The following is a 72,089-nucleotide window of genomic DNA, read 5'->3' on the forward strand; positions in this document are numbered from 1 at the left end:
AGCGGCCGCCGAGGTCAGCCGGCAGAGCCGCCCCACGCCACCAGCGGGGGTCGGACGGCCGCTCCCCTTCAGCTTTTTTTCCTCACGCCGTCTTTCCGCCCACCTGCCGGCGCTGGCAGCGCGGCACCGCAGACGGCGAAAGCATCACGACGGTTTGCAGCGGGCCCGCCACCGCCAGCTCCCCTCACGGACAAGCCCCGTGTTGCCACGCCGAACCCCCGCGGCCCCGCCGGGGGAGCGCAGGCCGCCGCCGGGCCCTCCCGGCGCTTCGCGGAGGTGCCTCCCCCGCCCTGCGCACCCGCCGGAGCGCGCTGCCCGGCTGCAACCAACTGCGGCAGTGAGCAGAGGGGGGAGGAGAGCGCGCCGCGCGGCACAGCCAGAGCGCGTCCCCCGTAACGTGCGCACCACAGCGCTCCCATCCCCCCGCCGGCCGTACCACTTCGCTGCCCGTCCGGCTCTGAGGCGCGTTGGGCAGGAACGTACCAACGCCGCGAAGGGAAAGGGGTCGCCGAGAAGGACGCGTGATAAGGGAAGGTCGTGTTCAAACGGCGCAGCGCCGACTCTCGGTCCCGTTGTTTTGGCGGAGCGGTGGGAAGCGGCCGCGGCCTCATCGGGGCTCCCCCGCACCGCGGGAAAGGGGGAGGAGCCGCCGGTTCTCCTTAACCCTTCCCCGGCGGGACGGGGATGGGCCGTCCCGCAGGGCACCCGTCCCCGCCCCCCGCGCGCAACGTTCTTCCCGGATCGCTGCTGCCTCCCGCCGCTGCTGGTTCCGCGGGGCGCGTGAGCGGGCGGTGGGGGCGGACCCTCCTGGTAGCGGCCCGACATGTCGGTGGCGTTCGCGGCCCCGAGGCAGCGGGGGAAGGGCGAGATCACGCCGGCCGCCATCCAGAAGGTGAGGGGGAGAGGAGAGGGAGGAGGGTCCGGGCCCGGCCCCGGGGGCTGCAGCTGTTTCCTGCCGTCGGGCCGCGCGGGGAAGGGGTGGCGGCGCCCCGGAGGGCCCAGGCCCCGGCGGGGGGGTGCGGCCGGGTCGCGCCCGTCGCGCTCGGGACACGGCCTGGCGAGGGCGGCCGGCAGGGAGCTGCCTCTCTGCACTTCGGCAGTTGTTCGGGGGTCCCGGGGCCGGGCAGCGCCGTTCGCGTCGGGCCGCGGGGGTGGGGGCGGCCAGTGTCCCAGGGCTCCCCTCGCCCCGGCTGCACTGAGCGCTCCCGGGGCCGCGGCTGTGAATTAACCCCCAAGGACTCGGCCTGGCCCCGCGGGGAGACGGAGGAGACGAGTAACTCCGTGCTGTGAGGGGTGCCTGAAAGTCGGGCTTGAGTCGGGTTCTCGCTAAACCCTGTATGTGGGGCCCTGCCTCCGCAGGGTAAGCGGCGACTACAGCTCCCAGGCTCGGTCGGCCAAGTGGTAAGGCTCCCCCCCCTAAACCTGAAATGTTTTTAAAGTAGAACGTTATGGTCGGAGCCAATGACAGCTGCTCCGGACGACTCCATTTAAGCTGTTGTGGGAGGGAGCAAGTTGACTCGCTGAAGCAATCCCAAGAAAAGCGTATGTAGGATTTCTGATTATCAACGGCAGAAGCAAAGGTGCATGTTCAGGTTCATTGGTAACTTGCTGGTGTTTAAAAACTTAACTGAAGATTTGCACTGTTATGAGGGTAAATAGCCATGAGTCAAAACAGATTTCAGGCTCCGTGTCTAGAAGCCTTTTGGGTAGATACAGCTAACCTGATTTAGTAGAGAATGCATCTCAACAAGGTAGGTGTTGCAGAGCCCCAAAGTTGTAATGGAGACCTATGGGGTACTGCAGCAGAAGTCAGTGCTTGAGAAGTGTAGGTGGAAAAATACATACCCACTGGGTGGAAAGCTGCCTAAAGTTAATCAGTGGAGACTTCAGGTCACTGGGGTACATATGGAGAATGCAGACAATTAAACTTTTCTAGTGCTATATATAGACAAGCCGTTAATTTGGTGGGGGTGTGCTGGCAAAATCCTAGTGTAGTTAAAGCTGAAGAATCCTTTGTAGCGTATGTAAGCTGTCAGAAGCCCTGGAGGTGTCTTCATCCACCTGGAAACCAAATTCTCTTTTGATGGTAGGTGTTTATAACTTGTTCAAAGAACTGTTTCAGTTTTCTATCAGTAGCTGCTCAATCAAATTTATATAAACCATCACCTGCAGCCCTGTTTAGGGGACAGTGGTATTCCTCCTTCTTTGCTTTTCTTTTGCCCATAGCGTTCCTTTCCTCCCACCCCCCAGAGGTCCAGCTTGCATGGTTACAGTGAAGAATGTAACCATGTAATTACCAGTTTCAAGGTCCACCTGTCTGCTAAGCCTGAAGTGTCTGCTGCCTTCCTTTGGAAGGTGGGAGACATTCTGAGGAGAACCTTGATTCAAGGCTTCCTATGCAAGTGCTGTATTAGACTTTGGTATCAAAGGTATTAGTTCATTTTTTCTTATGTGTTTCTGGTGAAAATGGCCACTGTGATTTTTATACAACTTCATGTCAATACGTGTGAAATGTGTTTGTGTAGCAGTGTGTTTGTGATCCTTTTCAGAGCACGCACCTACAGTTCTGCCTAGTTTCTGTGGCTAAGACAGTAACTCAGAATACTGCAGTTCTGCTTCTGTTTAGTGCTTAGTGACAGTGTTTCCAGATCCAGTAGTTTCAGCCAAAATAATTGCTCGGGGATTGTTCTAGTCAGTTCTGGTGAATTACTGGTTTGACTTCAGGAAGACTTGGCTGCTTGGCCATGGATAGGAGTCATGAGTGGACTGTGTGCTGTTCCTGGTTCTATACCCTTTTCACAGTAGAGACGGATTAGTCAGACTAAAATAATAATAAAAAAAAAAGTCACTGCTTTCCCCCCCACTCCTCTTTAGAATTTTAGTTTGGATTCCTAGGGAAATGAAGGTGATGCAATGACAAGGTTGGTGCTTTCTTTGTAGAAGCATGATGAACATTGTTGCTAGTCTCAGCCATATGTGGAAGAAGGAAAGAGCCTGTTTCAGAGGTGGTTAAGATCCTATTAGTTTTGTGAAATTCAGCAGCTGGGTAAAGGGATCTAAACTAGTTTTCCACTGAGAGGAAGAAGAGAGGTAAATCAATGCAGAATTTTCCATTTGGCAGCAAATTTTCCATTTAGTTCAGTTGACTTGGGTAACTTTGCTGGTAGCTCAGGTTAGCTGTGGTTCTGCTGCCTCCTGTGTGATCAGAGTGTTGGAAGAGTGGTTAAAAAAACACAAGTGTTGGGGATATGCAGCTCAAGGAAACCAGGCTTTATTTTTTTTCCTGTTTATGGAGTTTGGAACACCTTGAATTTGTGAGCATTTTGTAGAAAGCCATGAAATGTGCTTTTCCCTGTGATTTTAAGGCTACTTCCTCTTTTGTCGGAATATTAATTGACATATCTATTTTGCCCGTTATACAGAATATTTATAAAATGCAGTTTAATTAGAGGTTCTTGATGTAAATATGGCCTAGCTTTCCAGTGCATTTCCTTAAAACAAACCTGTCTGGTAAGCTTAGCTTCTATCAATAACAATCTCAATGCCTTTTACTATTAAATTTATGAATAGTTGCAGGCTTTAGAAGGGGAAGGGAAACTTGGGTCATAAATTTTTAAGTAAAATTTTTGGTAGAGATCAAATGAAGAAATGCAAAACTTTCAAAACTTCCTAAGACCTTGGCGCAGAACAAGCGTAGGTATTTGGGAGGCTTCATGAATGTGGCTTTAATAGTGATATGAAACCCTTAAACAGAAAGCTGTAAAACTAGTTGGAGGGGGGAAACGGGAGCAGAAGAATGTTCCGTGAATAACTGGTTAAAGTAGAACCTTCTGGAATACTGCCACTCTTTTGTTGTTGTTTTTTAAAAACTCTGAGAAGAGGAGCAAGACTCAAACTTACCTTCAGTTTCTTTCCACAGAGAACATGAAACTTACTCCAAACTTCTTTATCGTTTCAGATGCTGGATGAAAATAACCATCTTATTCAGTGTATAATGGACTATCAGAACAAAGGAAAGACGTCTGAATGCTCTCAGTAAGACATTAATCCAAATCTACTGTGGACTGGGTGAATTTCCATCTAGAGCACCTGGTTTAGCTTACCTTGTAGGAGAACTGTGCTGTGAAGAACAGAAAAGTGTTGCTACAGATACTGCACTTACAGTTTATGGTTTTTTTTCTTTGCCATATGACTATCACTTCTGTCACTGAAATGGTACAATTTGCCTACTGTAAGGTGATACCATGATGATGACACTTGTAAAAATAGAGACTGTATAACCAACATTTTTTCCTCTGCATCATGATTATACCTTGGGAAAGAGGTAGTTTTCTTCTCACACCTTTCAAAATCATGTAGGAGTGGACCTTTCTTCTTTCTGACAGCATGTTTGAAAACTATCTGCTTGCCACTTGCCCAGGAACAAACAGGCTTGTTCTAAAAGTTTGGCTTGCCAGAATATCCCATGTGGACTTCCTGTCTGGTGGGGTCTCTGAAGAGTGATCAGAGTGATCCAAGAACTGTGGAAGGAGTGAAGTATTAAGGAGTATTATCTTCTCGTTACTCTTTTCTGGCATGTGATGATCATGGTACACTTGTAACCAGACAAATACGGAGTCACGTGGCAGATGGGACATCACAGTATGGCTCAAGTCCCTTGCTAAGAGAGCTGGTAGTATGGGAGGGGGAGGAGGGTCAAAAATAGCAGGTATTCTTGCTTTAGGGTATGCATTTATGGTAGGATAGTTACTCTATTAAGCTCTTTACAAGCCTGTAGTTATGTATTCATAATCTGTTCCTGCTTTCAAGGTTATCTTTGTGACTGTGGGCTAGGTGTTGAGACTCTGGAATGTGGTTCTGTAGCAGACAAACCATTCCATAGCAAACTTCCAAAGCTCAGGGTCTTGGTTAAATGTTTACACTGTTTTGGGTCACAATTCACATGTATTTATGGTATTTTGTATTTGGGGACACAATAGAAGGAGCTCTCTTTCCCTAGTGTTTGTGATGGAAATTACACCAGCCAGCCACACATGCTCTGTATGTCTTTTGGGGCAGGAAGTGAATAGGGGAGAACAGTGTTGCGCAGCTTTAGATTTGTCGTAGCAAGACAGAAGTTGTACAGAAGATAAAGGCACAGATTTGATGGACACATGGGGAAAGATTGGGTAATAGGTAAGTGTGAGGGGGAAAAGGCTTAGGATTCCTAATAATGGCACTCTTCTAAGCCTCTTGAATCTTGTTTTATATAAGTAACTTTCTTTACATGTGTAGAATTAAACTGAATTGTGATGTTACTGTATTTGTGACTGAAGATCTGTTTCGCTTTTGTTTATCTTGATAGATACCAGCAGATGCTGCATACGAACTTGGTTTACCTAGCCACAATAGCTGACTCCAACCAGAACATGCAGTCCCTACTACCAGCAGTAAGTAGCAAATAGTGGAAAAATAGGGAATAGATGTCATTTGGGTTTCTGTAGGGGGGGGGAAAAACCCCCAGAACCAAACAAGTGTTTGAGGTAACAACCAAACATTTAGACTCTGATGTACTGTATGGTGAATACATGATGCAGTGTCTGTTCATGCTGTATTTGGAGTAATCTCACTGCTTAGGTTTTGCTCAAAATCTGACTTGTCTAACTAAAAACTGTTATTCTGAATTAAATGTGCACTGTACAGATCATCTGGCCGGCCTCATAGATAATCTTAGATTTATTTTTTTGTTCTCAGCTGAGATCTCTAGTGGTGTGGCTCTTAGCTGCTACAGCAGTACTCTGTTTTTCCTCTTGTTAGTGAAAGGTGGGAGTGTGGGAGATTTAAAACTTGTTAATTTTTTTTTCTGGAATATCATCCATTCTTTTGCTTCTGGAATGAAGTTGGATAAATCTTTGCCTGCTTTTCTGTGCTTTATCTGAGTCTCATTCTCTTCCTCTCGTCTGTATTGGAAAGCACCCTTTTTTAAGGTGTATAATAATAATAATAGGCAAGAAATAAGGTTGCACAGGCTTAACTTGAAATACTGCATTTCTTGGGTAATAATAGCTATCTTTTAAAAAATCTGGGAGTTTTCTGAACCTGTATTCCTGAATTCTGTATTTTAGAAGATGCCTCAAATTTTCCCCCCTTTTCTGTTGTTTATGGAGCAGTAAGGAAAGATACAACAAATGTTAAAAATAGCCTGCTGTCTGTTTGCTTTTTCTGTTAATCAGAAATCTTGGGGAGTTCATTGTGAGTAACACTAGGAAGTTCTTTGTTTTTTGGTAATAAGATTTTCTTGAATTGATACAGTCTTGATTAATTTCTGTAATATGAAGCTAAGAAGAATGTCCATAAAACAGCCATTCCTAGATACTAGTTTTCACCAACTGAAATTGAATTACTTTTTCTTTGGTCTCTGGAGAAGAGTTCTCCAATCATTACTACTAGCAAAGCATCCTTTCAAGTTGGTATCTAGAGGACTATAGAAGCAGTGCTTCATTATGTCCAACCTGTTGTGCCTGTAGAGCTTCTCTTTTTATAAATCCATTCTTGTAGCTGAGGGGGAGGGAGAGGAACCTTTAAGAGAACTGTGTGTATTACTCAACTAATACGTTTTTGGAGGCTTAATTCATATCCTGGTTCTGATGACAACTGGAGATGAATTTGGCCTTATCCTAGACCCTGGTGAAAAGCCCCGTTCTTAAAGTTGAACGTGGTGACATTCTCTTGTTAAAAGGGAGATAGGGTTGGGAAAGACTTTCAGATCGGGACTGGAGTGCGTTTCTGATCTTGAATGTAAGCAATATTCCACAGTAGTGAGAACATGGCATACTGTGGTTTTGTTTGCGGGTGAGGAGGGAGTCCCCTTTGGGCAACTGAGGTGGGGAATAAAAAGGTAACCTTGTTTTTTCTTAAAAAATAATATAAAAGATGAAATTTAGGTGTTCAGTCTTACCTAAGTGTAGGTATCAAAGCTGACCTACCAAGTAAAATCTTTGAAGATTTGCCTGAAATCTGGTAACACAATCAGATAAAATTACTTTTTATTGTGGTTTTTAGAAAAAGATTCTTCAAATTCTGTTTTCCTAACAAATTCTAGCCAGAATAATTTGGAAACATGACCTACTGCTTTTTTCAGTGCAAGATAAACTACTTCAGACTTCCTTTACTGGCTTTCTGTTTAAGAACTGAGGAGGCTCAAGTTGACTTGGAAGTATTATGTTTCTGTTCACCATGCTTTGGTGTCAGCTGTTGAACAGACCTGGTAAATTCAAGGGTTGTGGGTGGCAACAGTTAAATATGGAGCAAGATACTGTGTATGCAAACATCTATTAATTGTAATAGTAAATTACACCAATTATGATATTGCAGTAGTTTCCCACATAACTTAGGAGGGCTTGAATCTGGATAGCTTCTTTTTTGTTTAAATTTTACCTTGTTTTTATTTTAACTGGGTAGTTACACTCTTGAGAAATGTCACAAATTAAAGCACTTTATAACAAGTAATAGTTATGTGATAAAATGAGGCTGAAAAAAAAATACTGCTGTTAAGATAGCATTCACACTGAAAAAAAGAGCTAAATGATCAGGTTCATTGTAGTTCTTGGTATAAGCTAAAATGACTTGAACCTCATAATAACTTTGATGTATCCTCTCACAATACTCCTGAGACTTAGTGCTTCATGTTGGGGAAAAATGCTTGTAGTCACCTTTTGTGCCTCTGTCCACATCTCGTACAATGTGCTGTTCTAATCAAATGACTGCACATCCTTTCTGAAAGTATGGTATTACCTGCAGAGAACAAGATAAATCTCATACTAAAAAAAAGTATAGTGAACCAACAGCGTAGAAGCATTTCTCTGCACTATAAAGGGGACCTGAAAGTAAGGAAAAGATGAAGCAAACATTGCAAGGTGCGGGCGAAGAGAACTAATGAGACTTGGAAACTCCAGTGTCTTAACAAAGGTCCTGTTACTGAGGAGTGTATAGAGTATTAAAGTATGATTTCTGGAGTAAGACACCTTCCTTCACAGAAGACAAAAGAAGTGCAAGGTTAATGGCCTTGAGTCAACCAGTCTTTTCTCAGTCACGTGAACAGCAGCATTATTAAGGGCAGGGCTATTTTGAAGTGTCTTTCCAGCTGGATGAGAGTGGCGGCTAAGTCCACGTGTGAAGTCGATGTGGCTTTTTGCTGCCTTTTTCCAGATTATGACAGGTACTCTTTCTTGAACAGCAATTGAAAGTCTGTTTGTCTGTTTACTACCACCATATGGGATAAGCTAGCTTCCCAAAAAGGGCTTGTACAGTGAGGAACACAACACTGTTGCATTCTTTTGATTTTCATTGGTGCTGCTTTTGAGAGAGGCAAGAGCAAAGTGTTAGTTGCCTTGAACTTGAGGTAAGATGCAAGTAAAGTTTGTTACTGGGACTTCCAAGAGAACCTCCAAAAAACTAGTAGTGAAGTATTGTGTGCTTGTGTTTCTAACACGGTAAATCTCAAAGTACAGAACAGCTATCTTTTCCTCCCAGACTTTCGTTTATTTGTTTTTTTTTCTGAGAGATAGTGTTTTAGTGGCATTAAAAAGTCATTGCAAACTACTGAATATAACTCACCCCCCCTTTTCTACTGGGACACTTTCCTTCCCCTGTATGTCTTAATTTTGCTATGTATTTATCAGAAAACAACCCATAACTATCACTGTTGGGAGAAGTAGAGGGCAACTTTTTTGTCCTGCACTGCAGTGTTACCATTTTGGCACTAGTTTTGTAACAGGCAAATACTAAGGTCTGGAACATTTGTTTTCTTTTTCTTAAACACAGAAAAAGTGATGTGTTTTTCCCAGATTTTTTATTACATAATGCAACTTGCCTTCTGCCAGCATGCAGAGCACTTGTTTTCAGTGTGCATTTCAAAAAGGTGACGAAAATTAATGCTAGTGATTATTACTCACTTCTATAATGTACCAGTTTGCTTTTATATTGAAAGTGCCAGTTTCTTCCGGTAGCAAGCTAAACTCTGTATGTTTCTTGGAAGTGACTTCCAAGAAAACTTACTGTATCTGAATTGTAGAAAAATGTACACATTGCATTAAATTTTCTTAAGTTTGTAATATTGAAAAGGTTATTAAGTTTATTAATTAAAAGTGATTTTTTTTTCCTTGCGTGAGATACTTCTCTCAAAACTATTGCTTTTTTGTAGGGCTTGTGAAATCCCTTAATATGTGCTGTTCCCAAACTTGTCACACAGACTAGCACAGAGTTCGTGCCATTTTAATTACAAACCACGTCTATGTAAAGTGGCGATTGCCTTTTTATGAACACCCAACATCAACAAACACTGAAATGCTGGTTACTTCCAAAGAAACTGCTTCAAGAGCCAGAACCATTAAACATTATTACTAGCACGCAACTAAAACTTTTCTTGTCCTTACTAGGAGAAAGGGTTTTGTTTTGTTTTGGGGTGGTTTTTTTAAGTTGTGGAGTTGGGGTGGCTAAATAGGAGTCTTCAATGCAAGAATGGTTTTAATCAATCGGTGGAAAGTCTCATAGGGTCTTAGATACACTTCAGTATTTTTCAAAGGGATAATGTTCAATCTATCGTTTTAATGCACTTGGAATGTGATTAGTTTGTAGAAACAATTCAGAGTCTTATGAACTGAACAGTGTACTCTGATTTTAGTAGCCTTAATTTTGAACATAAGTTGTCTGAAATATGTATGTAAATTGAATTATCTTGATATTGGTTTTCTTGAAAAAGAACCAAAATGGAATCCAGATAAGAAAAATATGGCTCAGCTTTAATAGCTTAAAGTAAAATTTGCAAATAAAATTCCTTTTACTGAAGATAAGAGGAATCCTAAGGTAATAAAATTCTTACCCAGTTATGTACCAAATGCCTGGCAAAGTCTGATACCTGTGGTAGTATAGGAGAAAGTCTGTTCATGTTATCTGCTTTGCTGCTGATCACAGCTGGCATCGGTCTTTAAACCTCTGGCTTAATTCTGTATATTGAATGTTAGTGTGTTGATTAAATTAGTTTTAAAGCAGATATTATTCTGCATTAGCCTTTCAGAACACAGGTCCATGCCAAATTCAAGTTCAGCTATTTGTAAACTGAACTAATAGAAAACAGCAGAAGAATGGTTGAGTGTTTCCTGTCAAGAGGCAAGTGAGCTATTAGTCACAAGTGGAGCTTGGATTTTGAAGAATAATTGCTCCGATTAAATGTTTGTTGAACAGTTTTCAAATATCACGATTTCTAAAAAGTTTTACAAAGAGAAACATTAGGTAGCAGATGTTTTGAGAAAGGGAGGAAAGATGTTGCATTTATACCTACTATATGCAAGTACACTCCAAGGAACTTGCCTGCTGCTCTTTAAATGAGAGGCAAGTAGAGCCACAGTGGTTGAGATGGGTAAAAGAAATTAAGCTTCACATCCCTGTACTGTTACTAGAAACTGTCAAGTTAGTGCAAATCCATAACTGAAAAAAGGTAATCTATTTGTGCTTATATCCTCCCTGAACTACATAATTTCTGATATTATTCCTTCCTCCAACCCTTTGTACTCTACCTTTTGTATTTGTTGTGTTGATTCTGCATAGTGAAAAATATTTCCTGTGTTTTGTGAGCAAGAAACCCATGGGGTAAGCCTCCTTTGGTAATAGTCTCTAGCCCCTAGTTAGTTAGGCTTTGTCATTAAAGAGCAGGGAGTGTGGGACATCTAGGTTCATGTTGTAGTACCATATTACTCTTAAGAATTCAGTGTTACCACTGTTGGCGATCTCAGAGACTCAGCACTTTGAACAAAATGGGAAATAAGACTTCTCCTGAAGTTGTACAGTATTATGGATCTGTTTGAGATGAGATTTAATTCTTTATTGCTGTTCAGTAGCCTAGTTCTTAGGTATGACTGCAATAACCAGTCATAAAAGCAATGCATTATGATCTAGCTGTGTAAGTGCTTACAGAGAGGTCTAGTGTGCCTGTATCACTTAATTGTCTTTTGCTCCAAGGCCAGCATGTGATCATCTGTATCTGTTTTCTTTCTTTGAGGCTTTTCGCGATACTTGACTTCTGATCTCTCAGTGAATAAACTGTCTACATGTTCATTGTACGTAAAAATGTGGTTATGGGATATTAACCAGAAGAGAGCTAGTTTTATGAATAGCTACTCAGATTTTTATGGGGGTTTTTTTGGGTGGAGCATGAAAAAGCATATTCATTGCCTATATCAGGAAGCTGAAAAACTATTCATTATGGGGAGGAAATACTGTAAAATTGTCAGTAGTACAAGCTTTTTAGAAGACTTAAAGGCAAAGCAACCAGATTTGCAATGATTTAAGTTTTGTGGGTTGCTTCTCCCCTAGCCTATTTGTTGAATCTTTGTAACAACAGCAGTCCTTGCATCGATACGTTTCTTTTAGGGCTAACAGTGTCATCCCGCTTTAGCAAAAGAAAATTGAGTGTGTGCTGCCTTTTTAAAAGAACTTTCAGGTTGTGTAGCATCAATTTATCCATGTATGCTATGGTTTCATAATAAAAATTGCTTTTCCAGGTTGTTTGCTTTGCTCCAGAGAGGCTTTTAAAAGTTGGAAAGAAGTTTGGCAGTTGTTTGACAAGATTTCCCTTGGATAGTAATGATTATGCTGACATAACCAGAGCTGTACTCTCATCAGCTGCAGTTCTGTTGTGTGATGTTTTAAAGTTACTGTATGATGAAACAGTTGGGAGAATCAGTCCAGATTAATTAGGTGGAATGGGGAATATTTTCATTCTGGATTAGTTCAGATTAACTGCAGGGCTATGTAAATGGCTGTGTTAGCACAACTGAAAGGGGGTACTGTTGGGAAGTGGAGAGCTGCTGGAGGCACCTTTACTCAGCCAGAAATTCCACAAAAAAAACAACCAATCCAAAAACCAAACTCAACACCCCCAATCCCACTCGAACCAAAACAACACCCCACCTCCTCACCCTGAATATAGGAATTTAAGTTGTTAGCATGTTGGAGTGAGTTTACGGACCAGTAGTGTACTCCACTTTAAATAAGAGGATCACTTTAACTTCCGTAAGCTACTTTGCATGTATTGCTAATCAGGTGTGTCCACATGGGGAGCTAGTGCACTGTACACAAAAAAAAACTACTTATTTGTGGCTGATTTAGAAATTAGTCAAAATAGCAGCCAGTTTGAATTAGGACTATGCTCTAAAGTATAATTCTTTCATACTTGAAGATGTGATTTGCTTCTCTGTAATACAGTATCTGCACAATAAATACCTATTTCGACCCTAGGCAGTTTGCTGAGAGCTGTACCAGGCAGTCTGGTAATGTAGATGCCGGGTCCCTCAGCCTGTATGGTTTTGCTGTTTCCCCAGTGAAATGCTCTCAGGGTTCTGCGGGATTCTTTTGCTTTAATTGAGTTTAGATAAGGCTGCCTAGCTGGATTAGAGATAAAACTTTTCTCTTGGGTTGCTAAGTGCACGCAAAACCTGTAAATACTGGACCAGACATTAAACCATCTTAAAAGCCAAAGAGGTAGGAGGTAAACAGCTGTGAACAGAAAGCTCATGCTTTTGAGGACAGACACAAACTGCGTTTCATGAGGGAGTTATGGACTACCTCTGAAGTTGTCTAGTTTCTATAGCTTGGTGTTCCCCAAGGTAATATCTGCAGTTAATGTATTCCTAGTCATTCAAAATAAAATCATCTGAATTTGTATCAGATTATTTAACTTTTGATTTAAATGATTTCTAGGTGCATTGAGAGTTCTGTGTAACTATTTTTTAAGTATTAGAAGAGCTATTGCTATGTGGACATTAAGTATTTTAGGGTGAAATTTTCTGGTTGTTAAAATGATGCTAAAAGGTATTTTTACAGTGAAGTATTTTTAATACGGCGATATATGCAGTTTGAAACAACTAAATATTCCAATTTCCTCTTTCAAAAAAGCGTTCAAGTATTATGCACTATTTTAACATTTTGTTCAAATGTGAAGTCAGAGTTTCTCAGACTTTTGAAGATACTGATGTAAGTCGAGATTTAGAAACTGGTTGCCATTCTAAATTTAGAATTCCTTACTGCTAGTGTAACAACTGGTACTCCCAACAGTGAGAGAACAATGAGATTTGTAATTAACTTCACTATTTAGACATGCTTGTAAATGCTTTTCACATAAAAATCTTCTCTACTCCCAAATATTACTCTTGCTGAGACTTTATGTAGGTTCTTTATTTTTTTCATTTAAGATACTCAGTGCTAGAATACCCTGCACCTTGTAGAAGAAAAGTTGTAACCCAATTAAATAAACCTCTCTTCTTTCAAATCTCAAAAACGTGTTCCCTTATGATCTTATTTCCCAGTCTGACACCTCAGTAAGTACTCTGCAGGTGCCATCACCAGCTATCAGCAGAGTACTGCTCTCTGAGACTGGGACAGGTGCTGTGCTATTAGCGATGTGATATTAGCAGGGCAGGGTACCTCCTGGGATGGGATATTTTGCTTTGCAGAAAATTATATTTGAGAACTGAAAACAAAGATAATTGATTAAATACTGAGTTAAAAGCCTTCTGATCTTTCTAAGAGAAGCTCTATGTTTGTGTTCCACATAGCTTCTAATTGTTACTCTGAGAGAATTTAAAGAAAATTGTATTTTTAATAGTCTACAGTAAATATCTATTGCTATTTGTATTGATTAGCAATACTGTGTTTTCATGTGTTTTAACAGTATTTTCTGTCTCTTTCATTTTGTTGATGATTGAGTTGGTATTCCACCTCAGTTTTTATAACAATAAATGTTCCATAAACAGATCTTTCAACTTGCTGTTGATGGTAAGAAAAATATGACAGGGCAGGGAAGAGATGATAGATGAAAGTGTACAATTCCACCATGGCATCTTTTGTTGTTTGCTGTCTTACATTTGATCCAAATTACTGTTTCAAAGAAAACCCTCTAAAAAATAATGCAGTTTGTCTATTGTTTTAAGTGTATGCTTTCAAATAAATTTTGGGTTTAGCAGGATTTTTTTTTTTCTGAAAGTTGTCAGTTAAAATTTAGTGGGCTCTTTGGTTACAACTGCAATCAGTTTCAGTCTTCTTCCAGTTCGGATTTCTAGAGTTGGACAAAATAGCTTATAGTTTGTTTATTTTCATGCTCTGATAAATTTTAAATGCTCATAGCAGCTATAAATTGTAATCTGTGTGTTTGGGGAAGTGAGCCAAAAATTAGTGTTTAGCAAGTGAAGCTCTGTCTTAACATTTTCCATTTCTTTAATGGACTTTTTACTGATAGTAAAATATTTAACACTTTCTACCTTATAATTGGAATAAAATGAGCAGTGATTTTAATTTCTTTCTTTTCTGTGACTTATCTAGCAAAAGGGGGGAAGCAGCCTTTCCTTTGGTTCTGTTAACCTAACTACATTTGGATGTCATGGAGTTTCTTTATCTTTTTTTTTTCTTTTAGTATTTGGCTTTTGAATACTGCATGGTCATTCTGTATTTCGAAAGGTCTTTATCATGCGTAGTGCATATTACTGGCCATAGTCAATATTGTTAACCTCTGTAAAAGAACAAAAAAGATTAAGTGGCCCAGTGGGGTTTCGTTTTTAGTTTGGTTTGTTGATTTTTTTATATAAATTTTTTTAAATTAAAAAAAGATGTAAGAGAAGTTTCACCTGTGAAAGCCTGGATGATTCTGATAGAAATAGAGAAGTTGCCATTTTAAAACAATCTTTTTCTTGTTTTCTTCTGTCTGTGGCCAGTAGAAAAATATTCTGGAGGAATTTCATTGGGCAATAATTATATCTGCAGGAGACTCTTTTTTCTTTTTAATACTGTCAGGTAGTGGTTGGTTTATGATCCTGACATGAAGGCTTGTAACACACATTTAAAATATCCTTTATAATATAACAGTTTCAATTGCATGTATGTATGTGTAATTGTCTCTGAATTTTATTTAAACTTTGTTCTAGTGTCTCGTATTGATGAATTCCTCAGGTTTATGTGATTTATGTGGTGTCTTGTATGTTTAATGTTATTCCTCAATTTATTCACTCTTCTGGGATTTTCGTTGTTGTTAAACCATAAATTGAATGATCTACTTTTTGTATGTATCGTACATTAAATTATATTTCTGCCATGTCCTCTTATTCTTTCCTTTCAACTTGTTCAAGTGATAACACTCAAATCTTTCATCACTGATCGCCTGTCTTTGGAATCCTTCTGCTTCTACGGTATCCTTCTGTGATTGCTTTCCTCAAACTGAACTTGTATCATTAACACAAATGCCATGGCCTTTTTTTGGTGCATATTATACCTCAATTCTGGTACATCAAGTACTGAAGATAATCAGAAAGTGAACACAGGTGTTATTAATAGGTTTTATGTATTTTTTAATTTTTTTTTTTCCACCAAACTGTGTGGGAGCGGTCAATTTTTTTTTCCTGAATTAGTTACAATAGGAATTTCCCTTTTCTGAAGAGTTGTCCAAAATTCAGTGTAATTGCCCTGTATCTATCCATGTTGAATTTCACCTGGCACCATTCTACTTCTTCTTTCATCCACAGTCTTCAGTAATTAGTTTTGCAACATCTTCAGATGTTGACGTTTACTAACAAATATTTTCAGGGGACCTCTACTATCTTTCTTTATTCTTTGAACTTCCTGTCAGGTTATTACTTATTTCTTTACTAAGGGCAGTTTCTGATCCGTGAAAATGTGTACACCTCAACAACTCTTGTATTAAATATGCAGCTAAGTGGTTTTAACACATTTTTGAAATTTTCTAATAGATTAGAAAGAGATGACTTCCATATATTGACACTTTACTAACTCATCTTTATTTTTATCATCCTTGGCATTTTATAATTCTGTTAATTATTTTCATCAGTTTACTTGTAGCTTGGGGATCAAGGCTCACAGGTTTATGATTCCTAGAATTGGTCCTGCTACTTTTTTATAAAAAGAGGTACAGTGTTCGCTTAACTTCTATCATCTTAGGGGTAGTTTCTTTTAATGAAAGACTGAATTTTTTAGCAGCTTGGACTGACTTGCATTATTTTCAAGAATCTGAAATGGGTTCATACAGGTCTTTGGGCTGTTTCCATATCCAGAAGGTCCTCTTGATAAACTACTTCCCAGTAGTACCTCTTTGGTTGTTTTTAATTACTCTTTCAGTTCTCCCAATTCCCTTTGGTTTGTGAAGTCTCTTGGAGGTTTTTATATCCAATGAGAATTCTGTAATCCTTCTTTTTTTTTTTTTTTTTTTCTCTGTATTCCTTGAACACTTGTGCTCTCAAATCTGGTTTTGGATCACTGTGGTGTTTGTCTTAATGTTAAACAACAGCTGTTTTGAAAACTTCCAGAATAAATTTCAGAGTTGGAATATATAGTTTTGTCCCAAATAAACTTCGGATGTTTGTTCATCCATCGTTACGTGTGTAAGGGCATGCCCACGTTTGTGCAGTAACAGCTGCAGGATAGCTGAAACCTAGGTATGATCTAATATTTTTTTTAGTACTTTATAGTATTTTTCATTATCAGCATGTTGTGGGAACATTTGATTTACTAATGATTTATACTTGAAATCTAAGAAGTTCATTTAAATTCTGAAAATATTCCAACTTGGATGGTTTTTGGCTTTGCTCTCTGCTGAGGGGGGCTGTTACGTTCTGAGCTCTAGCTGCTCATGTGGAGGTACCAAGTATGTTGGTTTTGCTGCTATTCCAAAACATACTTGCTAAATAAAAATTAAGAAGTCTCCGATTTCTTTTTTGGTTTGTTTCTCCATATAGCAGTTTTAGATAACTTGTTAGGTGCAAAAGTAGGATGACAGTGAGCTTTTGAAGGTGAAAGGAAGGAAGAGATTGAAGTGGCCTTCCTTTGGTTGCTCGCTGGTTGAGGAAGATGAAACAAAATGGTGCAGCATTTTGCTCACACTGTTCAGGGAGTGGAACTGCCTTCACTCTTACCTTTTCTGCTTTCTGCCACTTCTGCTATAGGATGAGGAAGAAACTTACTTATAAAACGTCATTTTCTTCATTGTGGAGGAATAAAAGGAATTTAGTAAGAGAAGTAGCCTACTTGCTTGTATGTTCCTTCATCTTCCTTTTCTCCTGCTGAAAAAAAGCCTTCACTGATTTCTTGAGGACATCTTAAAAATGTTGCAGGGAAAAATAACTGCTTGAGGTATTTGAAGAAACATTGAGAAAATAAATTAGTACTGTTCTTACCCTACCTCTGGCAAGTGAATACGGGTGTCTCTGTGTCACCCTGATGTTGATATCTCCAAGGCCAAGAAGGGGTCCTGCCTTACAGTAGAAAAGCGTAATGCTTTCCAAATGATTGTATTATGTCTTGTCTTGTGAACCTCCTGATGAGTATGTGTAGGTGGTATAAGGGGGGCTGGGCTAGATGGGAACTTAGAACCAAGGGTGCAGACCCTTTCTATGAAGAGAAATGTTGAAAAATATACACACAATTGTCTCACAGAAGGGGTTTTGCGTGGATAGTTACGGTGTTTTAGAGGGTCCTCAAAAGCCAGAGACTTAGGTGTTCACACTCAGAGATGATTTTTTTTTTTTATTCCCCTGAATAAGCTGAGGTGTGTGAGGAGGATCGTACAGTCTTGCAGGTGTTTTTTGGTAGTAAAACAAAGCTGGCTACTAGCTATTTCTGCATCTCCTTACATTGCTGTGAGTAGAAAAATTCCCCCTTGTGTTTATTGTTTTTCTTGCTCTCCCTCTCTGAACTCTCAAGGTTATTCAGTTATTTTCCTCACAATTTCATTAGGAAATTTGCCAAAAACATCCTTTCTAGGCAGCTGTCTCTGGACCTTTGGAGGCCAGCACTAATGTGCTTCCAGTCTGTAGGGGGTGTTTGGCATGAAATTACGAACTAGGCCTTCAGTGCTTGGGGGGAGAGAGGGGAAGAGGTCGCAAACGTTTTACCACACCCAGGTGCAAATTTTTGCTAGTCTGTGAGCATTCAGAGGCTTTAATCTCATGTTGTACCTGTGGTGTCCTGGTGCAAGGTCTGTTAACAGCAACAAATTGTTCATGTGAGACAGTTACAAAGAAGAGTTATTTTTCTGCTCGACAAATGTTGCTTTGAAGGAAAGCTTTTGAGTCTGTAGGAGGGAGTGACTCCAGCAATCATAAACTGTTCAGATGTAATTTTTTAATGAGGCATTGATTTGTATTTTTGTTTATTTTAAAGCGGTGCTTGAAGGTGCTGTGGTGTTGTCTGCATGTCATACTTAATGTAAAATGGATTGAAATAATTCAATCTTTTGCCAAAATTAATATTGGGAGGGATTAAACGTATCGGAACGAGCAAGAAATGCATTTCAGTGCTTTCTTTCATACCATGCTGAACAATATAGGCAACTGCTGTACCATATGTACATATAATATATTTGTCAGACTAACTGCTTCTCATGTTTGACTAAACTGTCTCCTTTCAGCCACCCACACAGAATATGCCTATGGGTCCGGGAGGGATGAGTCAGAGCGGCCCTCCCCCACCTCCACGCTCACACAACATGTCTTCAGATGGTATGGTAGGTGGGGGCCCTCCTGCACCACACATGCAGAACCAGATGAACGGCCAGATGCCTGGTAAGTTTTTCTCCTCTAAGACATTAACACCAGCGTTGCCTGGCAACTGAAACGACATGGGGGCTCAAGGGATACTAGATTGTTGATGACAAAACTGCTTTGAATGCCCCCGAGTACAAGCTCTCTTAGAGTTTGTTAGCTACAGAGCTACGTGACCTGTATTCAGTGTTTATCAGGCTGCCCTTGGGCTTTGATGTAGCTGACACACAGCATTCCTCTGATGAACAGAACTGGCTAAATTTAGTCTGTTTGAAACTGTGCAGTACAGCTGGCTTTAGAAAGCTTATTGGGAAAAGGTATTGGCCTGTGGCTGAGTGAACACAAATCCTTCCATAAAAAGATAATGTGAAATCATTGTAGCTAAATAATTAGATAATAATAAAATAGATACATCTTAAAGAGTGTGTTTCGAATGTGGGTAAATTTTTTTTTTTAAAAGTTGCTTTTATACAGAGTCATCCAGCTTCTGCTAATCCTGTGTTCTTTATTATTGAAGATGTGTTGAATCGTAAGGGATTTGTGAAGAAATGGCCTCCAGTTTATTGTTCTAGGTGTAAATTTTAAGTCAGTTTTTATGCCATACTGTTTTGTTTCTGACTTCCCAAGCACTTTTCTTTTTATTGCAAAGCAGTGAAACAAGATGATAAAAATTCCACCTTGTATCTACCGGTACTGGCTTTGAGGTAACTATTCCCTTTAGCAGTCAGATCAGAATGGAGTAGGCCCTGGAAAAGCTTGCTTCTTTATATAGAGGCTGTTTTCCGGAATTTCCACTCATAAAGTCATACTGCCTATTTCATGTGAATTGGTTTTCAGCTTAAAATTGCATTCCCAGGATTGCCTTTGTTCAGGACCCCTTCATTTTTTTTTTTTGTATGGAGGAACCTTTCATACGAAAGCTCTTCAAGGTATTGATTCTTCCAAGAAAGAAAACTGCTGTCAAAAGGTCTTTGAAAACTCATCTCTTGGTGGTCACAAGCTCCATGACGGCAAACACATTAAATAGCTATGTGAGACTTAATATGAAGTAAAAAATACAATGCTTGCTGTAGTCCGTAATTTCTGTGCAGATCTTGATAAAATGGACCTGATAGTGATGGTTTTTTCTGAGAATAATAGCTGAATAGCCTCCAGAGGCCATGTGTAAGAAGTGTAATGAAAGACCTAGAGAAGAAGTTAGTTTCATCATACATGTTGGTCATGGTCTGCATTTGGAGTGGAAGGAGCAAATATGCTGTTCCCTAAGCAGGGCAGAGCTATTCTGGTTGTGGAGTCCTTGTATCCATTTAAGATTCATCAGCTCCCAGGGAGACTAGCACTGCCTCTCAAATCAGTCTTTTTGACCCTCTAGTGTAATCATATTATTGTTATTATAATGATCTTTTCCAAGGAGAAGGATTACTGAGTCACAATGTGAGCATAATAACTTCACTGCCGAGCCATGGGAGAGAAAAGTCACTCCTTAAACATACATATTTTGTAATTAGATAGAATAAGAAAAGAGCTCTTATGAAAATACATGAAAGGTAAATAGGTTTGTTTTGGTATTCACCTCAACAGATACTTAAATACAGTTTCCAGCTAAGCTTTAATTTAGCCTTTTTTCCAACATACTCCATTTTTCGAATGTCTGTTCCTTTCCTTCTCTGTTTAAGGTTGTCTCTGAGGATGTAAAGATAAACAGATTGGGATGAGGGCATCTCTAATATCAGAAAGGCATGCTAAAATCCTTCTGTAGTTAGGTGTTGGAAAAGGAGGAGCAGAATCATCTTGTTAAGTGGATAGTTGAATGATATTTTTTGAAGTGTTTGCTAGTTTGCCTGTATATGAGCCTTTCTGTATTTCATAGACATGTACTTGTAATAATTTCTACAGCGTATGCATTTGCTTTCTGTTTATACAGCACTTATTCCCTAAGTTACATAGGTGCTTTGTAATAGAAGACAGATACAAAACCTTAAGTATCTGAAGAGATGAGCTGTCCAAAAAGAATAAAGTTAGTAATGTGCAGAGAATCCAGGGTTGACAATCTGGAATTGACCAACCTGGAAGAAGTAAAATCCAGGCTCAAAAATAGCAGCTAAGAATTTCTGGAAGGCTTTATCTGAGTAGGGACTTGCACAGGCCAGAGTATGGGTGGAAGGGTTGATGGGAGTATTAAAATAACTGCCTAGTGATGGTCAGAGCGTGAGTTGTTTTAAACTTCTGCCATAGAGCTGTCATGTTACCTGAAGGGCAAAGGGTGATTTTTCTTGTACTTGTGTTCTTGGTTAGTAAAGGATCTCAGGTGCTGCTGAGACCCTTAATTGCATCCCCTGACAAACAAGTGTCTCTGTTCTCTTACTGCGGAAGACAGTCATGACAGACCTCTTTCAGCCTATGGTGGAATTGAATGTTATCTGTACCTGTGACAGATAATGGTTTTTACCTGAAAAAATTACTGACTGGAGAGTTACATTGACTGGGAATTCATGTGATGCAAAGTAAAGGGTGGTTCTGGATTTGGAAGGATATGAACTGGGTGTGCTGGTGGCAACTTGTCTTCCTGATTTCTTGAACTTGTTTTACCATATGTAAAAAGGCAAAAGGTGAGACTAGCTGTAGGGTTCTTTGACCTTTGTCCTGGCACTGGTAGGTGACCTTTCTGAATAACAAGTGCTTGTGTATTACCAGCAAGTTCTCTCAAAGTCATCTTTCCTTCCTGCAAGTGTAGTCTCAGATGCACTTAGGCTGGCTTACAGCTTCTCAGAGCTAAGATACTATCTATAAGTGGTTAAGAGGAAAAAGGAGTTCTGTTTATAGTGAAGATAGATACTTATTCCACTAACTTTATTATACCACCAAATCTAATAATCTAATTAGTACAGCATTTAAAGCAGTTATTTTAATGGCAGATAGGCATTTCATCTTTCATTTGTATTCTGTTCTTTCCATTTCATTTATCCATATGTAAAAAAACCACAAACAAACCAACTGTTGTGTCCTTATGTGCAGGAGAACCCTGTAAAATATTCTGGTAAACTATAAAAAAAATAATTTGTGAAGTGTGTTCTTACTATTTTTCATTTGCAAGGTTTTTTGGTACTGTGGTCTTGTCTTCTAGCTTCTCAGTATCAAACTACCTGATTTTGAGTCCGGCACATATTCATGCCTGACACTTTGTGTCTGGTTTTTTTTGAGTGCTTTCTCTTGTTTTGGTGCTACCCGAGACATGAAGTTTAAACCAACCTTTTCAAGAATGTGGTCTGTTTTTTGCAACTCCTGTCTTACAATGATTTTTGGATTCCCCGTTTTGCTTCTTACATTATCAGGTTTTAAAAACTTACTCCACTGTGTGCTTGGCTAGCTCTCTGAAATCTATTATTAAATTTCTTCCTTTAAACAGAAAGGGATGAAACCACTCCTAGACCCTGACTTTCTGGTACTAACCTTTTGTATTCCTTCCTTTTCTTAGAAAAGAAATTAAGAAAGTAGTCTTCTAGCAGTTGCTTGGCACTACAGTCTGGAGATTCACCTTAGTTTTACTTAACACACTGGTGATTGATCTCATGACTAGAGATGATCTCACTTTTCTGGAATTGAGCTGTCTCCACATTCTCACTGACAAAGAGTTAGGCAGTGTTGAATTGAAGATGGGACAGTATAGGCATCTATAGTTCTCTGTTGTGATCATAATCCTGTTAACTGAGTGTTTGGGGTTTTTTTCCTGTATTTGTTATGCAGTCTCTGCTCACCTTTTTTGCAGGAACAGTGAACTGCATGTATGATACCTTTTTCAGCTTGATAAAATAAGCTGATGTGTTCATTTCAGTAAAGTGTCTTGAAAAGGATGAGATGATAAACATATCCTTGAACTTACTCTGTTTCTTCATGTTGGCTTTTACTAGCTGTGTTCCTTGATCATTATCCTTTTTTCTTCCGCATCTTTTTGTTTGCGGGTCAGTTGGTATTGCCTCTCTGACCTTGTGTAGAGCTCTGTCCTTAGTTATGCCTTTGTTCTGTCCTAGATTAGTGCAGTTGTTTCTTTAGCCAAGATGGGACTTGGGAGCTGTTTATATCTGAAGGCACATGCAGGGTTTCTTTGGGTGTGGCTTTTTTTTTGGTTGTGATTGTTTTGTTGTTGTTTTTTTTTTTGTTTTGGGTTGTGTGTTGGTTTTGGTTTTTTTGCTTGGGTATATATGTAACCAAACCATTATATTCCTACAACTCTACTGGCATAGTTTCTTTTAGGCTCCTCTTCTGTTTTCTGTGGTTTTTAGGGGTTTGTAGCTTAACAAAAAAATGTGGCATGTTTGGCAACAATGGCATCTTCTTGGTGACCCCAGTATATATTAACACCTGTCTTTTTTTAGGGTTGACCTGTTCTGTCACATGATTTTGTTGTACATATCTTCGTAAACTCTTCATGTGGTGCTTGTCATTTGCACAGTCCTTGCATTTCATTTACCTTTTTCACTAGTCATTTATATCCAATCACACCTCTTACTAATTTTAGTCATAGTATCTGCTCACTTGTGCCAGCTAAAGTAATGAGTAAACTGATCAGATGATATTGTAATGCTTACACTTTTTAAAATACCCATTGAGAGTAGATTATAATTCAGAGAACAATCCAATTTTAACCTGTGTTGTCAGGAAGAGGGGAAATAAAGGGTGAAGAGATGTTGGCCTCATGGGTATATGAACAGGTTGCTACTCTTCCTTTGCATCTTTGCAAGCATGAGAGGTGAGCTGATAATTTATTGGCTGTCCTTCCACTCATCATCTCCCACCCTAGTAATCTATAAATACAGCATATTGGCTCTAGATTATATGTTCAAGCCAAGTTAAATATGCCTTCAGCCATTTTTAGTCTACATATATTTGTACCATGTCAATGCTGTCTGACTTCTGGGGAAAAAACAGTAATGTATTAACTGTTATTTTCAGAAAAGTGTCTAGTACAGTTTTTTGAATAAACAGAAATGTTAGAGCTATTGTAACAATTGCAGCTGTGATAGAGCTACCAAGCTGGCTGTTAAACTGGTCTTGTGCATTTCAGGTAAAATCCAGGGTGTGTTGTGCAAGTACTAAAAAGACTAGTTTCACATATGATATGGATATAAGATGAGCTATATGATAATTTACACCTTTTAGTAGCTTCACGTGCTCAACAAAAGAAAATGTATTGCATAGTAGAGCTGAACTTTGTTGTTAACTATTTTTTTTTTTTTTAAGTTTGGAATTAATGAGCAAACTTTTAGCTTTGTTTCAGTGCGGTTGTATTGAATAACTTTTATTTGGTTGTATAATTCAGTAGGACTAATTTGCTTGTTTTATGATACTTAACGTTGAACATTTCCCCGTTTTTCTTTCTGAAGGACCTAACCACATGCCTATGCAAGGACCTGGACCTAACCAACTCAATATGACAAACAGTTCCATGAACATGCCTTCTAGTAGCCATGGGTCAATGGGAGGCTATAATCACTCAGTGCCGTCCTCACAGAGTATGCCAGTACAGAATCAGATGACTATGAGCCAGGGACAGCCTATGGGCAACTATGGTCCCAGACCGAACATGAACATGCAACCAAACCAAGGTAAGTGAGGTGCTTGTTAGCTTCTGTAAAAAACAAACATCTCAGGTACAGACTTTTTTAAAAGGTCTTGTCTTACAGGTTTTCTTCTCTAAATGCATTTGTATCCATGTTTGGAGGACTCTACATCTCCTTTCTCCCATATGTTGGTGACTTTTTATTTATTTGCAGAATTGAACTGTTTTCAGGTATTGTCTGAGAATTGGGAGTGGATCTGCTTTCATCAGTTAAGTTTGAACTACTGTTCATCTTTCTCAGACTTTACACTTCTATCTGAGTGTTGTTATTGCTCAAGTTGATAAAACATTTCTGCTCTTCAGTCTCTTGGGTAAACTGAAAAATTGTAGTCAGGTAGCCCTCAGGTTTTTATACCTAATTAATCTTTGTTCTCTGCTGCATGCTGTTTTAGCGTGGAATGTCTGTTAATCTTAAAGAAATAAAATTCAGTTCCAGGAACTAATCCGCTACTCCCTACTGTTTTCAGGAGATGTCCTTGTGTATATAGTAAAATACAAAACTAATTTTGTGTCTAGGATATTTGCATAGCATAAACAGATGATGTGTCCTGTTGATGTCCTTGTTGAAGCACAAGGACATTGCAGAATTAAAATATTGCATTAGAGTCGCAACAGACAAAATTATTGAATTGTTTATATACTGCGTATTCTTATGAATGTGCTCCATGAGTCAGCAAGCAGTATTTTCAGCTTACCTGTTAAGTCTCCTACTACATTGGATGTGGACATACCACCTGCTAGAAGACATACTGCAGAACTGTTTTTTTTTAAAAAAATGCTTCTACCTAGTTTACAGCATGTTTTTTTTTCCCAGTACGTATGAACTGTTACGAATATATTAGCTGAAGCATCTCTCTTTCTGATGCTGTAGGAGAACATGTTTGGTTTTTTTTCCCCCTAAGACTCTTTCCCTGGACATTGTAGAAAAAATAAACTTCCAGTGGCATAGGTGGTTCTTACTGCAGTATGCTCTCATTGGAGACTGGAACTCTGCTTTTTTATGTAGATACTACTTGGTCCTGGGGTGCACAAACAGGCCAGGTAATACTAATCAGTTTCATTATTAGATCACAGAAAAGGTCAAAACAGACAAAAGGCTTAAGAGAGACTGAAAATAAATCAAGACAAAACAGCTGTTTCTGCAGTTTTCTTACTGGTAGTGAAAGTGAGAAGTCACAGTCCTTTGTCCATGTTGTTAATGGCACTTTTTAAAAAATTTAACAGCAGAGGAATCAATCACAAGTAGAAGTATTTTTTACTGTATCTGAACTGGCAAGTTACCTGTGTATTCTGGGCAATAGTCAGTGGAGTAACTTTGTAAATGTCCTGAGATGCTTTGGACAAGTCCTATGCATGGTCAGTTGAAACTTTTTGTTTGCAGAGAGTTACACATACTGCTACCATATTTTTTGCTGGGAGAGCTATCCCCTAAGTAGCTCTACAGAAAATGTCTTTCTTTGTGTGACTGGCTTACAGTTTGGGACTAGTGATTGTTCCATCTCAAAGTAGTGTTCTTTACTCTTCCTTGTAATATTTCCCTTCTGTATTTTTAGTACTCTGTCAAACTTGAAAATTGCTCATTAGAAGTTAGGCAGAAAGATACTTAAAAGGTTTGTGTTCTGTACAAATAATAATGCTTAAGTGGCTTTGGGGAGTAAAGAGTAAAGCAGTATCTAACCAAATTATAGGTTCAAGAACAAGAGCAAGTTCTCTAAGAACACGAGCTGGTACCATTGCCTGCACTTAGGGCCACAGTAATCTTTCACATTGGGTAACTAATTTTGCCAAACTTTGACCCTTTAGGCCAAAACTTTCCTTTCCAGGTGTCTGCTTCATGGCTGATTTGTTTTGTTTCAGAAGTTTCACAGAAGTAGTGAGCCATTGCTGACAGTGGTGGGATGAAGAATTACATTCTTTAAAATATTTCAGTATCTCTCAAAAGCATTAGTAAATAGAGCACTTCATATGTAATTGTAGGAGTGCAGTGCCCCTTGCTTTAGAGTAAGGCTTTGAAATTGTCATGCCAGCAAGGTGCTATTTGCTGTTTCAATGAAAATATTGTCCCAAATTGGTCAAATTTTAAATATCTATGGGGGAAGAAGTCTTTAAGTCTGAAGGTGTGTGTGTGTGTTACATATTGGTAGCTCAGGTTTTTGACCTAAGAATATTTCCAGTCAGGTCTACTTAATACATTTCCTCCATTTTCTTCTATTAGTTGTTACATTTTTATTGAAATTTGGTGACAAATGAGAGGAAATATATTTGTATCTTCACTCTCTTATGACTCCAGGACAGGACAGCAGGGGACAGAATGGAGGAGAAATCTGTGAGAGCCAAGATCCAGTCTGGCTGGGCAGAGGTCTCAGCAAAGCATGGATGCTGCAGGCTCCTCTTCTAAGTGAATAAACAATAATGAGCTACTAGGGGATGCATTGAGATGTAGTTTAACAAAAAGGGAATAAACAGATTATGACTTGAAAGATTTCTTAACTGATAGCTTCTGCTGACATTCAGAAACAGAAATGAACCAGAATTTCTGAGCCTCAGTATTCTTGTCAGGAGACATTTGTGAACCCCTAAGCATGCTTTGTTTCTTTGTCTTAAAGGGGTGATTCATATTGAGAATGAAAGATCTTGCTGTATCTGTCAGTTAATAACAGCACTAGCTAAATATAATGCTGAATATTCTGCAAGCTAAGGTCTTAGCATTTCAAGTTTTGGCTGTTAAAAATGAGTAGATGATCTTGACCTTAATCTTTCCCTGCATGGATTTCCCATCTGTAGAGGAATGAATCTGATGGTGAGATTATGATACCATCTGATTCCACAGGAGTGTTGTGAAAGTATATTCATTATGAAGATTTGGACATTTTAGGTGAGCGTCATAAGAGAACCCACGAGTAAATTAATGATTCTGTCTTTAGTGTTTGATTAGGTGTGGCTTCTCACATGATCAGGAGGAAAAAAAATATTGAAATAGCTTTTCAGTGAATAGTGTCTACTGTGTACTGAATGAGGCCAGTACTTCAAGGCAAGAAGCGCGCTATTTTGTAATAGATGGATACCATAACTTGCAGAAAAGTTCTGATCTAACTTTTGATCTTGATCAAGGCTTCTTGATGTATACATTTTGAGGCAGATGGTGTTAGAGAAAAGTGCCAATTAAGAAAAAATGCATAGTAACAGAATTCATTGTTGGATTTACTTTCTGTCTCTGCTTTGTCCATATTATTGATTTGCACTAGTTTGTAAAATACTAACAACAGGAGTATTTTAAATGAGAAGCAAATTTTTTATGGTGTTGTGTTTATATAGTTAGTCCAGTTAAAAGACTAATTTTAGTAACTGTGGACTTCGGAAGCAGAGTATTTTAAATGGAAGATTCTGTAGTTTATTCTTAATTAAAAAGGTACTGTAGCAGCTTCTGACATCTGCAAGGAATATTGGCTACCTTATTGGAAAGATAGGAAGCAGCAGGAGCTGAGTGGATGTGGAAGAAACCCCTTTCTTCTGGGTGCATTGCTGCTTTTGTATGGGAAGTTAACTTATGCTGAATGAAACATTACAAGTCTTGCCAAATTTTTACTTTTCAGAGGGGAGGTGTAAGCATGATTTTTCTTCCATGGAAATTCCTCTTATTTATGTTGAACAGATCTTCCACAGTCAGAGAATAACAATAAGCAGTAGAATTCAAATACTTCAGAAGTAAGGACCAAGAACTTACAGCTTGGCCATCTCAGAAAATGTGTTTCTCAGATCCTTTTGCTAGGATTCTGTGCCCTTGCCAGAAGCACTTGATGTGAAGTTGACAAAACTCCCCAGTCTGTATTTAATGAGCATTATATGTTGTTTGGGGTGGGGGTGGAGAGGTAGTTTACTTCTAACAGGTGGAGTCTACATGAGAATATAGTTTTGACTCGATCATTTGCAGAAGACCAATTGTTGAATCTGGTGCTGAGGGTTTTTTTAATGACAGTTTCGTTTATATAAGCTTACAAAAGTTTCATTATCGTTTCAGAGCTCTTTCAATTCCAAGCAAATATGAAGACATCATAGAGACAGCAGAGATGAGGCAGGTGCAGAATTCCTGTTCTTTTGTTGTCTGCATAAAGGAACATAAAGATAGAAACACCCAATGTTATCTGAAATAAAAACATGTTCAGGGTATGACAGATAGGATCAAATAATTTCTAAGATTGAGGACCTTTTGTGAATGACTTGCCATCTGTTCATTCCTGTGTAAGCAGAGGCTGTTACGTTTCGATACCTCAGGTGTTTACAGTAGCCGTGGTGTCATGGACAAAGCAAGGCAGTCTCAATTTTTTGAACATCTAACCTATTAGAGAGAAACAGAATTGCCTCCACATTCTGGAGTGCTATCATGCTATGCAGGATTTGTAGGATGTCTAGCTGTAGAAGACACTGCAGTTGTATCTGGAAAAAAACAAAGATATACAGAAGGGCCACAGTACTTGTTCTTTCACGTTTTACCCTAGGGAAGAAAGGTGATGCTGGTAACTAAGGAATTTTTTTGTGTGACTTATTTGTATGTATTTTTTTCTTAAATGACACCTTAAACTATGGTTCAGTTTGAGATGAGAACTTTGTGGAGTAAGCAAGTGTGGATAAGTTTCTATTACCTTTTATTTGAAGCCTAAATCATACATTAGGAGCAGCAAAAAATGTATCCTCAAAAGTGTTTTGAGGTACTGCTTAAACTGCCTTCACGTTAAAACACCTTTAAGATTTTGGTTCACTTGACCAAGCACATCTGAATTGTAGTTTTTGTCAAGAATCTTGAGAAAATTGGAAGTGAAAATTACCCTGTGGTAGAGTTCCTCAGCTAGCTCTCGCAGACGCTATCACAATCACTTAAATACAGACATTTTTTTTTTGTAAGCATAAAGAACAACACCAAAAAAGTTTTACTGAGAACTGCTGCATTGCTAGGTATATATTGTTATTTATGTAACCGTGGACGCAATGACAAGTAAATCTGGCATGATGTACTTTGCTGATACTGTAGATGTGGATATCTAATCACTTTGTTGATACGAGCGCACATTGTGAAATGCCAGAAGAATAGACCTCTTCTTAACAGCAAAACCAATGTGTTTTTGAAGACTGAAGGATAGTAGCTTGTATAGTGTTGCTTTTTTGTTATACCCAGGAGGCTCCCATAGCTCTTCAATTGGAACAGCCAAGCCACCAGTTCATTTGGGGTTCCTCACTTCTGTGCTTCTTCAGAAGTTTCAACAGTGTCAGCAGTTATTCTTGTCCACCACCAGTATCTGAGTTTCAGCAGAAGAGACAAAGCTGAGGAGACATTTTTAAACTGCTAAGTTTTTCTGCAGCTCTTTCATCCTCAATGCACTTCTAGTCTCAGATTTGTTAGGTTTACCTAAGAACTGCTTCTAGTTTGCATTTCTGTTTCTTTCTGTTCATCTTGCATGTCTGAAGATGAGGTGGCCTGTTTCCTGAAGTCATTTCTTATCAGGAGACTGCCACCAGGTCACTGCACTTAGAAGATCAAGTACCAGCCCGTTTTCACTTAAATCTATGTACCTTTTCTTCCCTGTGTGCAAGTCCTTATGAGGCACTGGCTAGGGCAGAGACAGGTTTTTTCATTTAGTAAGTGTAGACAACTTTGAAACGAGCAGTTGAGGAAAATGTTGAATATTCCTGATAATGTAGACTATTTTTAATTAAATTGAACTGAGCATTTCAGTTTGCACCTGTTGTCTGACTTGCTTTATACATTCACTTATTGCATAAGACTGATTTGTGTCTACGCCGTGCATTTTTCAAATGCCTGTTTGACTACCAAAATTGTCTGCATTCCTCACAGGACCTACAGTATTACTTCTTAGCATCTTTTTCTTCAGATTTTTATCCTAGGAATGCTTCCAGTATATTGATGAGTGAAGGCTGCCTTCTGAATGTACAGAAACATTTATAATTTTGCGCTACCAAAGTTAAAATAGTTTCTTGGAAAGACAGTAGTCTTCTGGTGTACTTGCTTATTTACAGAGATAGTTCTACACTATTTTCTTGGACTCATTTTGGACTCTCTACAAACTGGATATTTGTCCTCTCTGGAATAAATACTTCTAGAATTTCATCAAAAATGAGTTTCTAAGAAGAATTTTTGAAAGCAGTGAGCATTCGTTTGCAGTGCACAGCTTTGTAAATCTCTGTATGTGAAGCCTTATCTACGTCTGGAAGAGATCACGGCTTCCACTGAACGTAGTTTGTTGTGACCTGATTGGGCATTCAAGAGCTGTATTTTAAGTGGGATGTAAAAGTGTGCTACAAATATTAGAAGGTCTTAGATCATGACCTAATGGTCTTAAGTTTTTGACTTGGGTCTTGTGAAGGGATATGCTAGGTTAGTTTTATGTCATGAAGTATTACATAATGAATAAATGTAGCTTTATTGTAGGCTTGATTTTTTTCAAAAGAGAACAAATTCAGAGTTCCCTCTCTCCTCAAAACTACTGCATAAAATGATTCTGTTGAATGAGACAATAGAGTCCATGGTTCTTCTTTTAGGTATCTTCTTAGTAAGAGAGATGCAAACCAAACTGGAAGGAAGCCAGGCACTCTGTTATTAACACGGTACAGGGCCTGTTACAGTACAGGGTAGTGAATTCTCATTGTGGTTCTACAAAGCATTAATGAAGTTCTAATTTAAAAAGCAAACAGCGAACCTCTACATTGCACCATAGGGACCCAACACATTTTATCACATTGTATTGTGACTAATATTAATATTGTTAATTAACAAGCTTTCTTGAGATCTAGGAATATTACGGCAACAAGTTTTTGGTTTTTTTTCTAAGGCTGCCTATTGTTTCTCAGTATCTCCAAACAGAGGAGCAGTGAAATGGAATAATCTAAATTACCTACTTGCTCAGAAGCTCAAAAAGTGAAATCTATTTTTGCTAAGTGGAAAATAATCAAAGTATTTCAATTTAAATAATTTTTTTACTTTAAAATGTGGACACAAAGTGCCATGCTGAAGGGTAGAAGTATAACTGGATCATTTTAAGAGTGGCCAATATTTGTCTTCAGAGGAAAATGAAGCTTAACAGAACTAAGGCCACTACTCACTGAGAAATTCTGCACAGGGGTTTAATGGGATTTAACTAACGCACTTTGAATTCATACCATTAATTAATTTGGCTTAACTTTCTCTTGTTACCCCACACAGACAGGATCTAAGTGTCTTTGTATTCCTTTCCGTACATAAATCCATTGTCAGTGTTGACTGTATCTAGGTAATTTTCCAGTATTGTGGTTTCACATAAGACTTCCTGCTTGTGCTCCAGCATCTAGTTATTTAAAAATGCTAAATGCGATGGCAAAATCTGGCATACAGAAAACTAGGTGATCCTTTGCTTTTTTTCCTGGGATGGGGTTATAAGGGAGTGTCTGTGTGAGTTCAGTGTTTTGATTTGTTTTGTTTTCTAGCGAGACTAGTTACTACTTTGTAGTTTGTATAATAAATTAAAAGGGGGGAGGGGCAGAAAGCTTAGTGTTTCACCATTATAAAGTGTGCAATATGTATTAACTTATTTGAATTATTGTTATTATAAAAATAAGTTGTAACAAGGAGCTAAACTTCTTAAACAACTCTTTCCTCCTCATATTTTTAATACTGGAATAACTTTTCTGAAGTGGCACTACAGAGCAAGTGAAGAAACTGTTCTTTGTTAAATAGCTGTATCAGCCTAACCTACAATTTCATACAGTGAAATGGCATAATCACAATTTTCATTGCTGTGTGGTATCAGTAGAATGTTGTTTAACTGTCTGTTTTCATTACTGAAGTTTGCATTTCGCCAAGTTCAGCCTTAATCAGATTTTTCTCAGTTGATAAAACATGGACAATACTTGACCTTGCCTGGTTATTTCCTGTGGTTCATAGAAACTTGGTTCAGCGTGGTATGAAAGAAAATTTTTCTGCTACAGGCTGCTTGGGACTGTTTAGTGGTGGGCGGAGCATGTATACCTGTGGGCCTTTGCATACTGTCTGTTGTGAGATAGCCTAACTCACTGGTACTCATGGTTTGTTTTTACAAGCTAAATAAAATTGTTTATTTTGTGATAACAGTGAAGTGGCTTGTTGGTGGACCTGAAACAACTACCTACATATTAAAACTATGCCCAGAATTAACAATGTTAAATAATTTTTCTATGACTTACCGAGGTTTCACCACCAGGTTTTCATATATACTTTCTTTACAGATACTTTTTAAAACAAACAAAAAACCGGTAAAAGTGTTTCAGTTATCTTTGTGCATGAATAAACTGATGTCTGTGTAGTCTGAAGAAAAATCATCTAGAAAGCAGCTTAAATAAGGCTGGGTTCTATTGTACTATTACACGTTCTTTTGTAATTTAGTTGTAGTTGATTGCCTGCATTTGCATAGGTCTAGAAGCAACAAATCCATATGAGAGCACTAGAAATACAGAGCCTTTTTTGGTCCATTTTTAAAGGTTGGGTTTTTCATGTTCTTTTGGAAAGATTTAATTACAAGTCATGTGTTACCTAAGACATAGTTATTACTTTTCCTTTAACAGGTCCAATGATGCACCAGCAGCCTCCCTCCCAGCAATACAACATGCCACAAGCAGGTGGCCAGCATTACCAGGGGCAGCAGCCTCCTATGGGAATGATGGGCCAAGTTAACCAAGGAAATCACATGATGGGTCAGAGACAGATTCCTCCATACAGGCCACCACAGCAAGGTAGGACTTCACTTCAGTATTCTTAACGTTGATGTTAAATAACAGTCTTTAAAATGATTTTTAAATCACTTTCTTTCGTACACCAACTTTTGAGCAAATCATTGGGTGTCACAGTCTTTGTTTGCAGACTCTTTTTTTTTGTTACCCTTTTAAGGGTGATTCTTGCAGCAACAGATTACTGGTATCACCATGAAACATGAAGACAAGTATTTCTTGTTTTGAATTCTTTCTGACAAAAAGTATCTAAAAATACACATCTCAGATATACTGATGCAGAATTCTGTTTCGATATTTAAGTGATAGGAACAGAAAAGGAACAGAGTACCTGCTTGGTTCTGAATTAGCTCAATTACAAAAAAGGAACAATGTTCCACAATCTTGCTTCTTTTTTACTTTTTTCTTTCCAGTCCTTTTAGAAAAAGAATAACTTTATTTTGAACACCTTAGTCTGTTAAACACATGTTCCTAAAATGAGCTCAAAACTGAAGTTTGATATATATATATATGTGCTCAGTCTAGTGCAGCCAAACTGTGTGTATGTATATATAGATAATTTTTTTCTTAAGTAAACCAGATTACATATGTTGTCTGAAATGCAACAATAGGGGTGGGGAGTACATTTGAGAAATATTTCTCATACTAAAATCAGAAATTAGCAGGCTTTATAACAGAGAAAACAAGTTATTTACGTATTGACTGGTTGTGGTTTTTCAGGCCCACCACAGCAGTACTCAGGCCAGGAAGACTATTATGGGGACCAATACAGTCATGGTGGACAAGGTCCTCCAGAAGGCATGAACCAGCAATATTACCCTGATGGTAATCTCTCATAAATGTTAACTTTCCCATTTTCTATACCTGCCCAATACTAATGTAGTCCTATGCCCAAAGTTAGGGAATGAGGCAAGAATAGTAACATCATACCTCATGTTTACAAAACCTTCCAAATTCAGAATTGTTACTACAGTTCGAGTTAGTATGACCAGTTAATTTTACAACATATTCAAAGCATGTAACTTGTAATATTCCCATCTGAAATTCTTAACAACAGTTCTAGTATTTAAAAATGAAGTTCTGTAATTGGTTTATCTAAAAGTGTGGAGGGTTTCTTAGCTTATCTGGTATAATTGAGATTAATTAAAACAGTCATAACTTTATTATAAATAAGAGAGGGGGCAATATCCTTTTATTAAAAATCTTACTGAAGTGCAAAAACTTGCTAAAAAGATGTGGTTTTCCTGTAATTATTCTATTTGTTAATGTAGTGTTTAGTTTTTTGAAGTCATGCAAATGTATTATAGCTGCTATGGTATGGGCCTTTAGTTTAATTTTTACAAAGGAGTAAAATGGTCCCTGCCCTGAGGAGACTGTAATTGTGAATCCTCTTTAGAAGTCCCCCCAGTACTTTCAAGACAAGTCTGGGACTTTCAGATTTCGAAAATCTGTCGTCCTGCCTCTTGGAATTTAGAGTGCTGAAGGCTGTTGGATTGTGTTGTAACTTAGAAAAGTTGCAATTAACCTGGTTTTAGGCTGAGCAGAGACTGAGAGAACAAAGATGCTGACTCATGACTACTCTGATAACTGTGTGTGCAACTTAATGGTATCTTATGAAGTTCAAGGAATGTGGTAGATGTTAACATTTAAAAAAATTATACAAAGCTGTGTAATTGCCAAAGCAACTACTCATTGCAAATAAAAGTATACAAGTTAGTAGTTTTGAATTTTAATTTCTATTAAATTGATCTTAAAATATGTCAAGCCACGTCTATATAAGCTTATGTGTGTTGTTTTTGGAGATACATGTGCAGAGTTATTTTATGAGTTGTATTAACTTGTAGTTACTAAGCTTTCATTGTGTAACTTCTGTTACATGCATGAACTTTAAATGATTACGGGCAATTTACTGTACTAAGGGCAATTTGATGTTAGTATCAATAGCTTTGTGGTAGCACATATTACTTCTCTAAGACCTATTCCTTCTGAAGATTCATTCTTTATCATTACTTCATTATTACTTTTATACGGAACATAAAGAAAATATAAGACTTAAGTTATATAAGAATATAAGGTGACGTATTTGTACTAGATTCAGTTAATAACCTATGGTACAGTTGCAGAACTAATTGCAAAGACTGCTAAGTTTTAGAACTGTTTTCTTCTTTCCTTATTTTTATATTAAAGTTTTGCTCTAAATTTTATATACTTCGTATAATTCAATTTCAAATTGAAACAAAATTTTGGGTTGTCTTCTTGACCAAGTTGTTAAGATATATTTTGGTCATCTGTAAGACAAAATGTATTCTAAAAACAACAGTGGGTGGGGTGCTTACTGCATATACTGGTTTCTTAATCAGAGATGCCTTTAGTCTTTGAAAAGGAAGGTTTGTTTGTAATGTAGAGAAAACAGAATGTTGCTGTTCTGTCATTTAAAAGTGAAATTTAATGTAGACTGGTTTATAACTTCATTGAGTTTTATTTGTTGTATTTCACACTGCTTTTAGCATATGCTTTTGAATTGGAGATCAGCAGAACAGGTGTTAGACAAAGTATGATAATTTCTTTCTTTGTTCAATCTTAATTTAATTCAAGTTATTTACATGTGAAAGGCCTAAATGCTTTCTTTTTTTTTTTTTTTGAGTGAAATATAAAGTACTTCCCCCCCCTGCCCCCCCCCCCCCCCCCCCCCAACAAGGATTATCAGAAGGTTAAGACCATCCCTTGCTGTGGTGTTGCTAAAACTACTGCATTAAGCCTTTTTTCCTGTCACATGTTAATTCAGTATGAAAGGAAATCATACTAATAAGTCTTTGGCTAATACAATTGAAAATTCTTTTTCATGTATATCCAGTTGAAATTTTTTTCATTTTTCTGAGAAATGAAATATTTTTAGGATTTTCACTCAGAGGCCATTAACGTTTCTTCCTGTCTCTTGTCGAATTGATGTAGGTCATAATGATTACGGTTATCAGCAACCGTCGTATCCTGAACAAGGCTACGATAGGCCTTATGAGGATTCCTCACAACATTACTACGAAGGAGGTATCTATATACCTTCACACACATACGCACATACATTCCCTTTCCTCCCCCACCCGTAACGGGAACAAAAATTCTTGCACAACACAACTTATACCCATGCAAAGCTCTTGTAGAGTACTAGTTGCTGGCTGTCTTGAAAATTGCAGGGAACGTGAAGCATTGAGAATAATTTCTTGCAAACACCTAAAATATATAACGACAATTTGCCATTTCTAACAATAGTAAAATGACTAAAACACTCTAGAGATTTTTTTTTTTACTTCAATGGAAATTTTTATTTAAACATAAATTTGTTGGTTCAGTTGTATATCTTTTTTGTGTGTGTATATATTTTGTATAATTATAGTGCTGTTAGGAAACAGCTTGCTGATCTTGTGTAGCTAGTCTGTGCTCTTCTAGCTGTCCTTAATTTTGTCTTTTTTATTTTATTTAGCATAGTCATGATCTTATGACTGTGATGTTCCAGTAAACGTAATGCTCGTTTGGCAGAGATGCTGAAAATGCTGCAGTTCAACTTTGCAAAATTGGCTTTAACTGCAGTTTGTTTGGCCGAATTCCTTGTTTGGTTTGAGTTCTGTTTTGTTCAGTTTTTGAAATCAATATTGCATTTTCATTTTGTTCTTGTGTTGCTGGCTGTGCATCTTAGAAGGAAAACAATTAATAAAGTAGATATCTTTAAGTTTTTGCTTTCTTGCAATCATATTACAGGAAACTCGCAATATGGTCAGCAGCAAGATGCATATCAAGGACCACCCCAACAGCAGGGTTATCCACCACAACAGCAGCAGTATCCAGGACAACAAGGGTATCCAGGACAACAGCAGGGTTATGGTAAGAAACTGAAGACACGGACAGCAATCACAGAAGAGACTGAGATCCTTGTATGTTATTTCATCCCTGTTTTACTGAGTTGAATGGCCAGGCTTGTACAAAAAAGGCTGTATCCTGCAATTTCACCGGGCCCAAACAAGAAAGCATAGCAGACTTTTTCTGGGAAGTAGATCTGTTGACAATGTCGGGCAGTGTGGTAGGCACAGAAAACCAAAGGTGACTAGACAACATTGTAACAAGTGTCTGTGATTTAAAGGCCAGGGAATGCTTTGCTCTTTTCTGTCCTCTCTTGGTGAATACGGTCAGGTGGGCGGGCTCAGAGATGCCAAAGAACCATTTCTTCCTTGGAGTTGCCATTTAGATTGACATCTTCTAAAAACTAGTTTAAAATTTTATCTAACATGCATGAGTCTAATTAAAAATTCTTGTACCGATCAGTAAGGAAACGAATATAAGCATTGTTAATGCAGCTTTCAAGAGAGCTTGTCTTACAGATTTGCACTAGTGCAAACCTTCTGATGTATGGCAAGCATGAGAAGTCCTCAGCCGCAAGTGAGATAATACAGTCCTTGGGTGCAAGGAAAATTTCCCAAACAGGAAGCTGAATTAGTAGTGTGTAACTTCTGAAAACTTCAGAAAAGCATACTGAAAATCCCGCTCTTTTAAGTTTTACTTGCTTGCATATTGTAAAGCTGTATATACTTCTCTCAGAAGAAGGAATCTCTGAAATCCATATATTTTACCTTGTAGCTCTGTTGCAGGTTTAAGCACTAGAACTTTCAGCATTGTAGGTATGTTGGGAAGTGTGTGGATGACTCGTTTGCCGTGTAGGTAAAGGCCAGATTCATGTTAAATCCAGTCATGTTCAGACAGTGTTAAGAGGATCCACTGAGATTTAGTAAGATTTCTTGTGTTGGAGGTTATGGATAAATTGATAGTTCTAAAATAATATTCACGTACTTATATTCTGCTAAACATAACATAGGAACAGAATGAAGATCAGAGTGAAGGTCTATCTAGCTTGCTGTTACGAATTTTGTAAGTAAAGAAATAAGATCTAACTTATTCGGAAAATTTAGATTGAGATACTAGAGGAAAGGTATGAAGAAATGTGTTGGAGCAACTTATTCACTGTAATTTGTAAACCCAACTAGCATACTTCTCTATTTCTGCTAAAAAATAGAAATTGATACTGAAATTCTATTTTTATTTTATAAAATTTGTCACTGAATGTTTAGAATTCAACTATAAAGAATTGCCATGAATAAATAAAACCAAGTTTCATTTGTCATGTGAACACAGCACTTTTTAGGATGTATTATTCTTGCTTGATTTAATATTTAATTGCTTTCTAATTTGCAAAAATAAATCAGCATTCCAGTCATTATTATCAGTCTTTAAGGTTTTGTTCCTCTGTAGAAAGCTGAAACTACATAGTTCAGGGAGATTTGAGGTCTGAGGAGAATGATAATAGCCTATGGAGCTTGTCTTCTCCAGGTCATCTGTTTGACTGTCTTACAGATCCAGAATTACTGATGGAGTTACCAGGTGATGTCATCTTAATGCGCAGTGCCTGTAGCTAAAATTTTAGTACTGAATCACATTATTACTAAAACACATTTGTTTCTTCTGGGTGTGTGTGTGTGTGAAGTGTTAGTTTAAAAGAAAGCGCTTAGGAAGACTTGTAACTCTTCAGGACTGCCAGTTTTTAAGGCATGGTGATGAAAAAGCTAACATGGATCTGCTGCAAAAGATCCATGTGGAATGTCACTGAAATACACAGTATGCCATCTGTCCCAAGGTAGGAGGGGATGAGGTTAATTTTCTTTGGAGCATGGCTGCACTGCTTGATGGTAGTAACATGCAGCTTCCAATGGTAGGCAAGCTGAGTCTGAGTCCCTGTGAACAGTGACGGAGTTTGTATTGACAAAAGAACTGCTGCTCTTTACAGTAAAAAAAAAAAGCTGGAGACAAAAGTTTTGGTTGTTTGGGCTTTTTTTTTGGTTGTTTTTTTCCTGTCCGTTTCTTGGAAAGTTAAGATGACCAGAGAAGTATGGAGGAGAGGGTGCTTTTCTCCATCCCACAGTAGCATTTAGTCACATCTTACATTTTATGCATGTAACTTGCTTGCCTGACATCCCATTTATGATTGCTTGCTCTGGCGTGAGAACTGACTTTCTGGCAGTGTGGTGCTGCTAGTCTCTTCAAAAGGTCCAAATGCTAAATGCAGCTGATCATCTGGCTGCTCCTGGCTTTATAAAGTTCTGGAGCAGCATACAGTAGGAGGGAGGATGTGCCTAATTATGTGATTCTCCTTAGCCCTGCTCAATTGTAAAATTCAGTGCTTTTACTGTTCTCTTCTACCAAACACTTTAAGCAATCTTTTGCTTTTTCTTTTTTTTTGTTTCTTTTCCACTTTAATGATCTCCAGGCCCCTCCCAGAGTGGTCCAGGACCTCAGTATCCCAATTATCCACAAGGACAGGGCCAGCAGTATGGGGGATACAGACCCACACAGCCTGGGCCACCACAGCCACCGCAGCAGAGGCCTTATGGATATGACCAGGTAATATCTCATTTGATGAGAAAGTTGTGATTTCGTACACACCCATTTGATAATCTTGGTTTCTTGCGGATGTTTAAACTAATGAATTTGAGGGCATGGTTTCTCAGGTGTGTATATACAATTCTCATGGATTTTATTTCCAGGTGATTTACCCAGAATAACTTATCTGGAGGTGTGATTAGTCATTCTTTTCTGAGTCTGCAAAGTTTTAATGCAATTTCACAGTGAGGCCCTCCAGGCAGTATTTTTGGACCTTAAAAATTAAGATGATCTGTTTCATAGCCTCATGGCGAATGACTAATATGAAAGCTGAGGTTCCTAAATCTCATGGTGGAACATTCATTACTGTTTTGCAATAAAAATGGTTGAACTGATTTTCCACAAACACAGATTCTTTCCAATTGCAGAAGTACCTCAGGTGTGCAGCTAAGGTTCTTCTGTGGAGTTTCTGTGGAAAGACATGAAGCCTATTCTTGCATAGATTTTTCTCTGAGCATATAAAGCAGTATAAAGGAACACTGAACATGGGAAAGAAGTGACATGAAAATCACCTGCTTCTTTCCTATACCTGCTAAGTTTAAAACAAACAATTAAGAACCACCAAAGCTCCAGGTGTTAGTTGTAGTGGCAGACTCCTGTAGAAAACCTGTCTTCTAATTAAAGGATAAAGCAGAGGTTTTATTCCTGTAGAAGATACTAAATGTAAAAATGTAATCTTTGCAATATTGAGTCGTTCAGAAATTTCATTACAACATACGCCTACTTTCCTTAGCATATATAAAGTGGAGATGAACTAAATACAGGTTACGATCAAGTTGAGGTTCTAGTGTTTAAATAAAATACTGATCTGTCAGTAGAAGATCAGTTGAACTTCCAGGAACTTTTCCTTGGAAGTAAGAATAGTCGTAATTGCCTACGTTTTTAAAGGAGAACAGTTGGCTTCCTTTCTACAGAAACTAGAAAAGACTAGGAAGAAGGAATAAACTCTTTTCAGTGTGGTCGTCTAGAGATGTAATTATAATTATTAACAGATAAACAAAATGTTCATGCACTGAACTAATAGCTTTCTCCTGCAAATAGTAAGTTTCAGGAAAAGTCTTTGTTTGTGGCAAATGTAGGGTCAAAGAAACATAATCTTAGTTTGCTGAGTTTCTTCCAGCTTTCTTTGCAGTAAAAGTGGATAACCCTCTCTGCAGGTAGGCTCTACTATTCAAGTTTTTGCAATCTAAGTTCCACTGGGAAACTCAATTATAGAAGACCATTCATACTAGCCATTCCCATAGGAATTGCGCTGCTTAAATTCTCATCTGGCAGCTGTTCTGAAACTCTTTGCCCTGATGCATTGTTATATATACAGTGGAAAAAAATTGACATTGCAACATAAAACTGGAGTGTAAAATAATGCCTTACTGTGATGGTACTGAACGTGTCATGGTGGCAGGGCCGCAGTTTGGGGAATGCTCACTTCCTAGCACACCACTTGTTTGTGTAAGCTGTGCGCCCTGTGGTGAAAGATCACAGTAAGCATGTAGCTGTCATCTCTGCCCTCCTCTGCAGTACGTGACATTCTGTCAAAAGAAATCAAGAATTATCAATAAGGGTAATAATAATGAGTATTGGATCTACGAAGTAATTGATTCCCATAGGATATATTGACACTTCTTAGTGTTCACTGGGGTGTGTCTTGGTTTGAGATGCAGGTGTCAGTCCATTCTGTGATGCTTGATATGTGAATATTTTTAGGGGTCTCTGAAAGCAAATTTTCCTAAATTACCTTGAATTTAGGTGACCTTGTCTTTTTGAAATAATTTTCAATGTTTAGGTGGGAAATAATTCCCATCTTTTGTTTTTGAGCGTTCTGCAAATTTCATGGAAGTCTGTTGAATATAAAGGTATACTCTTTTGATCAAATGAGGTTCCTGGCTTTAAATCTGTATCATCAGTCTTGCTTTTACATTAAAACACAAAGGATTTTTAGTAAGATGAAACTGTACCACTTATATTAGTTTATAATGTATTGTTATTTGTTTCCACCTTTTAACATCAGAGTTTATTTGGGTGGTCTTCTGATTTCAGCTTTTAGTACAGGAAAATATGAAAATATGCCTTGTGGTCTAATTATATATTTTGAATTTTTTTTAGGGTCAGTATGGAAATTATCAACAGTGAAAAAGTACTCGCATTCCACTAGGCAATTTCTATTAGCAGCCATATTGTCTCCTCAGCACTGTGGACATCTTCCTGAGATGAGAACTTCCCTTTCCATCTAGCTTTTGGAAAAAATTGTGTGGCTGTTTTGTGGTATACAGTCTTTATGGGTTAAATGTTAAAGACTGTAGATTCTTAGAAACTGATTTCACATCTCTACTCTAGATGGCAATATTGGACAGAAAATATGTGACATAACGATTTGCAGTGAGTTGAGAACTGTATGTCAAATAGACTGTTACAGACTGAAAGGTGCAAACAGCTTTGTATGTTTATGAAGGTTATGGGAATTTAATATTTTTTCCACAGATTTTTTTTTTGTAGGGGGAAAGGGGAAATGCACACTTTTTACAGCAGCAATATTTTGTATATTATGTTTTTCATGTGGTGAATATGCAAGACAGTACACTACTCACTGGGCAGGATAAGAAATCTACTGTTAAAAATGGGTAGGGGCATGATAAGTGCTTGATTGTATAAGTCTCAAAATGGTGTACAGTAAAGACAACAGTGAAAAAAGATGGAGAGCATCATACATCACTGGTAGGTTCATGTACAAAGAATGAAAATCCCAGTTATCTAAATGGGAACATAATTAAGACAGTATAATGTAGTCTTGTGCAAAGATTAATTTTTTTAAGCTTTCCAATTTTTGAGTGAAGCAGTTTTATAAAAATTGTTTCTAACGTAGTTTGACAATTTTTCTGCAACATTTTTTGGGTAACAAGATAAATGTTTGGGTTTTATTTCTCAAGTGTTTTGTCACAGCTTTGCATAAGCAAGCTGTAATTCCTCTTAATTGCAATAACAAAGAAAATGACAAGTGTTAATTTTACTTGGCTTGAATATGCAAAGAACTTGAAAAAGAATATGGAGGACAGGACTGTATTGTATAAGTGTATTTTAACCTTTAGTTGAATAATTTTTATGTATCAAAATAGCCTAGAAGACTTCGTAAAACCTATCTAAACTTTCCTAATTGGGAGTTAATATCTTTAGGAAGGGGCATTTTTTGTGTGTGTCCATTTTTATTATTGGTTAACATGAGACCAAGAGATGTTTTATAACATCAAATATAAAACCTGTTGGTGAGGTAAATGCCAAATTTTGAACTGCATTAATGCTTACAGTGTTGCATGTGAGATAGAGGCAGCACCTTGATCAATAGCATAGTACACAAAAAAATTGGGTTTTGAGACTGTCCTGGAATGGTGTATCAGATAAATAGATACTCTGTTGTGCAGGAATATATGTGTTCAAGAATTCCTGGCAATTTTATAAAGGACAAAACTTGAAATTATCCCTGGAGTAAAATAATACTAACTTCTTCAGTTGGTGATGGTATGTGGCCTGGGGGATGGGGGAGAAAAACTGGTGTTCATAATACAACATTATACATGGAAGGCAAGATTTTCAAATTGTTAATCACTTTGAAAGGGAAAACAATTTTCTTAGTCGATAGAAAATACATATCAAGGTTTGAACAGATACAGCATGAAGAACATTATTATGAATGAAATGCTTGTAGGTTCTGTGCCAATTTTCCACCACTGTGTACTTCATTGCTATTTAAAACTGTACTCCATCAATTCTAACGGAAGAATAAATTATTTGTGATTTTAATTTTCTCATTTGTTTCTTTAAATTAGATCCCTATCACTCAGATGTCTCATCTGGAGACTCTGCTGTGGGTTTTTATTTTATAGAAGTTTGGCCAGAATAACCAAACCAAACTGTATTTGCATTCTAGGACTTTATCAAAATTCTCTTGCCATAGCCAAGTTAATTAGAATTAACTGTTCAGTAATCAGCATGTTGTGTAGGTTGTTTGTTACAAAATTTTTCCTCTGAAAATGAAGGTCCATGAGGCTATAATCAAGATGACTGAATTAGATAAATGAGTTGAGGAGGCAAAAATGTGTTGAACCCAACCTGGTGTAGATACGTTATCTCATTTGAAATAAGCTCAACTGACATTAAGAAATAATTTGTCTTGCCAGCCCATCTTCTGTTGTCTTATTCTCCTTTTTAATGGAAACTAAAATTGCAATTTTAATAAGCAGAATTTCCTCCAGGGTTTCCCTCCTAGAGACTACTACATTTGCAAGGTTTAATTGTTTTATAACGGTCCTGTTTCGTAAAACTTTTTAATTGGTGGTGACAAAAATTACCTTATTCCTCTGATACTATGCCAGAACAATATGCGAAAGTATTTTTACTAAAATTATATATTAAATAGAACCATATTTCCCTAAACAAAAAAGAAAGCAGGAATTCATGACAGCACCAGGATGAAATGGCAAGATACAAGGTTCATTTCAGTAATTCATTACTAAATAAAATCAAACCAATAAGACACTAGTAAATAGTGTAACATTTGGCATTTTATATGTAGAAGATAAGACCTAAGAGAGAGACTGACACTGTGGATCAGATATATGAACAGAAATGATACAAATCTTTGAAAAGTAAAGAGGAGGATTTGATTAATTCAGCGACTTTTAGTTACAGCGCTGTAAGTTTTGCCATCATATTTGGCTTTTCCTTTTCAGACTGTTTTATTGCCTTTTCTGCTCTGTGAATGACTGGCAGGCAGGAGAACCTAACTCGCTGTTTCAAATGAAATTGACTACACAATGTTGTAGCATAAGAAGCAAACATGCCACTTTATAGTGCGGGATAAATATATCTTTTTGCAAATAATCCTGCTCTTGTTCTCATACCTAAAATTAGTTTTAAATGTTTAATTGATTTTTTTTGACAAAATATTCCTGATTAGAGAGGCAAGAACACTTCACTGCAAAATTATCATTGTACTTCTACAGTTATCACCTCACAGGATGCTGAAGCATTTTAATGTGATTTAAAAAAAAAAAACACAACAAAACAAATCAGACTGAAATTTACAAAATTGTTACATCAGCAAGTCTAGGTGAAATTCAACCAGAAGCCCTGAAGAAGTTTTTAAAAAGTAGCTGATTTTCCTACATGAGCAACAGTTGCTGTATCGTAAAATAGAAGCATAAGGGTGAAATCGTAGAATTCATAGAAAGGCTGGGTTTGGAAGGGACATTTTTCACTAGATCAGGTTCCTCAAAGCCCCATCCAACCTGACCCTGAATTTAACTTCTACATCATCCTCATAAAAGAGCAGATGAAACAGGATAGAAATTATAGTTATTTTGAACAGCATATTTTACACAAAGGTATCTGCAGATATTTTAGATTACAGTAAGTTATAGTTAATCCTATGAAATGAACCTAAACAAACCTTCTGAAGTGAATAGATAGGTGGATAAAGCAGTAAGGTTAAAGTAAAATATTTTTTTAAATAGTGTAATAAATGTTTGTTTAAACAAAACAAACCAAGCCACCAAAAACCAAACACACACCCCACACCCCCCTAAAACCCAAACCCCCTGGCCCTTAATCTGCTATAATTACTGTAAAAAATCCTGGCACAATCTGATGGAGTTAATCTTCATTTGTACATTCACAAAACCTGAAGTTCTTGGAGAAGCTGCTACTGTAAAAGTAAAGCATGCAGTAAGGGGGATTGTGAAGCACTGGAAGTCAGATAAAACACAGGGAGAAGAGGAATAAATGTTAAATATCAAAAATGGAGATGATTATGCCAGGACTCTACTGGGACCACTAATTAACACCAAATAAATTGGAGAAAAAAAATAGATGTTTTAGTAGCAAAATGAGATGGTAATGGTGCTACTTACATTCTGTAGGACGTAAAACTTTGTGAAAATGCAGTGGAACATAGCAGAACTTAAGAAATCGCTCATGTTTGCGAATACAACAGAGTAGGTGCCGGGTAGGATAATGCCAGTTTACTCGTATGCAGTTAATCAACTGTCAGGAGAAATAAGTGCAGCTAGCACAGTAAAACTTCTGTTCAGTGGTTATCGGAAGTCACAGTGCTGTCAGAATGTTCAGAAAGCAATGGCACGGAACGCTTAACAAAATACTGTAACACTGATCAGTTTTATCAACACTGAATTACAGTGTTCTTCCTTGTCTCCCCCATCTCAAAAAAAGCTCAGGTAAAAGGGAAGTGGGTAACAAGTGGTGGAGACCAAATGAAGGAAGTGGAATTCTTGTATTTCAGAAGTCAGTATGTATAAACCAGGGGTGTATAACTGTAATTTTTGTGAGGATATGGACAAGATAAAAATTAAAGGCAGCACCTTTAAAATCTAAAACAGGAAATGCTTTTTACAACATACACAACTGCGAACTCAATCCTCAAGATATTATTGAAGCCGGGGGCTTAGTAGGATGAAGAAAATGAATTGGGTATATATATGAGAACATGCACGGTTATAGTAGATCAAATGGAACAGTTTATTTTGAAAGAATTTAAAACCTCATGCTTCACAGCTTTATGCAACAAGCTGCATGCTAGAGTTTGCAAGATAATTTCTGTTGGTGCCTTGACAGTAAATATTGGGAGTATATTTAGTGGGTTTTTTATTATAACTTTTACAACCTCACTCTGCAAGATGTGAAGGTCGGCATTATTAGCAGCAGACTGATGGTTTGGGTTGCAGAATTAAACTCAAATGTAGATCTGAATTGGAGTGGCAATGTTTGGAAAATTATTTTTTTCCACTATAGCAAAATACATCACCAAAATGGTATGAATAGTGAAATACTTATGTTTTAAGCTTGCAAGATGCTGGATGCTTTCGCTCAATTCTCTTAAGCTTCCTGTGACACAGGTTTTCAGGGAAAATTCTTGACTAATCTAGCAAAATGTCTTGATTTTCCCTGCCTGAGATCTGATGATTTTTACAGGAATTTTCTCAGTTTTCTATAGATAGTGTTTTCTCATTTTTCCATACTATCCTGCACTTGGTCTTAAGAAATGAAAGTAGCTCAGTGTATCCGTGGCTTCACGTATATACACTTTGGGTTTCTGGTGGGGAAAAGCTGTGGGGCTAGAAGGGAAGCTTGCTGGACTAGCCAGAGCTAATAGCCTGTGAACTCCAGAGCACCGCGTTATGTTCACTTGCTTTGACACTTTTTAAACAAATGGCGTAGGTGAATTGCCACATAAATGCTTTTGCATTTTGGTTCATAATTTTCATTTAATCTAAAAGTTAATTTTACACAGCATAAATTCTAATCACCTGCTGCAGTTGGTGCTGCCAGAAATGGGCTGGCACCTTGACACAGGTCCATTACAGAGACTTTTGTAGAGAAATGCCATTTGCTAGGGCAGGCTTGGTAGAAATACGCATTTTGATTTTAGGAAATTAAGTTGCATCAATTGTACCTCCAGCCTGTTTTTTAGCAAACTTCAAATCAAGGGAAGAACGTTTAGCCTCTAGTATGAAGTTGCCGCTTTTACATTTTTCCATAGCTTTTCTCAGCCCAGAGGCTTTAGACTTCCTTTCTGTAGGGCTGCAATATAAACAAGCACCACAGTTCTGAGATTTTCTATCTAAATACTGATTACGGCCGTACTTGTGAAGATTGTTTCCTGCCAGGCTGATACGGTGTCAATCTCAAAGGGTAATGATCGGTATATCTCTTTCTCCCCAGCTCCCCCCCCCACCTTTCCCACGATGATACAGATCATTTCAGAGCTAAGTTTTCTTATTTGAGCACCTAGATAACCACACCTATCTGTTTGCTCCCAAGGCTGTTTCCAGCTTGGATAAAATGTTTGCCTTCTATCGTGAAATATCTTATTTAGAAACTTACTGTTGGGAAAGAAGGGTTCTTCTGCCTTTTTGATTTCTTAAACCTAGACAGCCTGCCCATCCAAATATGACAAAGTATTTGCTAGCTTGACACTGGTTTCAGACTTATCACCTGCTTTGGTATCTATGTAGGCTCAGGAAAGGTGAGAACATAGCAAAACTGAGGCAGGCATGAAGGTTTCTCTTGCACCGCTAAGTTTTTGGCTGATGACAAGTGGGTGATTTTAGGACTGTGAATAGACGCTTGGTGGGTACTAGGGTATCTGTAACCACTACAGATACCTTGTCTGCATGCTAACATGTCTAATGGAGCTTGTGTTCACTGGTGCTTGTTACGGCTGTTGCTGTGCTCTTGCTATAAAGACGGTCCTGATACTTTATTACCTCAGCAGCTTAGTTCTGTATGGCCTGTATTATTTGACCTTCAATTTCACATTGCTTCATATTTTCCTGCTCTCTGGCAGCAAACAAGGCAGGCGGAAAAACAGTAGTCTTATGTGATCCCCGCTCTTCTGGGGAAGGAGATTAATGAATTTGACTGCTTCGGTAGTTCTTTCGACTGTTCAGAGACTGGGAATTTAAAATGTGGTAGACCCGAGGTCTGTGGGCCAAGCATGATAGAGATGACCTGCGGACTTAAGTTTTCTTAATAGTCTGCCCTATTACTATTTAAGTGACCACTGACAGCTGGTCACCATTTGAATGAACGCTTGGCAGTATGTCTGCATGACCAATTTGTATCGTTTTTTTCAAGTGAGCTAGTGGGCCAAAGCACCCTTCGTTGAGCTGCCTACATTTCCAATGAGAACTGTTGCGCAAGGATGCTGCAGGGTGTCATGCTGGCTGCTGTCTATCTGTGTCTTTGCAACACTTTGGCCCAGTGACTCAGTAACTCACAGGCTTTCCCATGTTATGCCATCAGTAGCGCAGTTTGTATATTTGGATGAATATTCAGAAGCTCTCTTCTTCACTGCTCTTTCTCGTCATGGGACCATGTTGATCATCTGTTCCGTTTTTGTGAGCCATGACAGGTCACCTTTTGACCATACCCATCTTCTGGAAGGGTAGCAGGCAAGGCTCACCTGGAATCCTAACAAAGATGCAAAAGTAGAATGGCTGCTGGAGATACTGAAGATGTCTGTGACAGAGAACAGATAGCAGTTATATATGGAACTGTGCATGTGGATGATAAGATGATGTATATTTCCTCCTTTGATATGTGTTTGAGACCACCTTCTCCATTGCTACAAAGGGGCTCTGAGCCAAAGAGACAGCTATGAATTCGTGGATTTACGTTATACTTATCATTTGGAAGCAGGGCTTTGGGGTGAAGATCTCTATAGGGAACCACTCCCTAAGTTTCTAAAACAGCACACCACCTTCCAAGCACTAGTACATGTGAGGGAGAGGGTGCCCAAGAGGCTTCCTGCTGTTGCTCAGTGGCCAATGACTTTGGAGTGGGGAAGTCTACTGCAAGGAAGATGGACAACAAAGTCTGCCTTCTCCTGGCAAAATCCATAAGGTCATGTGGAACCTCACCCAGTGCTGAGTCTTCAATTTCTAGCAGTATGGGCATCTGTGACTACATCAACAAGAAGAGTTTACTACTCCTTTTGTGTGAGGCTTCATGGATTTCCACAGGTGTACTGACCGGCCCAGGCTGGGACACCTCTCTCCCCCACTGTCTTCTGCACATGTAGATCTTGAGAGCAGGAGAGACTGGTACTCCTTTTTCTCCAGATAAGTGTATATCCAAGAAGAGTAGATCCTTAAGTGCATTCTGGGCAGTGGTGCCAGCAGTCTGTGGCATAGGGTCATGAGGCTGTAAAGGGTCCATTTATCCACCATACTGTACACTGGTGAATCTGAGAGCTATTTAGCCTTTGAAAGCAAAAAAATCATGTTTGAGTAAAGGGAGGGTGTAGAAAGCTAGGAACAGAAAGCGATGGCGAGATTTAGAAACATCCACGAGCGTAAAGGCTTCCTTAACGTAACCCAGGAGACTTGCAAGGACAAGGAAGGGTCTGTAACACCAGTGCCAACATGGGGGAAGGGGGGGAGAACTTGATGCTTTCCAATGGCCTTGATGGCATTCTCGGAGGGCAAAACATCAGATCATAAACTAATGCACATTGGAAGGGACTTAAGGTCTCTAGTCCAACCTCCTGCTCAAAGCTGGGCCAGTTACGAAATCAGATCACGTCTTCATTCAGGTCTTGAAAACCTCCAAGGGTGGAGAGTGTACAACATCCCTGGGCATCACGTTCCCCTGCCTGACTTGCCTCTGTGTGAAAAAGTTCCTTCTTTTAGCAAGTCTGAACCTCTTCCTTCAGCTCATGCCTGTTGTCCCTGTCCTCCAACCATGTGCTGCCATGAATTACCTGGCTCGGTCTTCTTGCTCATCTCCCTGTAGGTGCTTGGAGGCTGCTGTTAGGTCACCTCCAAAACCATCTAATCTCTGCTGAATAAACCCTGTGTCCACAGCCTCTTCTTAAAGGGCAAGTGCTCCATCCCGGTGGCCCTCCACTGAATTTGCTCCACTTCAGCAGTTTATTTGCTGGGAGTGTGACAAGGCTGGCCACAGTACTGCAGGTCCATGCAGGTCCCAATGCACAGGTCAGTCCCTAGCAGTCAAAGATGTTAGTGCCCAGAAACAGAAAGTGTCAGGAACCTGAGATTATATAGAAGGAGGTATTAATTTGTAAGGTTAGAGGAGGAACAAGAATGAGGATAGTGAATTGATATGCTCAAAACTCCAGATGCCTGTATATAAATGCAGTAAGTATGGGGCTATACAGAAAGATTCTTAAGTGTATGACCAAAGTTATGACTGTATTGGCATAACAGAAACATGGTTCTATTTATTTATTTATAGGGCTTGAACATTAACATGTACAGAACTTCTTTCAAGAAGGACAACAAATTGAAGAGAGAAGGTGCTTTGTCAGCAAATAAGGCAGTATCTTCTCTGAAGTATGGAAGATTTAGCTAATTGAGAATCTTATGGCAAAACAAATGGGAAGAGAGCAAATGCCAGTCATTGTAGTGAGAATTTACTATAGACCTGAAATTACATCTGGCTAAGTTGCACCAGGCCGGTCTGCGGCTGACCAAGCTGTCATCTGAAATGCAGGAGGCGATGGTAATAGGGAATGATAACTGTGCACGCATGTCTCGGGTGGGGCAGGTTCCTAGGAGAGTTTTGATACAGAAGGCATGGGGAAAGCAGCCAAATGGAAGAGGTCTTCTGTGTTCATTCTCACCAATGAAGAGGAATCGCCTCTCAATGCAGAGCTTAAAGGCAGCTCAAGTAAGAGATCATGAGGTGGTAAGAGTTTACTTTTAGAATAGGAAGGAGAGGGGCGGAACCAGTGTTGCGCAGTTTTGCATTGTAGTGTCAAGAATAACTATGGTTGGATTCTCTGATGCTTGACAAGTTGAGCTCCAGCAACAGCCTTTGCTGAACTGACATATTTATCAAATTTCTTTTGTAGCTGGGTTGTTTTGTGACCCTTGTAGGAGTGTAATGTCTTGAATATTTCTCTTAGAGCTGAGTGAAATTAGGCAAGATTTGGTTGAAATTTGTCAAGGACTTCGCTTTTTCTCGGGAAACCTAATGAACAGACTTCCAGAACAAACATGTCTGTAATCTCGGAGAATGAAGAGGAAACATGTAATGGAAAAAATTTTACAAAGGAGTGCAGGAGAGCTGGCAAGTCCTTAAAGAAATTACACTGTGGGTAGGTATACAAATTATCCCACTGTAGAGGATCAAGAGTTCATCAGTGCCTTCAAACAAAAGAGTGCACAGAAGGCTCTCTTCCATTGTTAGGGCTGATCTTAAAAGAATAGCAGAACACATTGAAATAAAATCAAGGCAAGCCACAAAAACTATTCAGACATAACGGTAGAAAAGGCTGAGGTGGTCCATTACTTCACAGAGAACAAAAGCTGTAGACAGTGTTGCTGAAGAGTACTCAAGCTTAGGACATCGCTCCTAGACTTGGGTAGGAGTAATCAGTTATAAAAATACCTGATGAGGAACAATTAATTAGGTACACATATCTTTACCATAGTTACAGGAAATTATTAGATTGCTACCCCTATTTCAGGATCAAGGAACTAGTAAATAACAGCAATAATAATGATACAGTCTGGATTTGTTATCTTAGTGCCCGTATCAGACCAATTTATAGCATGAGGAAAGACAGTGGGCACATTAGAGGTAGGCTCTTGGTGGAGATAATTATCCCCAAATGACTACTGGCAAGAGGTGAGTATGGAGGGATGATGGGTGGATCTCAGAGGGGAATAACATGTATTGATTGTATTTATGAAACACAGTGAGCTGACCACAAGATCTGTAATAGTGTATTGGCTCATTATAGTACAAAACATGTATCGGCTCTAACATAGATTACACCTTTACTTTTAATCCCCACCACCGCTGAGGGAGTCATGAACTTCCAGCAAAGGATCTGACAAGAAGGGAGTAAATAAACGGCCTTGCAGAACTTGCCAGCTGCCACATCCCATGGAAAGGGATGCTGGGAAACCAGTAGGTAACACTCTCATTCTGAACATCAGTTGCTGCTGCTATTCAGTTGTACTGTTACTCCTTTTTAACTTCAGAAAACATCCTTCCATTTTAAACTTTGCCTACGCAAATTCATGGTGTTACAATTTAGTGGGTCCCATGGTCCCGTGTGATTTTTCAGCCCCTTATTAAGCATCAGTACAGGTTTCCCAGTCGGTGCGGAGAAACTGTGGCTTTCAGGGAGGTGGGAAGCCAAGTTACCTACCAAACAGGCTGTTCTTAAGCACCACCAATCTTCAGTGGGTTTTTTTCTCCTTTTGATACCGAGGACCTAGTGATGTTCAGGAGGTGTCCCAGCTGGAGCTGCACACAGGCCTGTGTTAAGGAACTAAGCTGTATCACCATCACAAGGGGAGTTCCCATTCCCTAGACACCCTTGCTTGAGCCAGGGGGAAGAGGAGACAAAGGAGAAAAGAGCTGTTACTTTCTCTGGAGGAAGAAGCAGGCCTGCTGAGCAGCTGGGGCCAAGCACAGGGGGAACTGCCCTTCCTAGGGCGGGGGGCACTGGGGTGGCACAGCAGAGTCCTTGCAAGACACAGATTCAACAGATACTGTTTTTCAGAGTTCCTTAATTGACGCACACCTACTGCTTTAGACCATGCTAGCTGGTGCGTACGCAAAAGCAAGTACTTCTTCTGAGGTGTGCTGAAAAAATATTTTTGTACCATCTGTGGGTATTTCCTAGCTAGTAAGCACAGAGAATTGGGAGCACTGTGTGTGTGTGTGATATACAACAACCATGTTATGCGTGTTTTTGCACTTCATGGAACATCTCAGACCACAGGAGCAAAACAACTACTTCTATGTTATCTCCAATCCCCTCATATTTTTAAGAACAACCCTTCAGACTCTCCCTAAAAGGTTTCTGAACACACTTCTAAAGACTGCAGCTCTCTTCAGCAGCTGTAGGTCTACTAAGCCATCAAGACCTAGTACTTTAATTCCAACATCCCACTCTCTAGCAAGCTGTTGAATCTCCATAGCGAAGCTGAGTACTTCAAATCCTGCCAGTTAGAGCTCAGTCCTCATTCCCACATAAACACAAACATTTTGCAAACATGATCTGATATTAATTACACCCCTGGCACCAAAAGTCAGGATTTCCTGATGCAGCCCACTAATGTAAAATGCATTAGTGAAAATGCTGGCTCCAAGGGGTTAGGTTCTCTAAATAAACACAGCAAAGTTCTTTTTTATTCTCAACTCCCAGGCTATTCTGAAAGACCGATTTCTCCAACAAGAAAAAAAATAAATACTAAAATCCTTCGGTTTTTAATAGGTTATAAATGCCTTTTTTTCTATTCAGTTGCAGGAACTGAATGTCAAGTTGTAGATCAATGAAATCTGACTCTTTCTTGCCTTAGAATTAAGTCTGTCCAATCTCCTTTCTGTGGTTGTGTGCTTTGTGTTGTGTCTCTTAACAGCATATGGCTGAAGATCAACAGGACAGGGTTGCACTTCTGACTTCTGCGCTAAAGTAGCGATGCTAAAATTCTTGGGTAAAAAAAGAAAAGTTTGTAAGAGCTAGGGAAGATGATTATGTAAAAAAAACACCTTAATTTCTAAGGCACTGGCTTAGAATTGTTTTTCTTCCAGTAAAAATGGGAAGGAGGACTCAAACAAAGCCAGCTTGCAATGAATGGGAAGCGTTCAGCTCTGTTAACAAAATATGGCTGTGAGGCCAGTGATTTCCATCTGAGAAATTGCCCGTGTCCTCATTGGCAATACCAGCTTAAGGCATTGCCACCTTCTGCCAGTACCATGGTGCATTGCCTTTGCATTTGCGCCAAGACTTGGACATGAGCTGGAATTTGGTCTGGCTTGAGCAGAAAAATAAGGAAACTTTTTTTTTTTTTTTTTAAAAAAAAAAAAGAACAAGATAAATCCCCCGAGCAATTCCCAGCACTGTTCCAGGCAGTGTTGTCCTGGGACACTTGACAGACACAGTGAACATTGAGAATAAGGGACAGCAACAGCAGGAGCTAACGTAGACACGGTTGCCCAAAGCTACCTATTGCTGAGCTGCTGCCGCACCCCGAGTGCCAGCAGCAAACCGCCGGGGCTGTAACCTTCTGCTCTGCGCCGGCAGCATTCGCAGGGCAAAGGGCTGCTGGGGGAGCATCCCAGCCTGGGCCAGGACTGGAGAGCATTAGCGAGGGCTGACCTCCACTTCCAGATATTCTCTTGCCTCTTGCTGGCCACACCACCAGATTCATGAGCTCCTCCAAAGTCCCATGCTGTAAAATTTCCACGCTGGCTAATTAAAGGCAGCCTTGAAATGCCTGTGGGAGATGCCACAGAAGTCATAGACCAACAAGTCATTAGCCAGCTTGGACTCTCCTGCCTCACTGATGGCTGGCTCCCCATCCTATTTGTGGCCAGGGTTTTGGAATGGTCTCTAGGAATGAGACCCAAAGTATCCGTCTTTGTTCTGCCTCTTCTGTTGTTTGCTTTTCCCTACCTTTCCCTCCCTAGGGATCGCAGAAAGGGAGTGTGTTCAAGCCCTAGTCTAGCCCTTTTATACAATGTAATGAGACCGAACCAGTAGTGAGCATTTAAATCCGTAAATGGCAGGTACTATAGAACTAGATTGTGAAAATAATGTTTACTCAGTCCTCTTCCCGTTTCAGAGCATCTAAAAATATATGCACCGGTATGATAAGATCAGGTACCAAAACAAGTATCTCATCCCCACCTGATTTGAAACACAAATGCCCGTTTAATATTACTCCGCTACAAATAAATACATTTGTATCTGAAAATGCTGTCTAGCACGTATAATAAAATCTATTCAGCTGATGGTCCCGTCACATTTATAAGGGCTGAAACCTGCAGTAGGTTGAAAGAAAATTCAATTACAGTTTCAATAGAATACTTGTCCAGATCAAATTTTGTTTGAATCAGCTAACAAGGCACACTTAATCGCTGGAAAAGTGCAGCCTATTTTAGAGCAGTTTTCAAATATTAATTCTGAGGGTAAATCCATCTTTTTGTTTCAACAGTTTATGTATGCCATGTTTGGTTACAAATTTAACTTTCTGGATTCCAGCTAAAATGAAAAGCCTTTCTGCCTTGGTATTCTAGCCTTGCATATTTTATTCTTTAGTCAAATCTCATCCTAGAAAATGTTTTATTTTTGTCTTCCATATTTGTGGAGGGATGAGTGAAATAGCAGCTTTGGTCTACTCTAAAATTTTTTCTTAATCCGAAAAAAGTTTGCTGTGCCAGTTTTCCACCAGGGTCAAGATCTAGGAGAGGGGGTAGAGGATTCTAAAATTTTGAAACTAAATACCTCTTTTCTGCACAGAGTTTTCAGAATTCATTCTTTGTCGCACAGGTCTGAAAGGTTAAAAATAACTGTCCCTCCTGAGACTTCTCCTGGGCTGTGCTCTTCCCTGGGATTCTGTAAGCTTTTTCCACCCAAACTGGGTCAGCCTCCATACCTAATTTTAAAATCTCTGGGATCCAACACTTTATAAAAATCAATGAGAGCTTTCCCATTATATAATCCCAGCAGTCACATACGATGTGCTCTGGCCTGATTCAGCTGAAGCTCGATTTTATATATCGAAATGGTGATTATTAGTTTTAAAGAGCTGCAAGCTCCTTGTGGAAAATTATGGGGAAGATTCTTCATATGTGGAGTCTTCGTCTCTTTATGCAGACTCTTTCCTTTTCAAGCAGGAAGACTACAGTTAAAATGAGAATGTTTCCTCACTGAACTTAGGAAATTGTCATTTAAACTAAAGGCTGAGAAAGTACATTTTCTTATGTTTGCTCTGATTGTGTTTGTGATCTCTTTTACTCTCTGAAAATGCAATTACAAGAAATGGTAATGGAGATCACAAATATATCTACAAATACTGCTTTTCTAGATGTGTTGATACCAGAGTTGCTCATGCAGCTAGCCTGCGAGGTCTGGGAAGAACTCAAGCAATATTAAGTAATATAGGGGACCATAACTATCAGGTCAATGAATAAACCAAAATGATTTAGGTGTTTATGTAAAATACCTCATTGTTTTTCCAGTCTCTGCTTAGAGAGACTCTTCTTTGCTGTGATACCTACAAAATATATGACAACTGTTTGACTGCTCACATGCTAAACCAGTGTCCATCACACTTGCCTTTTTTTGTGTTCTGGCTTTTCTGGTGATATCCAGCTGTTTCTAGAGTTAGACTGTGGATTGGAATAAGAAATTTTTTGATCTGTGTTTATGCAGCACCTAGCACAGTGTCGTCTTGATGCATGGCAGGGACTAGAAGATGCTACTGCAAAGCAAATTAACAGTGTCTTTGGGATTTGGGAATGACGTGAAGAATTATTCAAGATGCAGCTCCAGAAAGTAAATGACTAAGTCAAATTGTTAACGATAGCTGTGACAGGCCGCTTGGTAGCCATGCATGGTTTGGAATATTATTGTAAACAATTTGACAAATACTTTAGATAATGAACAAAGTAATAAAAAATCAATGTCTGTTCCCAGATAATTTGTGAAAAGGAAAAAGGAGTCTATTTATCAAATATATTGTTTCTGCAAATAGTTCACCTCATGATTTCAGAGGGGAAATAGGTAGGAAGAGAAAATGAGCTCAAGAAAACAAACATTGGTTTGTATGTCAATATCCCTGTAAATGGCAATGACAGAAGGGAAATACAGCTAATATGATATGGGAACAAAATCATTTCTAAACTGAATATTTTGTTGCGACTCTCCCATACCTCGCCAGCTCCATAACAAAGACAGATCTGAGGGGTCACACGCTGCTGCCTAGCACATGCCGATGCTGGAGCTGGAGCTACAGGAGAGCCCTGGCTGTGCTGATCCAGTAGCGCTTCCCAGCTCTCCCACTCTTCCAGTTGCCATCCGGCACCATGTATTTCCTTTTGCTCTCCATTTGTCTGCGGCAAATGGGTGTTTGGGAAACAAACAGGCACGTTTCTGAATTCCAGGGTGAACGGCAGCCTGGCTCACAGCAGATTTCCTTATGACTTTTTAAGGACAACATTAATATCATTTATAGTCATCTTAATCATTCCCTTTGACAGAAACAACCGCAGAAGAGGGGAGCTTCTTCCAAGAGACTGACACTGCCTTGCTTGTGGCTTCCCCCTTAATTAGGAGGCCAGGGGCATGTGTCTGGAACCTACCTAGGATGGGGCTGGGCAGGTTCAGAAGCCCCCGGACATCTATCATTTCAACGCTCAGCTACCCCCGGCCCTATCCAAGGTGCAGAGATGTCTGTGTGACCTGCTGTCACATCCTTTCCTCGGTGGCACTGGGTTTCATGGCAGCTCCCCTCTCCACCTCCCAAGGTTTTCATTTCGGTCTGGTGAATCACTCTGCTGGTTGCGGCTGGGGTAGAGTTAATTTTCTTCGTAGTGGCTGGTATGGGCCTGTGGTTTGGGTTTGTGTTGGAAGTGACGTCGATAACACAGGGATGTTTTTGTTACTGCTGAGCGGTGGTTACACAGCGCCAGGGCCTGTGCTGCCTCTCACCCCACCCCAGCGAGCAGCCTGGGGGTCACCAGGAGCTGGGAGGGACCACAGCCGGGACAGCTGACCCCAACTGGCCAGAGGGATGTCCCAGACCATATAGCGCCATGCTCAGCGTATAAAGCTGAGGGAAGAAGAAGGAAGGGGGGGACATTCAGAGCGATGGCATTTGTCTTCCCAAGTGACTCTTACGCATGCTGGAGCCCTGCTTCCCTGGGGATGGCTGGCCGCCTGCCTGCGGGTGGGAAGTGGTGAATGAATTCCTTGCTTTGCTTTGCTTTGCTTGCACACACAGCTTTTGCTTTCCCTATTAGACTGTTTTTATCTCAACCCATGAGTTTTCTCACTTCTCTTCTGCTTCTCTCCCCCATCCCAGCGGGGGGGAACGAGCGAGCGGCTGCGTGGGGCTGGGCTGCCGGCTGGGGTTTGCAGGTTGGGGAGAACAGCTGCTCCAGGGAGGTACAATAGCTTACTTTGTTTCCAGTTGGAGGCACTGTGATATTTATGGGTTATTTATAGTCTGATCAGACACAGGAGAGGAAATGGGTAACACCATAGCTGAGATCAGGATGGAAAGCAAAGCCAGAGGAGTACAGAGGACCTGCCTGTGCTCAGACCCCCCTCTGCCTGCACAACCACCAGCTTATGACCTGGGAAAGCAAAGCAGTTGAGTGTCCGTGTGTGTATGTAGGTGGGTGGCAGGGTCTTGCCAGTGCCCATTTGCTCTCCCCTCGGTGCAGATGCTCCTCCTCAGTCCTGTGAGAGAAAGAAGAACCTGAAGTTTGAAGTTTGCATTTTGAGCTCCTGTCTCCTCCGCTGAGGAGGGCGGCTGGCCTTGCTCTCGGGGTGGTGGCAGCCGCTGAGCACAGCATGTCACCGGCAGCAGCGCTCTGCACCCGGAGAACCCCCCTGCACCATCCGCTCCTGGAGAGCAAAGCAGGGCACTGGTTTTCTGCTGATGGGATAGCACACAGGGAAGTGGAGCCCTCAAGCTGCTCGTGTGTCCCGGGGAGCTGGCAGGGTGAAAGGAGGTCCCAGCTGGGGCTGGCAGCTGCTTGCTGTGCTGGCCTCACACCCTGGCCATGTGGCTGTGGCTGCGGCGCTGCCTGCCACATCCCTGGGTGGCTGAGAAGCAATCTCAGAGCCGGCCTCTTGAGATCGGTGGCCACCCCTTAGATCTCTGTGGTTTATTCCCCAAAACAGAATCTCATTAGATTCTAGTAGGGGAGACTCTCTGGAAAAAATGGTTTTCACTGCTGAATACTGGGACTGTAAAGAAGAATGAGGACTGCAGCTGGAGAATAGGTTGAGTATCACGAACCACTCCAAAGGTCTCTTCTTCCCATTAAAGCCCTAAGCCCAGGCAAAATATATCTGGGAGTTTTATCTTCCTCCTTTCCACAGTATTATCTTCCATTTGCAGTAGTTAACTTTTAGGGATGTGTTCTCATTTTGTGAGTATCCTACTATGCAGAGCGGCAGGTAAGCATGGTCTTCACCTAAGAGCCTGTTTGCATTGAGGGGAAAATAACATCTAGAGAAAGCAGACAGTACTGAGCTCTCCAGGTTCAGGTCTACATTTGCTCACACCCCAGCATATATTTTTTTCTAGGATCTTGGAGAGGAGTGTGTGAGTCCTTTGCATAGCTTAGTAATAAAAGCCCACAATATTCAACTCATTCTGGGGTGTCAGATGTTCATGTGCCATTCTGCCCCTGCAAAGTCAAGATACCCTGCACAGAAGGGAGTTGAGTAAAAGTGCTTGGCAGCAGGCAGTAGGCACTGAATTTCCTATAATCAATGAAGCTTTATGCAATAAATGGCTTGTAGTAGTATTTAAATCTCAGATGTCTGTGGAACACATCAATTTGAAGAACTTTCTGTCCTCATTAGAGTGTGTTCATTCAAACTGAACACAGAGCACCGAGGACTCTAAAGTTCATTTCAAGCCTATGCAGAGTTACAGCCTCAAATTCACATCTAAAGCACCAAAGAAAAGGAAATCTGACTTTCAAAAGGTGACTGTAAGTTCCAGTTTTAAAGGTAGTAATGAAATGCCCATGGAGGGGAACTGTGTGTTGTAACCTCTTCTGTTGGTTTCAGACATACTCCTTGGCTTGAAGAAAAACAAAAGCAAGGAGTTGGGAAAGCCATTACAGGAGGGATTGATTTCAGTTCGTTGAGGTTACACAAGTCTCGCCCTGACTGCTCGTGTTCTCCGGGAGGCTAAGTGGTTATCTTAAATGTGAGGGAGTCTCTCCAGGTGCAGCAGCCCATCAGGCAACAGCAAGGATCTTAAAACACAAACAAACAAAACCAAAAGAAATCCAGTCCTAGTCTGCTCAGAAATAAGATTTTTCTGTTACCTACCTGACCTGATTTGCAGAAACAATATTTGCGATACTAGCATTTTTCCTTCAGAGAAGAATAAATTTCCTTCTACAGATTCTGGCTCACCATCTGCACTTTGCTTTCCCTTGCACAGTCTGAATTTACTTTTCCTGAGGACCGATGAGCACAAAGACCAAATGGCACAGTGCAGGAGAAATCTGGCAAGCCTCGTCCTCCTGGTGGGTGAAGAATTACGTCTCGCTGTACCTGATGGCAAACTCTATGTTTTGATAGATTTAGATGTTAAGTGACAGTTTAAAAGGCGGCACAGAGATTCAAGCATCTATAACCTATTGGAAATCAGTGAGTGCCTAAGTCTTTTATGCTAAATCTCAGGCTCCTAGCCAGAGAAGTCTTGCCTTTCCATACAAATTTCATGCTTGTAATTCTTTGGGCATTTTTAAGATTATCTTTTAAGTGTTTGTTTTGCCAGCAGCTGATGTGGAAGCCCAGCCTAAAGCTGTTTAAATCTGCAGCAGTCCTTCAGCTGAGCTTCCCAGCTTCCCATAACGTCCATAATGTCTGGTGCCTGGCTGATATGATGCTTTGATACAGTCCGTCATGCAGTTTGGATGACCTTCCCCTCTGTGTCTGAGTGCCTGGACTACCCCTCAGGCTGATTCCCTGGGTGTGAGCCACCCACAGCACCCAGGCTTCATGGGCTCCTGTGCAGCATATCCTGGCATTGGCTCTGCAAAGGGACTTTGCAGCCAGGCTGCTGTAGATCCCTTGGGACTGATATTAACTCCCTGCAGCATGGACTGGCCTTTCCCAGAGCACCACCTCTTCCACATCCTAGGGTTTTGTCTTTCTACTTAGGGTACGCTGGGGCTTGAATGCACAGGTAAACTTGGCAAGGGGTATGAAACCCAAATATTTCTTACAGTGGCAGGGACAGAGCATACGCAGAACCAAACAGGACTCGCCTCTTTGCAGGAAGACTCTTGCCGTCTCGCTTGGACCTGCATTAAACTGGCCCCTCTCTTGCTAGAGGATGCCTCCCTGCCTCTAGGGTGGCAAACCCCAAGTGGTCAAAAATCACGAGCTAGATTCTCTCAGGAGAATCAGAGTGAAGAGGCTGCACCCCTAGTCATTAGACTATAAAAAGAAATATTCTAAAGAGCATTTTTTAAACAAATTCTGTGCCTTTATTTTTTCAAACTCTTCTCTCTTTCCTTTGCACTGTTTGTGCATCAACTTTATTTGAAAACTCAACATTTAACACATCCAGAAATTAATACCTTATCTTGCCTGGTCAAGCAGAGGTTCTGAAGGTGCTGAAGACAAGGGAAATCCATGTCATGCAGCAGTCTGGACTTTCTTCTCTACCATAGCTTCATCTCTGCTATACTTGCTCATGAATAAGGGTTCTAAAATGAAGACGGAGCTATATTCTTTATGCACACTGTAAAATTGTTTTTCAATACATATTTATGTGAACTGCAAACATCTATAAATGTAAAGTTGTCATTACAGTGTCAACCTTGCTAACTGCTGGAAAACCCCTAACAGTTCTTTTTATAACTCAGCACATTAATTATATTTAGAATCCTTAATTATCTCTTTTCCATAGTCAACTCTAATAAATTCCAAACATTTAAAAATAATTTTAAATAATGCTGCTTTCTTTGCATATTTTCAATCAACTGCACAAATACCTAAATTAGCTGGTGATTATACAACACTTGGTTTACTTTAAAACCTGGTAATTAATCGTCCAATGCAACACTTTCTGTTTCAGTCTCTGTTGTCCCTCCCCCTCACTGCCCTGGGACCTGCTCCCTGGTGCTGGGATGGGGTCCCAGCTTCCCTTGGCCCCACTCTGGCTGCCTGGGCATCCCTCCTTGTCCCCAAGCCCAGGTGGAGCTCCCAGCCCCAGCGAATGGCGGAGGCGGTGGTGCCGCTGCGGTGGTAGCACCACCTCCACCATCCTTCCACGCTCTTTATTCTGGGTGCCTCCACGAATTTCAAGGTCAGTAATCATCATTTTAGGAGCAACTGCAATGGGTAGTAGCTGCAACTCATTTGGTAGCAGTGGGCTCTGGGTCTAGTGAGTGACCTACTACAACCAGGCGTCTTCGTCCTGGGAACATTTCACTGTATTAAATCCCTGCACACTCCAAGCAGCTGTAGATAAAAGATAAACACAAACGAACTACAAATGGCAGTATAAATGGTAAGCATCAATATGTTTAAGACTCATTTGTACACATATACTAACCCTTTCACTTACACACATTGTCATCGATCATGTTAATTGACTGATCAAAAGGATGACTTTTTAATTAAGAATTTTCACTACAAATATTTTTCAAATTTTGTGATCTTCTGTTGTAAAATCGTCTTTGAACAATTGATTTACCGTAGTTTGCTTGAAAAGTAAATATTATAAAGGTCTGTCTTTGATTTTAGTTTTTTTGTTTGGTTTTTGTTTGTTTTTTTAATATACACCGCCCCTCCCTTTTTTTAAAATGTTGCCTTGACAGATCAATATATGTTTTTTAACAGTTCTTGTAATGCTCTGAAATTTTCAGTGAAATAAAATTCCATCTAGTAGAAAACTTTTGGGAAAAAGAATTATATTCCACTTACTTTTAAAAAATAAACAAATTTATATGTCTGACCTTTTTTGATACTTAATAATTTTCATTTGTATTTGAGCTGGGTTTTATTGTGGTTTTTCTGGTGGGAGGGAGACAGAGGATTGAGGGAGGCAGATAAAAAAAGGACTAGGAGTGTGCAGGGAAACTCTTCAAACAGAAGGGGAGAGAACATCAGAAATCAATTATAACAGTTGACGCTTTCATTGATAACTTAATTTCTCCTTTTGCTTTACCGTTGCACATAGCATAGTGTAGCTGCATGAAGTACTCACAAATAAAGACTCCCCGTATGGAAAACAGGTGATGCTACTGAGATGTCTTCAGAGAAACAGGATGATGGCATGAAGGCGGGGAAAAAATCAGTGTACTCTCTTTCTAAAAATCAGAATGTACAGCTCATTCTGGACAGTTTTACGTTTGTTAAAGAGAACTTCTCTTCTTGAAGAACCATTGGATTTTTTTCTAGGGGACTTTCTGAACTGAACTGCCCAGGACAGCTCCACCTTCCTACCTAGCTGTCCCGTCTGTGCTTGCTTAATGTACAGATTTAATAGCATAACCTCATGGGACAGAGATGAGGAGTCACAAGCTGAGTGTGAGCTCTGCTACATCGCATTGTGTGGCATCAGGCAGGTCACTTAGCCTCGCTGGGCAGATGGTTCCCTCATTGCCTGCTCACCTTTATAAAGCACTTTGACAACTTTGGATGAAAAAGCAGTGCTTTTGTTTGGAGACTGCTCTATGCTGGCTCTATGGCAAAAGAAAAAAAAAAAAAAAGAAAAAGGTGATAATAAAACAGGGACTGAGTTTGCCCTTGGGGTAGTCAAAAAGAAGATGAACATTTGAAGATAGTTGAAGAAATATTTTCTGGCAGATCATCTCATGTGAGAGAAGGAAAGTGGAAGCAAAGGGGAAATATGCCTAACAGGAACAGAAAAGAGATTTGTGTCTTGGGGCTTCCTTTTCTGTTCCAGGACTTCTGTGTTGCAGGTCTCCACACTCTTGCCATCCTTTAAATTGCTCGGTACTGGGGATTTCTTACTGTTATTGGAGTGAAGACTCTCCCAAGGATATCTCTGAGCAAACTCTCGCAAAAACTGACAGGCCAGAAAGCCCCTATGGCTCCTGTGAGCGGTGAGCCCGGTGCAACGCTGGAGAGAACCGAGAGCCAGAGAACGGAGGAAACTGAGCCACGCATGCAGGCAGACGAGAAGAAAATAAAGCCCCTCAGATACTGCTTCGCTGTCTGTCTCCTGTGGCACTGAAGAGGCAATAAACAGCTAGGGAAAATCATGACACGCTGGAAGATTCAGGATAGATCCTTTAATGGAAGAGGATTAGGAAAGCTGGTGGTCAGAAAGAAAAAGCCTGTCCTGACATCATGGTAACGTGAAGGTATTTTTCTGCTGAAAGGACTGAGAAAAAAAGTAAAGGACAATGTACCTACTCTGGTCTAGTCATGTAATCTCTGTCAGCAGAAAGGAAATGTACTATGTGCCAGGAACTCCTTAGGCTTCTTCATTACTGACTACAAGAAAAATAATATCACCATTTTACAGGTGGGTAAACTAATTGCCACGGGAACCAAGTCTCTTGCAGTCGTCGCACAAGATATCTAACTTGTACCTAGGCATGGTTCCCCTAGACATCAGGTCATTCACTGGTCAATTTGCAGGTCAGCTATTAAGAAAGTACTTTGATTATAAAGCCAGACTGTACAATTCATCCAGCTGAAGATGATTGCAAGGCACCCGTGCCATCCTTGTCTAACCAGCCTATGGCACCCTTACTCTGTCCAAGCAAGGAGTTCCCAAAGCCCGACACATAAAATCTTCATTTGTAGCCTGCAAAAGAGGCTTTTAGAATTCTGATAGTATCCCACAGGTATGTTGTTATGCAGCCCCAGCTCATGAGCAAAACTGTGGGTACATGATTTGTCTTTGCTTTCCACATTGTGTGGCTACTAATGTTTGCCTGAAGTGGGTGATGGTGTGAATATTACTTTCTGGATCTTTCATTGTTTTCCATGTGTTTTGAGCTCATTCTGCACTGTCTTAATAGCAAGATACAAGGCAATAGAGACTTAGACCAACTGACTACCTGTTCACATAAGTGCATCTCTGCATGTTGTTTTTTCTGCCTCTGATTCCTATAAAGTATTTTTCCCTGTGGGTTTACGTTTTAAGTTGTGTTATAAAGCTGATGCACATTTCCCCTATTCCAGGGTTATTTGCACTGGATTGCAGCTACAGAGAAAACTCAAAGGACAGATGTGCAACTAAACAACTCAGACGAGATACAGACCGCTACGAAATACATTATTAAGTAAAATGACATTTGATTTATAGCTGCGAGACCAACCCCTTTTGACATTCAAGGGAGCACAGTTATGGGCTGCCTTGAAAGCCTCCACACATCGATAGTTTTTCTGTTGCTAGGAGGAAGGGTTTTGAAGTGGGAGGAGAAGCAGAGACCCTCTAGTCAACAGAAGGATCCTCATGTAAGGGTCAAGAGGGAGCAGAACTCAGAGATAGAAAAAAAATCATCTGACCATACTGTGCTATTCTCTATTCACTTTAATACCTACACTTAATGATATGCTTTAAAGCTAAACCTCAGGAATGTCAGGAGTTTTTTTCTCATGGTGACATCCCATGTAGGAAGAATCTCCTGAGTTCTCCCTTTAAAACGGAAAGATGAAAAAAACTTGCCTTGGAGAAATTTCCTCTGGATTTGAGCTTGTTGGTGTGTTGTTTACTCAAATGATTTATGGACTGGAGATTAGTGAAGTCATAGCAACACAGAAATTGCCAAGTGAAAATAAAACCAGCCCTGTGTACTCTTATTGAACATAATCAAGGAAGCAGCTGACAAACAGGATTCACCCCCCCACCCCCCCATTATGCAGGGACTTTGTATGAGACAAAGCCCATTCTTGCCTTTCAGAACTGTTTGAGCAGTGTCTGGCATTCCAGTAACTGGTGTGATTGATTTGACTTCACCAAATAACGGGGTATTTTGTATCCTGCCATACCCTATATATAACCCACAAAGACTTATTTCCTTCTAGAGAAATGAACGTGTCCCCATTCCCAGCACTGCCATAGACCTGCTGTCAAGTAGTTCAGGGTGCGACTTGTCTTTCTGTAAAGCTAGTGATGAGCCACAGGTCTGAGCTGAGCTCACCCCCTGGAACCTCCAAAGACCACGGAGAGAGCTGTGCTCCCCTGCACAGGGGCAGAGGTATCTGCATCTTTTAGGGTAAGGTGAATGGCATCTGGATGACTGCAGAGGGAGCCTGTAGGACTGCCTTTTGGAGAGAGGTTCAGGTCCTCATCCTCCCTCTCTGAAGCCCCTTCTTACTTTTCTGACCATGATAGTGACAAGATTAATATGACTGAAGGTGTCGTTATGACAGCTTAGCACATCAAAATGGCAGTGCCACTTCCCACTGAGGAAAAACAGGGCAGAATAAAATTCACCTGGTTACTCTAAAAGTTTGTGGGTTCAACCAGTGTATAAAAGTTCTTTGCCAGGCCCTGCAGCAGAGGACTCTCTCTTCTTTCTTTTTTTTTTTTTTTTGCACAGCAGTGTACATAACAGCATGATGTTTGTGGTGTCTGGAAGTTGCTGCTGCAATGCAATTAATAGCTCACTCCAGAAAGACCAAGCCTGAAATCTGACCTCAGGAGTGGTGTGACAGGGAGGTGGCACCTTGATGGCTACTTTTGGCACATTCATGGGTGGCCTTGTGAGAGTGCAGCAAGGCTCTGGGATCACTTAGATTACAGTGGAATAATTTATTTGCTTGTATGCAAGCAGAGAGCTTCCCTTTATGTAAATCTCATTTAATCAAGGTAGATAAGTAGAAAGAAATGGCTAGTGTCTGTGAGCCTGGAAGAAAGGATTACTGCATCTGTGAAAGCTGCCAAACTCTAGCCTAGTGCAAGATCAGGGGAGACGTATGTCAAGACCAGTGAGAAGAACAATTTGTTGAAGTGGTAATTTAGAAGCAGAAAGATCACTTCAAGAAGTAAGTTTGAAAATGTACATCAATATCTTGCTGGTCTTTCTACATCTATATATCTATATCTAGCTGAGTAAAAGCATGTCACCAGAAAAGGGGAGAGGAAAGACAACACTTTTGAACAAGTTCAGGGTCTACAAAGACTTCTTGGAGTCAGGCAAATGTTGTGGTTCTTTGGGGGACGGTCACAGCTTCAAAGTCAAGGATCCAGTCGAGAACTTGTCTGGAGGCTATCAAAGACAAGGCAATAGCCCTTGTGGGGTTGTAAATCGTGGATAATCAAAAAGAAGGTCATCTAGCAGAGATGCAGATCTGCTGTAGGAAGCAGAGGCGAGCGCCCAAACAGAGCTGTATGAATATAGACCACCTTACATGTTCTAAAATCAACATCAGAGAAAGCAATCAGAAGAGCTTTCCTCTGCTTTGTAAATCTCCATATGAGCTAGCAGGTCCTCTGATGTGAGGCTCTCGTGACAGTGGATTATCCAAGCCCTGATCCTTCGGTGTTGTCTGGGAGACAGTTGTCTTCTCCATGAGATACAACACTCCTGACCCCGCTGGGCTATTTGAGTTGGAAGCTGATGTGTATAAGCAGCATTAGTATCACTGTCCCAGACAGGTTACTGCAAGTTCATATCCTACCACGTAGCATTTCCCTGTCTCACGCTGTGGTTGTTTTGGTTTAACTGCCTCTCTATAGGTGGAGCTCTGCCAGGACGGCTCAGAGAAATGACATTACCTTTACCCAGTTCTTATTGTAACAAGAAGGAATAACATCTTTTTTACTCAGCACTGACGCAGTGGAATACTGCCAAACCCCTGGAAATCCTCCAAATCGGCACATTTCTCCTGCCCATTAAAAACTAATACAGTACTACCAAAACAGAAAGCACTGTTGACAAAAACATATTTTTCCCACAATTTAAGATCCCAATTTACATGTAAAATAAACATTGAATACAGATTTAATTCGCTTTTTCCATCTTCTGATGGTGTATAATAGGAATAACACCTCTTTTAAAGTAAACTAGAGAAAGGCAGACTTGCATGCACTGAATAAAGATCTCAGCTCACAATTTTGGCTTCCTGGGCACACAGCGCTAGTTTAGTTCCTAATTTCCTCTCGAGTGACTTAATGGTACTGTATTGCTTAATTATAGCAGTTGCAAACTCCATGCTCTAAGAAATATCACTGGGACCCAAACATCTGCAAGATTTTGAAGGAGGAAGATACCACATAAAATACCCATTTTTGTATTATTTTGTGTTTATTAGTCCGTCACACATAGCATAGCTACTAAGCAGATGGAACAAGGCAGCATTTAAATAAGAACCAATGGTAATGAAATATAAGACATTAAGTTACACAGACTCTCTCTCCTTCAAAGACTCAGGCTACAGTAGGAGGCACTTGCACGTAATATGAGTTTTTTTAAAAGCAAAATATAGGTGGACCAGAGTTCCTAAAGGTGGCATATATATACCGACTCATCCCAGCCCATCCCTCCCCTAGCTGGTGAGCATTGTCCTCGGCTGCTTATTTACTGCTGTTGTGCCATGTCTTCTTTTATACGTCCCAAGCAGAATTCCCCTCAATACAAAACTGGTTTTGATGAGAGCAGGGCAGAGACTGCTATAAAGGAAATAGCGTTTGCCAGAGTCTGTATGATACTTGAATCCTTAACGCCTGATGAGTAGGAAGAAAGTTCAAAATGCTTTAATGTAGTTGCTGTTGCTATAGAAACTCTTTCCTGGGCATCTGTACACCCCGCGTATTTGTCTCACTCGGTCCCTGGCTACCCGAAAGAGAGCCCCTGGGGCTGTGAACGGAGGACGTGGGGGAACACGTCAGAGGTACTGTGAGACCATATTGTTCCATATTATCTTCTGTGGAAAAGGTGTTTAAAAACACAATTGGGGAGCATCGGTTTATTGCTAATAGAAGAGAAGAAAAGAAGCATAAAGATCCAGACATTTAAATTCATCCTAACGGAGCTCCGGTGAACAAGGGAGCTCCAAAGGAATTTGTCTTTTGTTGTCTGAAGAGCTTGGTCGGTGTGACCCACCTGCCCAGATGTTTTCTAAAGGCATCTAATTTTTGAAACTTCATTATGAAAAACATTAAGTACTGATCTTCAGAGCTTCCCCTGTACTTTCTGGAAACGATCCAATGGACAACGGTTAAAGAAGTCTCCTTGGGCTTGATCTCACTTTTGGAACACCAGCATGAGAAATTCCTGGAAGAACAATAGAAAGGATGTTGGCAATGGAGAGAAAACCTAGCCCAAGGCATTCCCAGAACTTTTTCTCTCCTGCCCATGTGTTTTTTCGAGTTATTAAAATGCTTAAACCAAGCAGGTAGTGCTTCCCTTCTCCATCATCTTCCCCAAGCACGGTGCTTAAGTGGGCCTATTTTGAAAGGTGGCTTTGTTTCTCCGAGCAGTGGGTACGCAATTGCAGTGAGGTCAATGAGAGGTCAGGCAATGCCAGTCAGCTGGGAGGTCAAACAATTTCTTTTCTTTTCCCCGGAAAGAAAATACTTACCACTCAGCAATCATATTTCTTGTGGGAAGGGAGTGGAATCTGACTGGAGAATGAGGATAAGAATTCATGCACGCAGCTCCTATTAATTGTTAGCTTGGGTTGCGGGTACTAAAATTTGCCTAGACTTTTTTAAAAGTGCATCTGCAGTCAATAGAGAAGCAGCACGGTTCTCCCCCTTCAAAATGCAAAAATGAAATAAATAAATACGCAAATCCCCATAAATAGATGGTGACATCTAACCCCAGCTGGTATTCTGCTTTGCCAAAACTGTCAGCTAGATGTAAAGAGCCTGTTGCTGCTGGTACCTCTGCTCTTGGTCGTCTTGCCTCCACTCTTCTCTCCAAAGACTTCCTCTAGAACAGCAAGCTGTTAGCATAAGACATATTGAATAACTGTCTTCTGAAAAAACAGTTTCAATTCCCTTTCTCTTCTTAATAAAACCCACTATAGTGAGCAAGTTACACACTGCCCTTCGCTTTTTTTATTGAAGACACCTAAATGTTCTCAGCATTCTTCAAGACTGTGCTCCTCCTGGAAGGAATTTAAGATTAAACTGCCTCCACAAGAAGATATTCTTATTTATATACCAATTATTAATGAACTCCTTAACAGAATATCCCTAGCTCCATATTGCATGTCTCCTTCAGACATCTTGGCTGTTTTTCCTGGAGGCTTTGAAAAGACAAGGGGTAAACTTTGTTTTATAGACCTCCAGTTGGATAATGAGAACTGCAAGAAGAGCTAGGAGAGATTTTTTTGGTTGAATCCGCTTTATTCACTGAACAATGCTATTTCTGTTCCATAATGAAGCTGAGATTTGATGAATGAATCGAGCCAAACAAGACTGGAAGAAAAAAGACAAGTATCACAGAGTGTTTCCAAAGGGAGGCAGACTGGCTTTCCTTCATCTCCCTTCTGCTCTTCCAGGGAAGAAGAGCAAACCCTGCAGTTTCAGAAATAGCAACTTTTATGAGCAGGTGAACAGGGGAGGCAAACAAGTAGCTCCACGGGCAGCCCAGCAAGGAGAGCCTGCCTTCCCACCACTTCCCAGCTAACTCTGGCTGTGGGGGGGTCCCAGCCCCCTGGGCCAGGGCTGAGGCTGGACCAAGGTGCCGGGGGCAGGAGGCCGGGGACTGGCAGCAGAGCTAGCACAGGTGGCCGCCTCTCCTCCCCTCTGCCGAGGCACTAATCAGGGTTTTTCTTCTCTCTCCAGCTGTTCCCTTTTATGAAACTTGTAGGAACTTAATATCTTTGAGACTTCTATCGCTCTTTTCAAATTTGTCTGAAAGTCGCTAACTGGTTGGAGAATTATTAGGGGAGGACTGACTGACAGACGGCCTGATTGCAGAAGCTTCATTTCCTCCTGAAACCGGGCTGAAAGCAGCTGGCTGGTGGGAAAGCTTGTGCTACCTTCTTTGATACAGACTCTTTTTCGTACGTCATTTGGATCCCTGCCCTATTTAATATACACCTTTTGAGCACGGACATTTATTACACAGCTAGATTAGCTGTACATAAATCTGCCACCTATTCGGCTTGTCATCCAGCTTCTGGGAAAACATTATCACTGATAAAAAGTGTATTTTTTTAAAGACGCGTAAATCAAATTTCTACCAGCGTTTAGCAGAATTCTTTCATGAATCCTTAAAGTGAGCATGGCATCCTCTGTTTCTTACACTGGGTGTTTCTGCTGTAGGGTTGTTCCAAATTATTGTTGTTGTTGTTGTTGTTTATTATTATTATTATTATTAAATAATAATTATTATAATTATTAATACTCTTAAAATGAGGGGAAGGGTGTGTTATTTCCCTCTAGGATTTTTGCAGAAGTGGTCTGACTAGTTTTTATGTGCCCTTTCCTAAAAACACTGCAAGTGGCATCCTAGAATATGCCCTGGAATATAGGAAAAAAAGGGGTTGGTAAAGTATAGGCATAATGAAGTAACAAAAATGAATTTCTAGTTTTTCACATTTTTCTTCCATTCCACTTGATTCGTAAGGACACGAATAAGTATCTCCCTAATTTTTGCTGGAGATCACCTTGGCTGACTGAAGGAGAACACTTCAGAACAATCAGATCTATCAGCCTTTAATTTAGATGCCGAATAACAGAGCTCTTTTCTCCTAATCAATTTTGGGTATGGTAAAGAGACATTATGAAAAAAGAACAAATAGCTTAGAATCTTCTGACCAGAAGTACGTTACTCTTATTTTTTTAGATTTAGTTTCTGTCATGCTTTTGACAATAATACTGGCTCTGCAGTCAGTTACAAACACTCCTGAAAAGTCAAGACAGGCAAGGTTTAATCTTTAGAACAAAGAGCAAGAACCATTTGCCTAGCCCACCGTAATAACGGTTTACGGGAATAAAAGATTTTGCATCATAAAAAAAAAGCAAAACGAAAACCAACCCTCATGTTGTTCCCTTCTGTTTTCAGGTCAGTTTTTTCACTCTGCCTATTGCTGCCTCCCACTATAAATACATAATAAGTGCTCAGTAAACACAGTGTATTTTTGCCTCTCCCATTCAGTCTCTCGCAGCTGACTTTGCTTGGCTTCCAGGTTTTATTAAGGCTTTTGGCTTCATGGCTGTAGGGAGAAATCTCAGCGCAGACATCGAGCTTAGCAAGGGAGGGCTGTGAATAGAGTCAGCCAGAAATACTGACAGTAAGTCAGAGGTGGGCAGCAAGGGACAGAAGAAGCAATTGACTACTGGCGAAGTTGAGGATTAGAAACGTATCATTGGGAAGAAAACCCAGCAGAATATGAGATTCTCTGAAATGCTCCCTGATTTAAAATCAGAGTCTCAATAAAAACCAAAATAAAAAAGTTCTGACTTGCTCTGTTTTATATAAAATTCCCTCTTTACCTTTCAGACGCAGATCAGGTACGGGGTGTTTCCTTTCCTTCTGTTCTTTAAAAGCCAAATTAAATCCATGGTTGTTTTATAGAGAAAATTGTAAGCTAGGGGGGGTTATAAAGAGACCTATAGAATGAAAGGTTTAGTCTTTTGACAGGGAGCTAACAGGAGTGCTGCACAGACTCAGTTATTGCAGCCTTTCTCCTGCAATAATTTTTACTGACCTCAGCTCCAATTTTATGCTCATTACTCAAGCAAACG

General features: G+C 39.9%; 1 protein-coding gene across 3 annotated transcripts; it reads left to right on the forward strand.

Moving 5' to 3' along the window:
• Positions 1-713: 713 nt before the first annotated feature.
• Positions 714-43,212, forward strand: SS18 (SS18 subunit of BAF chromatin remodeling complex). 3 transcript variants are annotated; one of them, XM_055704945.1, is made up of 11 exons: positions 714-892; positions 3,959-4,035; positions 5,345-5,429; positions 18,443-18,596; positions 23,957-24,178; positions 32,779-32,946; positions 33,661-33,765; positions 35,893-35,985; positions 36,694-36,816; positions 39,248-39,381; positions 41,524-43,212. In XM_055704945.1, the coding sequence occupies exons 1-11, from the start codon at positions 824-826 to the stop codon at positions 41,548-41,550; spliced, it is 1,257 nt and encodes a 418-aa protein (XP_055560920.1). In that variant the 5' UTR covers positions 714-823; the 3' UTR covers positions 41,551-43,212. The 3 variants fall into 3 exon arrangements, with proteins under 3 accessions (XP_055560920.1, XP_055560922.1, XP_055560921.1); XM_055704946.1 differs by lacking the exon at positions 35,893-35,985 and having other exon boundaries at positions 717-892; XM_055704947.1 differs by lacking the exons at positions 33,661-33,765; positions 35,893-35,985 and having other exon boundaries at positions 716-892.
• The last annotated feature ends 28,877 nt before the right edge of the window (positions 43,213-72,089 follow it).

Source organism: Falco cherrug, chromosome 3 (genome assembly GCF_023634085.1).
Source record: "Falco cherrug isolate bFalChe1 chromosome 3, bFalChe1.pri, whole genome shotgun sequence".
Taxonomy (NCBI): domain Eukaryota; kingdom Metazoa; phylum Chordata; class Aves; order Falconiformes; family Falconidae; genus Falco; species Falco cherrug.

Excerpts from the sequence above, each read along its gene's own strand:
- SS18 (XM_055704945.1), top strand. The coding sequence starts at position 824 with ATGTCGGTGGCGTTCGCGGCCCCGAGGCAGCGGGGGAAGGGCGAGATC. Across the intron at positions 32,947-33,660 it reads ATACAGGCCACCACAGCAAG|GCCCACCACAGCAGTACTCA; the intron begins GTAGGACTTCAC and ends GTGGTTTTTCAG. Across the intron at positions 33,766-35,892 it reads CCAGCAATATTACCCTGATG|GTCATAATGATTACGGTTAT; the intron begins GTAATCTCTCAT and ends GAATTGATGTAG.